Genomic DNA, 70093 nt, shown 5'->3' with positions numbered 1-70093 from the left:
ACCCCACACCAGCTTCATCTTCTCAGACAGGTCCCCGCCTGCCTCTGTACATGCACAAAGTCCCTTAGGGTTGGCTCCCACTTTGGCTTTACCTTGGTTTCTTCTGCTTATAGATCAAAGGCTCGTGGTCCAATAAGAAAAACATGGAGGCTTCCACCAACCCCTACAGCCATAAAAGTGTCGCTGCCAACTGCTGTGCTGTACTCTGTGGGCCTCTGCCCCCAAGGTGAGCGGTCTCATCCAGCCCCTGCTCCTGGGGTGTCCTAAGGCAGAGGACCAGAGAGGGCTATGGAAGCCACCTGCTCCACACGCTCTTTACAGAGAGGGGAATTGCGACTCAGGGATGGAGAAATGACAAGCCTAAGACCATACAAGGAGTAGGGCTCCCACCCAGAGGTGAGGGATGGGGCAGAGGCAGGGAGGCTTCCTTGCCCAGGTCCTGGTGGTCCTTCCTAACATGAAGGGTACTTGCTGCCTAAAGGAACTCAAAGAAGTTGTTAAAGTGGGATATACGCCAGTATATACCTGAAGACCCAGCTGAATTGCTGAGGGTTGCCTACTGATCTGGGGCAGGGGGAGGGAATATAATATGATGGTTAAGGGCTGCCTGCCTGGAGGCCGCAGGGGTGGGGGGGCCTCCCTGTCTCAGCCTTAACCAGAACCCCAGGCCCAGGGCCTCTCTCATCACCAGAGGGAGCTGGTGGGTAGCATTGGGTGTGTGAGTGGTCAAGCTGGCTTGACCGGATGGTAACTGATCCCTCTGCTAGCTCAGAGTCCTCACCCCTCTAGTCACCTCATCCTCTCCCCTGGACTTCCTATCCGCAATGTGGCCTCAGTGCTGTCCTTCCTGCAAGACGGAAGGCCCAGAAAGCAGAAGCCCACCCTCCACCTGCTCTGCTATATCCATTGCCTAAAGCGATGCCCTAAAGGCAGTAGAAGGGAAAACTAGAACAACCTTAGAGCACATCAAGTCCAGAAACTGAGATCTGGAGACTTTGTGGGACTTGCCAAGGATTAAGTGGCAGAGAAGGTTTTGAACCCAGCCCCCTCACTCTAGAGCCAGGGTCCTCTCCCCTGTAGCGCACTGGTGGTTAATGGGGGCTTTGATTTCAGACCCACTGCTCTTGCTTCTACATCCCCTTCTCTTCCCTTGCTTAGAGGAACAAGCATTAGATGGCCCCACATCTTTCCCAGGAAGGAGAGAATTCTGCAAGGGACCTGGACAATCCCCAGCAGGGTCTTCACGGCCTGTCAGTCATCAAGCACTTATTAAGTGCCAGGAACTGGGCTGGGCTCTAGGGACACCAAGACAACGGTATCCTGCACAATGAAAATTCACCTTCCCCTCTTCTCCATTGAGAAAGAAAAAGACAGCACGTGTTACCAACATGTGGAGTTGAACAAGACGAGTTCCCTCACTGGCCATGTTTTTTAGAAACGTGTCTCAGTCTGCGCCTTGGCTCCATCAGTCAGAGGGGAGGCAACATGCTTCACCCTGAGTCCTTCGGAGTTGTGGCAGGTCATTACATTCATTGATCAGCGATGCTAGATCTCTCACCTTGAGCATCGTTGCACTATTGCTGTCACTGTATACAGTGTTCTAACTCTGCTCGCTTCACTTTGCATCAGTTCAGAGATCTCAGGTTTTCAGAAACTGCCCCCTTCGTCACCACAGTCATATTCCATCCCAATCGTATACCACAACTTGTTTAGTCATTCCTCAGGTCATGAGCATCCCCTCCTTCGGCCCCCAGTCTGTTTTTAGAAAGAGCTGCTAAAAGTGTTTCTGTGTCTATTTGCCCATAGCTTTGGGGCAGAGACCTAGGAGCAGTGTTTCTGGGTCAAAGGGTATGCAGAGTTTACTTTCTTGGGGCCTAGTTCCAGAGTGGTCTCCACAATGACTGGACCTGTTTAATGGCACTCCCCTGACAGGAAGCATTAGAAAGTTGGGGATGGTAGGATGGATGGATAGCCCTTCTCTCTTCACCACCCCCTTCCCCCCATTCATGTGCTTCCTATTTTCCCATCAACTTCCAATCCATAAATTGAGAAGGTAGTGATTTTCCATCCCTGCCAATATTCAGACAGAGGCTGGAGGACCACTTGGGGATATTGTACATTCTCACTTCAAGTAGGGCTGGAACTAAATGTTCTCTGCAGTTTCTTCCAAGCCAGATTCTGCAAGGGCAGAAGGGCGTACATCCTAAGGCCTCCTGCTCTGAAAGGGGACAGGCTGGAGCCAGGGTTGCGGCTGGCCTTTTCCCTGGGCCTTCTGGGCCTCCTCAGTCCCCCCAACCCCACACACACACACACGCACAGATGCAGGTGGAGGGTGGGCACGGGCTGCTTGGTGCCAGATGCTCTTGACCCAGTGGGTCTCTCACTTTTGTGTCTTTGAAGTTTGATTGACCGGAGGGGATTTGTGCAACCTGACACCCAGTTGCCCTCTCCCACCAAGAATGAGGACCCCACCTGTGGAGCCAAGCCAGACGGCAGCATGGTAGGAGGCCTCCCCTAGAGGAACTGAGTGCTTGCCAGACTGCCAGTCCCTCTTCCCTGCGCCCACTGCCTCCCTGTGCCTGCTGGACCTGTCCCTGCCCCACTGAGGCAGAACCCCCCAACACCCAAGTCAAGCCTCTTTATTTCGGCATTGCCTCCCCCCACCCTGTGGCTGCTCCTGAACTCTTCTGTTGCTGCCCCACTCCCCCCCCATAGGGGATTTCCCCTCTGCCTAAGTCCAGGAGCCGTGTGAAAATGACCAGAGATTCCCCATTGGCTCTTAGCAGGGAGGCGGCAGAACCTCCGCCTGGTCATAGTTAGGGGGATGGACAAGTGCCCACTTTGCCCTAGAGAACCAGTTTCTTGTCTTTTATTCCCACGTCCACGCCAAGGAGGTCTAGCCCTAGATGGACGGACGTGGGTGTGAGGGGGCCCTGAAGGCCCGGAGGGTAGAAGAGCAGATTTTAGGGACTGGGAACTCCCCAGAATTTGGGGATCACCCGTGTCTTTTATCAGGAAGGAGCCAGAGCCACCCGATAGGGTGGGCAGGGTGGTAGGAGGGGGAGGGGGACAGAATGCCCAATTTGAGCTTCCTGGACCGAGGAGTGAGAGCCCTTCCCTCGTCCCCCCAAATCTTGGTCCAAGGACTGACCTCCAGGCTGTGCTACCTCCTAGTGCAGGTGAATCACATACAGCCACGCATGCACACGGACACACGCTGGCAATACTTGAAACGGGTCGTACTGAAGCTGCTGGGCATTTTGCACAATTTTATAGAACTCTTTTCTACATAGAATTTTTAAAAGGAAAAAAACTCTCAGCCCCGTTGTTTCTCTAGTGCTGGGTGGTGTTGGCAAGAGGCAGGCTGGTTTTGTGATTTTGTTACAAGGGACCTTATGGTTTGTTGTAAGTGTGTCTGTCTGGCTCAGTGTGTGTGTATGTTTTCACTCGCGCCCGCCTGGCTGATAGGTTGGCCAGCTCCCACTCCCCCACGTGGCCTGCGTTTCTGGCTTTTTTTATTGCCGCCCCACCTGTGGGGATCTGAGCCTAGCAGAAGCAGGCAGGGGAGCGAGAATGAGAGAGACAGAGTGTGTGAGTGAGTGTGTGTGTGTGTGTGTGTGTGTGTGTGTGTGTGTGTGTGTGTACACACATGCTGGTTGTGAATGGCAACTCGGAGTTCCCAGGGGGGCCAAGTCCTCGTTCTGGATGCCCTCCCACACTCTCTTCTCACCCCCCGCTCTCCCCCTCCCAACCACGGACTTTGATGTCAGAAGCCTGGTGGCTGGGTGACGCCAGGGCCCCCCTCCCTTCCCCAAGCTGGGCTTCCGGCCTGAAATCTGCCCCGACAGGCCAAAGTGTATTGGGGTGGGGTTATGGGAGTATCAGGAGATTTGAGCAGTCCCTGCAGCCCGTGTCCCCTCCCAGCAAGGAAGTGTCCAAGGTTGGAGCTGGTTGGCAACTCCACCAACTGCTGCCCCTCAGTCTGTGACTGAGGACCGGGGACAGGGGCCCCTGGAGGCAAGGATCGAGCCTAGGCTTAGCCAAGGGGAGATCAAGCCCCAGGGCTAGAGTTCAGCCTAATTTCTCCCCTCTCCCAGATACTTCAAGCCTTAGTCCCTCTTAGGAGCAGATGAGAAGCCCAGGACTGTCCCGGGTCTTCCAGCCAGCCACCATGGCCCTTAACTGTGATATTCCCAGACACTACTGAGAGGAGCTAAGTGATTGGAACACTCCCATTAAGGGCCCCTCCAGGCTGAGGGGCAAAGGGCCGGAGAGCCGGTCTGTCTAGAAGTAGCAGTCATCCAGGGACCTCCCAGAGGGTTCAGAGGGCCCAAGCATCAGTATCCCTGGTCCTGCTGAGGAGAGCAGGAGGAGCTGGCTTGGGGGGAGGGAGGAAGCCCATTTGCCTTTCACTGGAGCCAGTGTTCTTTGTTCCTGCCTGTAATAAAATTTTTATTTTTAAGAGTTGATTTGCTTTGGTTGGTTTTATTTTTCCTTTGAAAAAGGAGGGAGCTGGTGGGGACTCTGCTTTTCCACCCAAGGTCTGGGTCCCCTCTAGGCAGAGTCATACCTGGTTCAGGCTTGTCGTCTCGCCTGATTCCGACAAGATTACAGATCACCTAGGCCAGAGTAGAGAGGCCCGAGGGACAGAACCCCCCGGTTCCCCAGGTGGGGATGGAACCAAGGACTTCTAGGCTCGGGCAGGAAGCATCCTGTTTGTCTATCTTCTCCATCTCCCTCATCTCTCATGAGCTCTCTGGGATCAGAGATGCCCTTTCCTGAACCATCTTCATCTGGTCCCTCCACTCCCAGGAGTTTGGAAGGCCACAGGTCCTAGTTTTGGAGCAGGGGTTCCTCCCACCCCATGCCCAGGGGAGAAGTGCCAGGCAGACACCTTGTAACACTGGCGCTCTCCGGTATCTCCCCTCCCAGGAGGACACCTGTCAGGACTTTGCCATCTCCTGCACAGCCTGAGGGGAGCCAACAGGCCTCCTTGCTGAGGGGTAGCTGGTAAGAGCATCCCTCCCTCCCTCCCGTTGGTGCCCACCCTCATCTCACCATCATTGCATGCCTCACAGAAACTGTTCATCTGTCTGGTGTGGTGTGTTGTGTGTGTGTGAGTAGGCGTTTTGTAGGAGGGCTGGGTGTGGGGGAGCTCCCCCTGCCCCCTGAGGGACCAGGCTTAGGCTGGGGAAGTCGGCAGCCTCTCCCACCTGGAATCACGCCTGATGGGCGAGCAAGGCGGAGGACCTGCCTTTTCCTGGGAATCGGGTCCTAGTTTTGCTGTAGCTGGTAGCTGGTAGAGGAGGGAAGAGGGGGCTGATGGGTAGACTCCCCTCCTCCAAGCTTTCCTGGGCTCTAGCTAGAGTAGGCTGGAGCCCACAGGAGCCTCAGTCCAGTTTTAGGGAGGGTGGAGGCCCTCGGTCTCGGTCATCCATCTTCGTTTCTTCCCCTGCAGTACTTTTGGCTTGGTTTGATTCATTCTTTGCTCTTTGTGCCCTCCACAATCCCTTGATGGCCGTTCAGAAGGGGGCCCGCCCCCATCCCAGTAGCCTGTGCTCACCTCCCCCAGGCCTTCTCCTCCTGTTCGTGCCTGAGCTCCTTTACCTCTAACCTCTCTCTTCTCCTTCCTTGCTGTCCCAATGATGGGGGAATTCCAGTGTGCAAGGGACCTTAAGGAGTTTTTGAGGACCGCAGCCTTCTGCCTCTCTGGGAGAAGCCCCAAGCAGGCGGGGAGTCCAGGATCCCCCCCTGCCTGAAGTCTCGGCCAGTCTGCCACCGTCTGTGCCTCCAGGGTTCGCTCTCTGCCTCCTGTATGTCTGCTCAGCAAGGGTCCCACCCATCCCCCCACCTCGCGCGGAACAAAGACCCAGCCCCAGAAGAACCTGTTGGGCACTTGTCCTCTCAGCCCCCTCCCCCGCCCTGCCCCCGAGCTGGGACCCTTCCTTCCCCCAAATTGTTAGAAGCCATAAAACAGCTGCTAAACCGGTAAGCAATCCCCTCTCCTAGCCTGTTTCCCAAACTCGTAAGGAGCCAGGGCCCTTCAGAAATCTTGCCTTACAGACGTTGTCTAGCTGAACAAGTTTTCTTATGAGTCTTTTGTGCTGATGACGCTGCTGAACAGGTTAGGTGACTGTTCTAAGCACCAGTGGCCTAACTATTCCCACGCTGCCACCAACTCCCCCCCCCCCCCCCGGGGCGCCTGGGGGGAGATTCGAGGTGATACCAGTGCCCTTTGTCCCTGGCTCTCTGTCCCCACTGGGAGAAGTAGGACTGGGCTCCACAGGGCAAGCTTAGAGGGAGCTGCAGGCCTTCTCCGGGCTGGCCCAGCACTGGGGAGGGGGGGCGGGAAGAAGGGTTTGGGGCTGCTTGTCTTTGCCTTTGACCCTTTTTTTGAAGCAAATAAAGATTCTTTTCCTTGCTGTACACTCCTACCTGCTTTCTGCCACTTTTACTCGTGGGTCATCCGTTGGGAGGGGGAGAAGTCCCGGGGGTCGGCTCAGTGGGGTGGCGGGCCCAAGTCACAAAGGGCTCACCTTGTCTCCCCAAGAGGGTGGTGGGCCAAAGGCTGTTGTCCCCATTTTATAGACAGGAAACCAAAGACAGTGTGGGGTCAGAGCGCGCCTGAGTCAGAAGCCTTCAGCCAGGAGAACTTCTGCTCCATCCAGAGCTTTCAGAAGAGGAAGCCGATACCCTGAGCTGTCACATGGCTTATCCAAGTCAGAGGCAGGGTTTGAACTCAGAGCAGCCTGATGAGCCCGGACCAGGCTCCCTCTCCTGGGCTGGAATCCCAGCTCTTGTCAACTAACAGCTGGGGTGACTGATGGCAGAGCATCAGACCCGGCTTCCTCCTTTTCCAGGGGTTCACGCTGCTTATCTCAATGCCCTGGGAATAGCTGGCCTGGGCCTGGGCCTGGGGGACAAGGAGCTGGCCAAGCCCCGATCCCTAGAGGCAGATGAACCCCGGGGGAGCTGAAAGAACATCTCTGACTCGGGTCGGCCCAAGTCCAGGCCCAGGCCTCTCTCCATTGTCCCGGCTGGCCCAGGCAGCTCCCATGACCTCAGCTGAGCCTCACAGGAAGCCTCCAACATAAACTCTGTTAACCCCATTTACATGACGCGCTCCTGAGCTTTGGAGGCAGGAGGGAAGGCCTATGCACATACATACATACATGTGTATGTATATATATATGTGTGTGTGTGTGTCTATTTATCAAAGAAAGCCCTTGGTGACTTTGAACAGGACTGTGTACATATGTATTTAACTTTACAGGGCTGTGTACATATATGTGTATGTATATAGCAAAAAAAGCCCTTGGTGACTTTGAACAGGACTGCGTACATATGTATTTAACTTTACAGGGCTGTGTACATATATGTGTACGTATGTAGCAAAGAAAGCCCTTGGTGACTTTGAACAGGACTGTGTACATATATATTTAACTTTACAGGGCTGTGTACATATATATGTATGTAGCAAAAAAAGCCCTTGGTGACTTTGAACAGGACTGCGTACATATGTATTTAACTTTACAGGGCTGCGTACATATATGTGTATGTATGTAGCAAAGAAAGCCCTTGGTGACTTTGAACAGGACTGCGTACATGTATTTAACTTTACAGGGCTGTGTACATATATATGTATGTAGCAAAAAAAGCCCTTGGTGACTTTGAACAGGACTGCGTACATATGTATTTAACTTTACAGGGCTGCGTACATATATGTGTATGTATGTAGCAAAGAAAGCCCTTGGTGACTTTGAACAGGACTGTGTACGTATGTATTTAACTTTACAGGGCTGTGTACATATATATGTATGTAGCAAAAAAAGCCCTTGGTGACTTTGAACAGGACTGTGTACATATGTATTTAACTTTACAGGGTTGTGTACATATATGTGTACGTATGTAGTGAAGAAAGCCCTTGGTGACTTTGAACAGGACTGCGTACATATGTATTTAACTTTACAGGGCTGTGTACATATATGTGTATGTATGTAGCGAAGAAAGCCCTTGGTGACTTTGAACAGGACTGCGTACATATGTATTTAACTTTACAGGGCTGCGTACATATATGTGTATGTATGTAGCAAAGAAAGCCCTTGGTGACTTTGAAAGGATCAAGTGAATATGTATTTAACTTTACAGGTGCTTATATATGTGTTGGTATGTATGAAAGAAAGCCCTTGGTGACTTTGAACAGGACTGTGTAATATGTATTTAACTTTACAGGGCTGTGTACTATATATGTATGTGGCAAAAAGCCCTTGGTGATTTTGAAAGGATCATGTACATATGTATTTAATCTTTACAGGGCTATGGTTATATATGTGTATGTATGTAGCAAAAAAGCCCTTTGGTGACTTTGAACAGGACTGTGTACATATGTATTTAACTTTACAGGGCTGTGTACTATATATGTATGTAGCAAAAAGCCCTTGGTGACTTTGAACAGGACTGTGTACATATGTATTTAACTTTACAGGGCTGTGTACATATAGTGTACGTATGTAGCAAAGAAAGCCCTTGGTGACTTTGAACAGGACTGTGTACATATGTATTTAACTTTACAGGGCTGTGTACATATATATGTATGTAGCAAAAAAAGCCCTTGGTGACTTTGAACAGGACTGCGTACATATGTATTTAACTTTACAGGGCTGCGTACATATATGTGTATGTATGTAGCAAAAAAAGCCCTTGGTGACTTTGAACAGGACTGTGTACATATGTATTTAACTTTACAGGGCTGTGTACATATATATGTATGTAGCAAAAAAAGCCCTTGGTGACTTTGAACAGGACTGCGTACATATGTATTTAACTTTACAGGGCTGCGTACATATATGTGTATGTATGTAGCAAAAAAAGCCCTTGGTGACTTTGAACAGGACTGTGTACATATGTATTTAACTTTATAGGGCTGTGTACATATATATGTATGTAGCAAAAAAAGCCCTTGGTGACTTTGAACAGGACTGTGTACATATGTATTTAACTTTACAGGGTTGTGTACATATATGTGTACGTATGTAGTGAAGAAAGCCCTTGGTGACTTTGAACAGGACTGCGTACATATGTATTTAACTTTACAGGGCTGTGTACATATATGTGTATGTATGTAGCGAAGAAAGCCCTTGGTGACTTTGAACAGGACTGCGTACATATGTATTTAACTTTACAGGGCTGTGTACATATATGTGTATGTATGTAGCAAAGAAAGCCCTTGGTGCCTTTTTAGGGCTGCTATATATATGCATGTCTGTGTGTACGTATTTAGCAAAGAAAGCCCTTGGTGACTTGGACAGAACTCCACATGCGCATATAAAGGTCCACAGCCGCTCTTCCCAGCTTCCCTGGCCCGCAGCCCCTCCACACTTCGGACTGCCTGCATTGACTGTCGGGAGTGGCTTTGGCCAGAAAAGGCCGTGCCCAGGAGTCTCTGCCATGTCTCATGATGAGCCTCTCCATGTTCCTCAGAAAACAGATGCCCGTCTTTCCCCAGGATCCTGCTGGGAGTCTTTCCGGGTTGGTGGGGCTTGTTTGGACTTGTCACAAGCAGGTCCTTCACAGGCCCGGAGTCACCTCCATGACATAAGCAGGCGGCAGAGAAGATGGGAGCGGAGATGTTGGTTTGGCCTTTCCAGTCCCGAGCCCCTTTCTGGCTTCTGACCTGAATCCTATCTTCCCCTCTCAGGACTGATTTTCGAGAGGGCGCATCCGGCGGCTGCCCACCTTCCTCCCAACAGCCCGAGTGTCAAAGCCAAGCCTGTTATTATCGGTTAATGTTTATTGGCACCGAAGGCTTGGGTTCTGCCCTCCTAAAAGGGATGCTCTGAGCAGGGGAGGAGAACCAGCATGGGGAAAGCAGCTGTTTCTGCTGACGCAAGGCCCCGCACAGGGTGCTCTCATGGAGCTGTGCTGGGAGAGGCCCTCCCAGACCTCCCCACACAACCAGGCCCAGACCTGCTGCCTCCTCGCTGGTAAATGGAGGCCCGGAGGCGCAGGGAGGTGCCTAAGACAGGAACTGAGTCAGAAGTCGGGGAGGTACGATCCAGGCATTCTGACTCCCAGGCAAATTGGGGAGCCAGAGAAAAAGTTAAGGGGCTGCCCGGGCCCCTGGATGCCGGGAATGCCCTATGTCTTAGCTTGGTCAGAGTTTCATTCATACCTGCCACTTACAGAGCCTTTTAATATATGCAAAGTGTTTTACACACAACTTTCTCTTTTGGGTCTCACTGATCAATCCCTGAGGGTAGTACCTCAAGAATGAGAGCAGGAAGCTGTCCTAAAGACAACCTAATCTGACCGCTGCTCTTTACAGATGGGGAAACTGAGTCTCCCAGAGTTGAAGTGGTATCGATTCCTAGAACTAGAGCCGAGAGGCCATCTAGTACCACTCCCCTTATTTTACAGATAAGGAAACTGAGATTCAGACTTATCAAATGATCGTCTATGCAGGCTTTGAATCAAGTCTTCCTGACTCTCCAGACTGCTTTATCCACTGTTCTAACTGGTCCCTATCAAATGAGAGGAGGTCATGTTGACTGGGCCTGGGAGGTTTGCAGAGGTGAAGGAAATCTCCATGGAGAAAATGGCCCCGTGAGCTGGGTCTTTGAAGAAAAGGTAAGTGGAGTGCACTTACAGCTGAGAAACAGCTCAATCTAGGCTTTTTTTGAGAAGGGTGGAAGACAATATTAATGATGAGGGACCTTAGAGACATCAGATTCAATTCTTTCACCTTGAAATGGAAGCAAATGACCGGGAGAGAAGGGACTCAGGCAGCCAGGTAGGCAGTGACAGCCAGGACTAGAAGCCGAATTCCATGACTGACAGTCAGCAAACATTTATTATGTGTTACTGTGTGCTGAGCTCTGTACTAAATGCTAGGGATTCAAAGAAAGGACAAACACACCAGGCCCTCCTCTGGAGGAGCTCACGGGCTGAGGGGGCAACGTGCAAAGAGCCATGTACAGCCAGGAGCTGTTTGTCCAGGGGAAGGTGGAGAGAATCTCCCGGGGAGGGCTTCACCTTCCTGCATGCTGCATTCCTCTCCCTGGGCTGGAGTGTAATAGGATGACTGATCTGAAGAGCCCTGAAGCTCTAGAGCTGGCCCTGCCCTCCTCAAGCACCGCTGAGTTCTGAGATGGAAAGGCTGAGAATAAGTGACTAGCACTCTGGGAAGGTGCCCAGAACCTTCTGGATCCAATCTAGGCTAGGGAATGGGATGGGAAAGGGGGAAAGTGGGGCTATAAGGCACTGATCCCAGGATCAGCTCTATACTGGGAGAGACCTTAGAACAGTGAATGTCAGAACCAAGGGGGCCCTTAAAGCACAGAATATTAGAACTGGGAGAAGAGCACAATGTCAGAGCTGGGAGGGTTCTTAGAACCCAGGAGGTCAGAGCTGGGGGGGGGGGGGGGAGAGGTTAGACCATGGGATGTCAGAGCTGGGAGGGCCCTTAGAATATGGGATGTCAGAGCTGGGAAGGCTCTTAGAACACAGAATGTCAGAGTTGAGAAAAGACTTAGAATGCAGAATGTTAAAACTGGGAGAAGCCTTAGAACACAGAATGTCAGAGCTGTGAGAAGCTTCAGGACACAATGTCAGAGTGGGGAGGGGGCATTAATTTGGAGATCATTTAATCCCACTATTTTATTTTACATTATATATATATATATTTTTATAGTTTATATTTATAGGCACTTAACTCTGTAGAGGAGAATGTCTTGCTCAGTGTAACAAGGGCAGCAGTAACACTGACTACAAACTCACTGGTCCCCAAAATCTCAGAAAAAAAGCTGGGGACAAACCTTGACCCCCTTCCCCTCACAATGGAGAGGGCCTGGCTTGAAATCTCCGCCTCCACAGGCGAAGGAGAGGGATCTAGTCTGGGGATTGCCTGTTAGGGAGGATGCCCCATGGACTGTAGGGACTTTGCCTCCACCCACCTGGATTCCTCCTGTGAGTAAGGTCTTTCTTAAGTCTCACCAAATCTCTCCTAATTCACCAGGAGTTGCTCCCTCTGGCTAAGCATGACTCTGTCTTTCCTCAATAGCAAAGAGGCTGCTGTCCTGAGCCTGCAAGGATGGCTCACTGTGGGACATCAGACGGGCCTGGGCAGTGGCTGACTCAAGAACAGGCCTGGGGAGGGGATACTAAGAGAGCCCTTTGCCCAGGGGCCTTGAGAGAAAGCCAGATTCCGGGGAGCAAGAAACCTCCCCCTGAACACTAGGCCTGCTCTTTGCAGAGTTGTGGGGTGGAGCTAGAAGCAGGAGCCCCTCTTTATTTGATAGCCACCCCACCCTATAGGCACCGGGCCAGCTCCTTGGGTGTGGCTCTCCACTGAGATGGAGCTGGAGCCCCAGTTGGTAGGAAGGTGTGCCCGAGGGCACAGGGAAGGGATGCTGCTGCTTGCCCCCTCTGCCCCCTCTGCCAGGAGCAGAGGACGGGCAGAAAAAGGTCTGGGAAATAAATTGGAAGTGTCTGAATAAAATCCCATGAGTCCCCCCAAAACAAAACATGGCCACTCATGGGGTCACCACTGTCCTTAAGGCTCAGGTCCTTCCTTTGGGAGTCACTGTCCCCTGTTCTCTTCTCCCATTTCCCCCAGGAACAAACTGAGGCCAGGTGCCCCGTTTGCCAGCCTCAGAAAAATCAGTGCAGCCTGGCACTAGGTCAAAGGTGAGTCAGAGAAGAAAGTGGGGCAGCTGACGAAGTCGGTGACCCCACCCTCCTGGGGCGCCCGCATGAGCCTCCCTCATGCTCTGTGGCTTGGGAGGGTGCTGCCAGACACCCAAGCGGGGAGCCGGGCCAGAGCCGCATCCCTGGCGAAAGTCCTGCTGTCGCTGGGAACCAGCTGCTGAGTTGAAAGGGAAAATTGCAGCGTAATGGGGAGATATTGGGCCCAACGGGGTGACTAATTACAAAGGATGGGCCTAGAGCGTCCTCGCTTGTTAAACTCACCTTTAAGTGGCACATGAAGATGCCGCCTCAGTAATCTGGGGGGGGAAGTTAAGGTGGGGGGGAGGGAGGGGGCTTCTCAGGTGATAGGATGCTTAAGGCAGAGAGACGTCCTGGGGGCCCCCAAGGAAGATCAGCAGGGTCCAGCACTGCCCATTGCGATGGGCAGGATTTTTTCCAGGCTGTGCCCACATGGAGCTCTTTCTCCAGTGTCTTCTAGACCTGGGCAGGGGCTGAGTCAGGGCAGAGTTTGTTAGAAGGCATCCTGATATACTGCTCGGAAGACCTTCTATTAAAAGGAGACTTTGCAGAAAGACTTTTATACTTTAATTATGAGAAAGTATTTGGTTTCATCGAACGAGATGAACATCTAATTGTTATCAGTTGTCTTAAAAAAATGCCTCCACGACGGTTTAAAAAGGGGGGAAGGGGACTTGGTCACATGTTTTTTGTCACTCAACCTTTCACTGAAACATCCACACGTCCCCCTCCCCCACCATACACGGAGGGACTGGACAGTCCAGTCTCTCTCAAGCCTCCCCGGGATCGACTATTTCCTAAAAACTAGGGGGGTTTAGAGTAACAGCTGAGCTTCAGGCCACTTCCCAAGCCTCCCTGCGGCATGAAGAAGCCCACTATTGTCGACCTTAAGGGGGAGATAAATGGGGCCCTGGGAGTGGGCCCCTGAGCCGGGCGACCCGATGGGAGCCCCGGGCGGCAGCTGCCCTAGGTGGGGCCCACTCTGCCTCTCTCCTTGCTGAGTATCCCCACGATGACTAATGCACCTCTGTCCTGCCCCCTTTTTACCTTTAAGGAGCAGCCAGGGGAAAAAAAAAAAAAAGGAAGAAGAAAAAGAGCAGGATTCGGGAGGCAGGAGCCAGCGGCCCCGCCCCGCCTCCGGCCCAGCCCTGCCCCTCCCCACCCCAGCCAAAAAGCCGGGCCGGGAGGGAGAGGCCGAGCAGACGCCGAGCCCAGGTGCCCCGGGATCCCGCGCAGCCCCGAGCCCAGCCCGAGCCATGGAGAGAGGCAGCCTGATCCAGAAGGCCAAGCTGGCGGAGCAGGCCGAGCGCTACGAGGACATGGCCGACTTCATGAAGGGGGCCGTGGAGAAGGGCGACGAGCTGTCCTGCGAGGAGCGCAATCTGCTCTCGGTGGCCTACAAGAACGTGGTGGGCGGCCAGCGGGCGGCCTGGAGGGTGCTGTCCAGCATCGAGCAGAAGGGGGCCGAGGAGGAGGGCGCCGAGGAGAAGGAGCGCGGCCCCGAGGTGCGCGAGTACCGGGAGAAGGTGGAGGGCGAGCTGCGCGGCGTCTGCGGCACCGTGCTGGGCCTGCTCGACTCGCACCTCATCAAGAACGCGGGCGACGTCGAGAGCCAGGTCTTCTACCTGAAGATGAAGGGCGACTATTTCCGCTACCTGGCCGAGGTGGCCGTGGGCGACGACAAGAAGCGCACCATCGACTCGGCCCGCGCCGCCTACCAGGAGGCCATGGACATCAGCAAGAAGGACATGCTGCCCACCAACCCCATCCGCCTGGGCCTGGCGCTCAACTTCTCCGTCTTCCACTACGAGATCGCCAACAGCCCCGAGGAGGCCATCTCCCTGGCCAAGACCACCTTCGACGAGGCCATGGCCGAGCTGCACACGCTGAGCGAGGACTCCTACAAGGACAGCACCCTCATCATGCAGCTGTTGCGAGACAACCTGACCCTCTGGACGGCGGACAGCGCCGGGGAGGAGGGCGGCGACGTGCCGCCCCCCGAGGAGCAGCCCCAGAGCTGAGCCCCGCTCCCCGGAGCCCCGCCGGCCCCTTCCGTTCCCCGTCCCCCGCCCCGGCCTGGCCCCCCTCGGGGGAGAGGACTTGTGTGTGGGGCGGGCCCCCGGATCCCTCTGCCCTTCTCCTCGGCCCCTCCATCCCCGCCCCCCCCCTCACCGTGCGCCCCAGCTCGGGAGCGACTCAGACGCGAGAGCGAGGCCGGCTGGGCCGAGAGCTCCGGGAGCTTCTCCTTCCAGCCCCGGGCTGTTAGGGCCGGCGGTGGCGGGAGCCCCCACGATGGTCCCAAGATCCCTGGCTCTGAGCTGCGCCCCGCCCCCCCAGCGCTCTCCCTCTCCCTCTCCTGTCCCAGCTTCCTGTGGCTCTTAGGATTGGGAAGTCCCGGCCCTGAGGGGCTGGAGAGGGGCTGGACTGGGGAGCCCAGAGGCTTGTGTGAGTGTTGGAGAAAGGAGTGTGTGAGTGGGTCTGGGTGACAGCGTGTGCTGGCGCGCTGGTGAGTGAGCGTGTCTGCGACTGTCAGAGAGCGTGTCTGAGTGTGTGACAAAGTTCCCTCTCAATAAAGAAAGCTTCCCGGACACTCCTGTTGTCTTTTTGCAATCTATGTGGATCGGGAAGTGGGGAGGCTTGGGAGGTTCTATGTTGGGGGGAGGGGAAGGGAGGGGTTGGTTCTGAGTCGGGCTTCCCTCGGCTCTGTATCCTGGTCCTCGCCCCCAATTGGACCTGGCCCATCTCTGAAAACAGCCAGAAGGCATTTGGGGTAGATTATCTTAGCATTAGGTGGGGTTGAGGGGTGGGGTGGGGCAGGGCTTTGTTTAGTGACAGACTTCAAGGTCGGGGACTAACCCTGAGTCTCCGGGAGAGTTCTCGTGGGAGTTGGAGATTTTAAAGGATTCCTTCCTCTGTCCAAGGGCCTGCGGTGAGGATCCAGAAGAAACGGCCCCGGTGCCAGACTGAGGAGAAGGGCAGATCTTGGGGTGGAGGAGAGGGGAGGTTAGGGAAGTGGTCAGAAGAAAAAGGAAGTCGAGCCAGAGTTGAGAAGGGGTGAGGCGAAAACCCACAGATCTGAAGGGAGGAGAGAACAGCTCAGGTGGGGGGCCCAATTGAGACACCCCTTAACGGAGGAGCCGGACCCTTAAGATCTGAGGAGATGGGAAGGAAATGCCCTAGGTCTAAAGATGTGGTCCACAAGGGAGGGACAAGTTCTGAAAGCCGGGTGTGATTTGCTAGGGAGTGAGACCCCCCCCCAACCTGAGATGAACACCCAAGAGCTAAGATGGCAATGCGGTGCTCCAGGGATGGTTGGGAGACAAGAGGCACCACTGGAGGCTGGGGCAGAGTTAATTCTGGGCCAACCCAGATCTGGGTTTGGGATTGAACCCCCAGGGCTGAAAGGAGAAAAGAGGATAAACTCCAGAGAGGTTGTGGGAGGGAGAGGGGACTGAGACAGCTCAGATCTGAGATAGATTGGACACCCCACGTTTGAATGAAGGGAGGGGTAGGGGTGAGACAATCCATATATGGGATTAGATAGATACTTTAGGTCTGAAGGAAGGAAGATGAGATGTCCCGAGTATGAAGCAGAAGGGAAACTGGGAGGGGCTGGGGTTGGGAGCCAGAGGTGAGAAAGCTCAGACGTGAGGAGGGTGGTTCCCTCTGCAGGGTGGGTCACAAAAGATGGCTCCTGAAAACGTGGCTCACATCCAGACCCCAAGCCCATCCCTAGGCTCCGTCCTATCTCCTGCCTCAGGCCAAAGCCTGCAACTGTCTTGGGAGCCCCTCTTTTACTCCAACCCCTCCCCCCCCATCTAAAATACCCTCTTCCCCATTTTAGCTCCTCTACACCCCTCCTCTCATGCCATCCCAGTTCAATCCTGGTCTTTCCTCCTTTGCTCCCCCAAACTTCCCAGGTATCCTTCACTCTCCCCATCCCTGGAGTCCCTTATCCTCTGATATCCCGGGATAGCTGGTCACTCTCTCCTTTTCCGCCCCTTCTAATTCTTGCTCCCCTTTCATTCATAAACTATCCTGAAACCTGGGGTCCCCTTCCCTCCTCTTTCAATCCTCTGCGAAGTCGAGAACCTCGGGCCGGTATTTCCACCTCCCTTTTCCTGCCTTCCGTCGCGGGCAGTTTGGGGCGCTGCCCAGGTTAAAGCTAGTCCAACCCTAGGTGCAGGGCCGTCCCTGGAAATCCCTCCCAGCGCCGGGCCAGCCAATGGGGAGGGCGGCCGTCGGAGCGGACTGCTCAGCAGTCCCAGGATCCGGAGGAGGGAGAGGTCCGGGAGGGAGGGAGAGAGGGGAGGGCTGGGGAGCCGAGGGCGGGGGAAGGTGAGGTGCTGCAGGCGCTGTTCCGGTTTCACTCAGACAAGTCTTCACCCGTCCTGTACCGGGGGAGTTCAGCTCAGCTTCTCTCCTCAGCTCCCCCCACCCCTCGCAGGGGGAAGGAAGGGGGCCCCAGGCCGAGTTTTCTGAGTCAGTTCCCAGCTCAGTAGTGGGTTAACGCCCACCCACAGGCCCAGGAAGATTAGCAGAAAGGAGACCCCCGGAGTAACTAGAGGGAAAATACAGAACGAAAAGTCCCTATTTCCTAAAGTCCAGTTTGCCTGTTGGACATCTCCAACTGGATAGCCCAAAGGCATTTTAAACTTAACATGTCCAAAACTGAACTGAGCTTATTCTTTTTCCTTATGCTCTCTCCCCTTTTCATTTATTTATTTATTTGCTGAGGTAGTTGGGGCTAAGTAACTTGTCCAGGGTCACACAGCTAGGAAATGTTAAGTGTCAGTCGTCATATTTGAACTCAGGTCCTCCTGACTTCAGGGCAGGTGCTCTATCCATTGCACCACCTAGCTGCCCCTCTTCTTTTCCTTCTATCTCTTACACACACACACACACACATACACACAATTTTTAAACTATTTTTAAAATTTTGAGTTCTAAATTTTCTCCCTCACACCCATTGAGAAGGCAATCTGATATCCATTTATGTAAGTGAAGTCATACAAAACGCATTTGCATATTCACCATATTGAAAAATTAAATCAAGAAAAATAAAATGAAAAAATATGCTTCCGTTTGCCCTGGAAGTCTACCTTTTCTTGCTGTTAAGGTAGATAGAATTTCCCTTCGTGAATTATTTTGAATCATGGTGGCCCATTGTATTAATCAGAGTTAACATCCCTTTTATTATAGAGAACATCACCAGCCTCCCCAGACTTCAAGGCTGGCAACCTATGGTGTCACCCTCAACTCCTCCTTCTCATTGCTCATATGCAAGCTGCTGTCAAATCCTGGAGACTCTCCCGTCTTAAACTGGCTGGCATATGGCTGACATTGTCATGTCTTGGTCCAGGCCCTCATCACGTCATTCTTGGACTAGTCCAGGAGCCTGCTGGCGCGTTTTCCCACCTCAGGTCTCTCCCTATTCCACGCTATCCTTAAGGAAGCTATCAGATTAGTCTTTCTAAACCAAAAGTCTGACCACATCACTCACCCTGATCAATAAATGTCAGTGGCTCTCTATCACCTCCAAGATCAAATATAGCATCCTCCATTTGACTTCTAAAACTTCATAACCTTTCCTACCTTTGAAGACTTCTTACATCTCACTTCCTTCAACTTACCCTTCCATCCAATGACTGGCCTCCTTGCTGATGCTTGTACAAGATACTCCCACTCAGGGCATTTTCACTATCTGTCCCCCATGCCTAGAAGACTCTTTCTCCTTCTCTCTGTTTCTTAGTCTCCCAGGCTTCCAAAAATCTCAGCTAAAATCCCACCTAGACAAGAAGCCTTTCCCTCTCCCCCTTAATGATAGCGACTTCCCTCTGTTGATTATCTCCACTGTATCCATCTATTTCTTGTTTGCATACAGTTTTTGTTTTTGTCTCTTCCATTAGATTTGTAATCTTTTTGAGATCAGGATTATTTCTTTCTTTGTTCTTTCTTTCATTCTCCATTGCTCCTTCCCCTCCCCTCTTTCCTTCCTTCTTTTCTTGCTTCCTCCCTTCTTCTTTTCATCTTTCTTCTTCCTTCCTTCCTTTCTTCCTCCCTCACTCCCTCACTTCTTTTCTTTATTGATTTCTTCTAACCTTCTTTCTTTCTTACTTACTTTCTCTCTTCTTCTCTCCCTCCCTCTTTCCCTTCCTTCTTTCTTCCCTCTCTCCCTTCTTTTCTTTTTTTCCTCCTTCCTTCCTTCCTTTCTCTCTTTCTTCTTCCCTTGTCACTTAATAAAAGTTTGGTGACTAAGGAAAAGACACAGACTTTTATATTCAATTACAAAAAAAAAAAAATCAAATTAGTTTTTTTATCTAAATTTTTAAAATTCATGAACCCCAAGTTAAGAACCCTTTCATTTTACAGAAGGAGAAGCTGAGACCCAAAGAGGAAAAGTGATTCTCAGGTCATAGGACCATAGAATTATAGATTTAGATCTAGAAAGGAATGTAAAGGAAACTGAGTCCCACAAGAGGCTGATTGATTTGCCTGGATTACTATAAGAGCCAGGATTCAGTACCAGCTTTTCTGACTGCAAACCTGAGTGCCTTTTCTCCACTATCACACAGTGTCTTCTATTTTGAAGCCCGTGTAACCAAGCAGAGCCTCTGGACTGGGCTTGGAGCAAATGACTCTGGTTCAGCTCCCCTTTCTAGGGGGTGACCTGGTTCCTCTCACCCAACCTGTCCAGCAACTTTTTGTTAGTAGGGCAGATCCTGGGAACAAGGAGGCTGCTGCCTCCTCCCTTCCCATCATAGTAACTTTGAGCTGTATGGGACTTCAGAGAACATCTGATCCAACCTTCTTCATTTTACAGATGTGGAAACTGAGGCTCAGAGAAGGTAACTAACTTGACCAGAGTCCCACAATGAGTTCAAGATTCTGCTGACTCCTAATTTCATGTTTGTTTTTTATTTATTTTTTTTGTTTTTTCCTGCCCTGCCACATTACTACAAGTACATTACTACAAGAAAATGCTGAATTATTGTTACTTAAGCATTACTTTTGTTTTATTGTGTTTACAATCAGAGAATTAAATTACTACCTGTTTTTTTTTTTTTTTTTAACGAAGCAAAAGACAGCCACACAGGTATGGCAATGGTTAATATTAAAGTGAAATTTAATCTTGCTTTAAAAATATTATGTAAGTATCATGATACCTATAATGAATAGTCCTTAAATTACTTTATATCCTTATGATCCATTATATATTCTTCTTTCCACATAGTTGGAGAAGAATGAGAACAAGTGCAGAAGTGAGAAACTAAGGCTATGGGAGACTCCCTGGGGGAAATCTTTGAGAAGATGCAGGGACAGGTGCTGGGATGTAGCTGACTCCTTTTAGAGAAGCTAGGTTCGAAGATCACTAAAATTTTTTTCCATTCTAAATCATAGAGTTAGGGCAGCTAGGTGGTGCAGTGGATAGAGCACCAGTCCTGAAGTCAGGAGGACCTGAATTCAAATCTGACCTCAGACACTTAACATTTCCTGGCTGTGTGACCCTGGGCAAGTCACTTAACTCCAATTGCCTCAGCAAAAAAAAAAAAAAAAAAAAAAAAAAATCTTAGAGGTTTACCTTCCAAACACTAGGTGAAAGGGGAGCAATAGAACCAAATGAAGGTTCTTGTACTAGGCAGGTGTATGACGTTGGACAAGGTTCTTATACTGGGCAGGTAAGTTACCACTTCTCTGGATTTGTTTCTCCTAGAGAGAATGAGGAGTTTGGACTGGGCAAGTTCAATGGTCCCTTTTGGCTCTAACCTTGTATGATTCAAGATATCTAGGGCTAGAAGAAATCTCATTCAGGGCTTTTCTGTTACTTCCCAGCTCCCCAGTCACCCTATTTCTTCTGGCATAAGGTTGGCATTCAGTGGATGCCAACCCTAGAGGGCAAAAGAGGTAAGCAATACTCATACCCCTGAGAAACTGCATGGTCACAGCTTTCTCTGCCCCCAGAGAAAAGATGCCATTCTGCTCTACTTGACCATGGTCATTCCTTCCTTCAAACCTCAAAATCCCTCTTGAGGCAACTGAATCTGATGAATCCAACAACTTTTGCCCACCTTTGTGGCCTGTGATTCATGCCTCCTCCATCTTGCATCCCATCTGTGGTTAACCTATTTATTCAAGCAGGATCAATGCTTAGGTATGGAGATTTGGGGGGGCTATGTCACTTCTGTCTCAGAATTGGACGTACTTTGTAAAGTCCTTGACAGTCTCGTTCCTTCTGAACATTTCCATGTCTTCTCACTTGACTTCTCTCCACCAACTTTGGGCTCTGGTGATCTGCATCTCCTGCCTTCATGCTGCTCCTCATACATCTGGGCTTTGCACCGACCTGTCCTCCCCCGGCTGGGATACTCTCCCATTTCCAGTTACTGGTTTCCTTCAAGACTTAGCTTAAATGGCACTTTTTAGAGGAAAGGCTTTTCCTGATTCTCCTTATCCCACCCTACCTGCCAGTGCCTTCCCTCGGAGATTTACTTTTATCTGAATATACTACAACTCACCCAAGTTTTTCCTAAAATGTGACTCCCAGAACAATAAGAACCCAAGTCTTCGGCTCAGTGGGCTGATGAGATGAGAGTGTCTCCTTCAACTATTCGCCTTATGAGGTGTTTTAGAGAAGGATGCTTTGCAAGTCTTATTATTGTTATTCAACATATCACCTTTATTTAAATCTGTCAGCATTTTTTTTTTTTTTTTTTTGTGGCAAGGCTGATGGGATTAAATGACTTGCTCGGGGTCACACAGCTAGTAAGTGTTGTGTTTGAGGTCAGATTTGGAGTCAGTGCTCTATCCACTGTGCCATCTAGCTGCCCAACAATCATTGTTAAGGCCTACTGTGTGCCAGGCAGTGGGAATACAAAGACAAAAATGAAACAATCCCTGCCTACTAAGTATCAACATTGGGGGGAGTTTTAAGATGGAAAGAACTTTTGTGTTCATTTAATCTAACTCCCTTATATTGTAGAGAAGGAAGCTCAAGCTTGCCCAAGTCACACACATCACCCACACACAACTAGCAAGTCTCTGAGGCAGAATTTGAACTCAGGTCTTCTTAACTCTAAGAGATTGCCTCTGGTCTCAGAAGTCTGCTCCTGGATGGAATTGAACTCATTTTGATTTCACAAAGAAAAGACAGCGTCACAAATTGCTTATGGTCTAGTAAGGAAGTAGATGCCAATATTTCAATGAATCTAAACCAAATCCTCCTCCATGACTACCCTGATGTTATCCCCCATCAGAATCCAAGCTTCTTGAGGGCAGGTATTATCTTGATTTTATATTCAGACGCCCAATACTTTGTTCAATACTTGACTCATAAATGCTTTCTCATATCCATCCATTGATTCTCTTGTTCATTCATTCAGAGATTCAGATGATACCTTATTTTATGCATTCTGGCTCATATCCTCTGTCTTCCAAAGAATATCTACCAAGAGAGTTTGGGAAGAAGTAGGGGACATCCCCAAGGGATAAAACATACACAAAAAGCTGAAGGAGCAGGGTTACCAACTGGAAAGAGTGGAGACCTGGAGTCAAGTCATTAAGTATTTATTAAGCTCCTATTGGGCTGAGGATAAAAAAAAAAAAAAACAAAAAGGTCAAAGATAATCTGAGCTCATAAGGAGTTCTCAGTCTCCTGAGGAAGACAATACACCAACGATTATTATTATCAAAGATAGAGATGGGATCATTTGGAGGCATCTTAGAGTGAAAGCTCTAACATCAAAGAGATCTAGAAGAAGAGGGAGTTAATTTTAATTTTTATTTTTCAGTTCTGGCTCTGACATGAGATACGTAAACAAGAAGAAAGTCTTTTGAACTTCCCTGAGCCTCATATGTAGAGTAGAGATGGTACTTGTACTGGCTGCCTTTTAGGACTATGGTCTGGATCCAAAGAGGCAAACCCAAGCTGAGGGGGAGAAAGGGATGAAGTCACTGTATGGAATTCTGTTTAAAAGTGAAGAATTGGTGCTGATTGTGTGTCCTTGATACATCAGGACAGAACCATAGTGTGGTTATGTCCTAGCACTGGAGATGGCCTGATTAGGAGGCATGATGGCGTAGTAGGTAGAATAATCACTTTGGAGTCAGGAAAATCTGGGTTCAAATCTTTCCTCAAATACTTACTAGCTTCATGTTTCCAATTGAATCACCTAATGTTTTCATAAAACGAAGGAGTTGGACTCGATGGTCTAACACCAAATCTGTGATCTATGCTTCTATGAACTTAGCTGAACCCTCTGAACTGGGACCTGTGGGACCTATAAAAACAAACACAGCCAAGATCTAAAGAGACCTGAGCACACACCCAAGTCCTTAGAGTAGACCAGGGTCTCTGGGAGTGGTGGTTGTGAAACCTACCCTTCCATAGCTCCCCCTCCCCTTCAGTCTCCCTTACTCTCAGCCCCAGAGATGGGAGTCATGGAGTGGCCCAACCTTCTGATCTGAGACATGGCAGCCATGATGGAGTGTTGGGAGTTCTCCAATCCCAACATTCCGGAGGAGCCTCAAGGGTTCATGGACCAAGGATGAGGTACATGATCCCTGGAGCTGATGGAGTAGGAGAACTCTTATTCGGATGAGGAGGAGGTGCTACTGCTGGTATTGCCGCTGTTGATGGTGGTGCTGGTATTGTAGTTGGTACTACAGGTACTATATGTGTCTGAGGGGACCTGTAATTGCACACCTGTGTAGATCTCTGCAACGGGAGAAGGAGGAGAATATCTTTAATTGTTATGGGTCTCTCTGAGCCTTTTGGATCTTTCCATTCTTTCCCTTTGATGGGGTAAAATAGAGATTTTCTGGTAGTTATCTGGTGTGCTTTTTATGGAATAACAAGAACAATGACATAGTGGAGGTAAGTAGGTAGGGGGATTTTTCCAATACTACACTGCCCATTCAAAGGGGGATAGCTATACAGATGTTTATTGAGAGTTGTGTTGTAGGGGTGAATGAGTAAGGGAGGAGTCCCAGAAGGTTTGTGGTGGCAATAAACAGGATAAGGGTTATAAGTATAAGGGCTCATGTTGGACCAAGGTTATTATGAGGAGGGAGGTTACTGATATTCTAATGACATCCAAAATGGATAAACCTTTATCTTGTCAAACATGAAGAAGAAATGTCTATAAAACCTTTATCACAAACATTAAGAGGGAAAGGTTATGACCTGAGGCAGTATAACTAAATAGGACAATTAGAGAAACTGGGTCACAACATTAAAAAGGAACTTTGGCACAACACTTGGATTATCTGCCTAAGAAGTGGATGACCTACACCTGAGATTTCCAGGCAAAATGAGCTTAAATGGATTGAGTTTAGGGGCGGTCCCCAAAGATTGAACTGGGCCTCTGTAAACCCAGAGCGTGGGGTGCTGGGCTGACATGTGAAGTGTTAAATCCATTTCAGGTGTTTTTATTACAACAAATCATACATGTTAAGTGAATAAGCTGTGAAATGCTGAGGTCAGAGAGAGGTTCCCAGTGACCACACGGCAGGAGCAATGCTGAATGGAACTGGGGCTTCTGCATTGAGATTTAAAACAGGAAGAGGGTTCCTCCTTAGGAACAGATGGAGCACTGAACGGAGTCAGAGGCCCTTGCTCAAATCTCACCCCTGAAACTCCTGGCCTAAAGTTGGGTTAATGATTTCACCTCCTCCGGGCTCCTTTCACAAGTAAGGGTGGGGGAAGGCGGGATTAGGAGGTCTCTTCCCTTCAGTCACCCAGCCACGGAGCCCCTCCCACCTCTCAGAAACCAAGACAGTTTCCTTTGTGAGAAGCCTCTGTCTTAAACCCCACCCTTGGGTCCCAGAGAGAAGGAATTCCCTGGACGGGCAGACAGACAGATCTCTTGCTAATCTGCCCATCTCCCCACTCACACCTGACTCAGACAGCCTGCCATCATTTTTTCTGGCCTTTCTCCTTCAAAATGCTCTCTTCAAATAGCCTCTTGCCCCCTGGCCTCCCATGGAGGGGAGGCTGGACAGGGTTGAGGTCCCATGGACCCCTCTGGCCTCCTCCCCCCTCCAGCCCCACCTATTCTCTGAGTCAGGAGGCAGGAATGTGTGTGGGGGCAGCAGACAGGTATGTCACCCGGACTTCAGAGACTGATTCATCTCCTTCCCCACCCCTCTGCCTTCACTCCCCCCACCTTTTCCCTGGGAAATTTAACCATTTACCTCTTGTGGGACATCAAAGGACAAAGCCTCGGGGCCTGAGGAAGCCAGGCAGAAATAGGGCCAGGCCAGTCTGCCTTCTAGAGGCCAGCCCAGCATTTACCACACTTATCAGACTAACAGGCTTTTTTTTTTTTTTTTTTTTTCCTCTAGCAGAAAACTAGTCTGAAATTGCCTTATGTCTCCTTGGAAGCTTTTGGCTCAGACTGATCCTTGGGTAGCACAGTGGATAAAGGGCTGGGCCTGATTCAAATCCAGCCTGACACTTATTAGCAGCCGGAGACTTAATCCTGTCTGCCTCAGTTTCCTTGTCTGTAAAATGAGCTGGAGAATGAAATGGCAAACCGCATCAGTATCTTTGCCAAGAAAAGCCCAAATGGGACCAGAGTAGGGTATAAACGAGCAAGTCCAACACCTTTCCCCAACAGGGCCCCTGGTGTTGGGGACAACAGCACCCTCAATCTCAGCTGGATTCCGGGACAGATGGGGCCTGATGTTCCCCTCTCCTGGAAACAGAGCCTATAGAGACTGTAACTTGGGTGCCATCCCTCTCTGGGCCCCTTTCTTAGGCAACGGGGCCTGGGAATGTGCTGCCTGAGGTTCCTCATGCCCGGACAGAGCCTGGCTGAAGGCCCAGCTGCCAGGGGCCACATAACAGCTGCTTCAGGAAGGGAAAGGGAGTTGAGGGATGGAGAGGCAAGTCAGCCAGCTAGATTGTGCAGCTCCTAGGATTCTTCCCCCAGGCCCTGGGGCAGGGAGGGGGGGAGGAACTGGACCTCCCCAGAATTTCCACAAGCTGGGTGGGCCCAGAACAATTTTGAGGTTGTGCTCCCAAGCCCCTCCCTGTTCCCTTCCCTGCCTTCCAGGTCCTCAACAGTCATTCCCCTGCCCTCTGCCCACTACCTTTCGGGGCTGGTTCTCCCAAAAGGAAGTGTGGTACCATTTGATGCATATTGGTTCTAGAGTCAAGGCTCTGAGTTCAAATCTTAGTTGTTTCCTAACTCCAAGGTGACTTCACACCTGCAATTGTGTAGCCAGACGCTTTGGGGCAACTCTTTCCACATAGTAACTAAATTGTATATGGGATGGGATACATTTAGCATTTTATTTCCCCACCCCAGTTACATGTAAAAACTATTTTTAACATTTAAAATCTTCTGAATTCCAAATTCTCTCCCATCTTCCCCTCTCCCTTCACTTGAGAAGACAAGCAGTTCTATATAGGTTAAACATGTGTAGTCATGCAAAACATTTCTATATTAGTCATGTTGTTTAAAAAAAAAAAAAAACATAGACTACCCTCTCCCCAAAAAAAGAACTCAAGAAAAATAAAGTTTAAAAAGAATGTTTCGGGGGCAGCTAGGTGGCACAGAGGACCTCAGACACTTGACACTTCCTGGCTGTGTGACCCTGGGCAAGTCACTTAACCCCCAATTGCCTCTACAATATATATATATATATATATTGAAGCATATATATATATATATATATATATGCTTCAATCTACATTCAGATATTATCAGTTCTTTCCTGGGGATGGATAGTGTTTTTCATCATAAGTCCTTTAAAGTTTGGATCTTGGATCACTGCATTGTTGAGAATTGGTAAGTAATTCCCAGGTAATCCGCTTACAATTTTGTTGTCACTTTCATTTTATATCAGCTTTTGTAAATCTTTCCAGATTTTTCAGAGAGCATTCTGCTCATCATTTCTCATGGCACAATAGTATTCCATCATGATCAGAAACCACAATTTGTTCAGTCATTCTTTGTTTGAAGGGTTCATCTCGCTTCTTAATTCTTTGTCACCAGAAAAGAGATGCATTAATATATTTACATATAAATTTTTTCCTTTTTGCTATTTATCTCTTTTGGGATACAAAACTAGTAGTGTTATTGCTAGGCCAAAAGGTATGCATGTTTCTATAACCCTTTGGGCATTCTGATGAGAGTAAGGTTCACTCACTCCTCACATTCTCCCTCTTCCCCTCCATTGTAAAAGCTTTTTCTTGACTCTTTCATGTGAGATGATTTATCCCATTCTACCTCTCCCTTTTCTCCCAATACGGTCCTCAATTTTTTTAGATATCCCTTCATATTCAACTAATACCCATGCCCTCTGTCTATATATATATATATATATTTCTTCTAGCTGCCCTAATAATGAGAAAGTTCTTATGAGTTGCAAGTATCATCTTCCCATGTACGAATATAAACACTTTAACCTTATTAAGTCCCTTTTGGTTTCCCTTTCCTGTTTACCTCTTTATGCTTCTCTAGAGTCTTATATTTGAAAGTCAAATTTTCTCTTCAGTTCTGGTCTTTTATCAATAATGCTTGAAAATCCTCCATTTCATTGAATTAAAAAAAAATCATTTTTTCAGTAAAAGTTGATTCTTACTGTAATCCTAGTTCCTTTGCCCTCTGGAACATCGTATTCCAAACCCTCTGCTCCTTTAATGAAGAAGCTGTTAAATCTTGTATTATCCTGTGACTTCATAATACTTGAATTGTTTCTTTCTGGCTGCTTGTAATATTTTCTCCTTGTTCTGGGGGCGCTAGAATTTGGCTATAATATTCCTGGGAGTTTTCTTCTTGGACTCTCAGGAGATGATCAGTCTCTATTTTATCCTCTTGATTCTAAAACAGCAGGAAAGTTTTCCTTGATAATTTCTTGAGGGATACTGTCTAAGTTCTTGTTCTGGGGCTCCCTGGATCTATTTTCCAGCTCAGCTGTTTTTTCCAATGAAATATGTCACTTTATCTTCTATTTTTCCATTCTTTTATGGTTTCTTTATATCTCATAAAATCATTAACTTCCATTTGCTCAATTCTAATTTTTTAAGAAATTTTTTCTTCAGTAAGCTTTTTTATCTCTTCTTCCATTTGGCCAATTCTACTTTTTAAGGAGATGTTTTTCTTCAGTGGATTTTTGTGTTTCTTTTTACTTTTGGCCAATTCTGTTTTTCAAGGCATTTTTTCAATTAGCTTTTTGTTCCTCTTTTATCATTTGACCTAGTCAATTTTTTAAAGATGTTATTTTCTTTAGTATTTTTTGTGTGTTTCTTTACTAAGCTGTTGACTTTTTTTTGCATGATTTTCTTGCAATGCTCTTCCCAATTTTTCCTCTATTTCTCTTGATTTTCAAAATGCTTTTTGAGCCCTTCCATGGTCTCAACTTTCTTGAAAGTTTTGGATACTGGAGTTTTGACTTTGTTATCTTCTGAGTGTATTTTTAATCTTGTCACCATAGTTATCTTCTACGGTCAGAATATTTTTCTGTTTGCTCTATTTCCCAGATTATTGACTTTTAACTCTTTGTTAAAGTAGGACCTCACTTCCAAGGTGAAGGGTGCACTGTCCCAAGCTTCAGAGTTTTTGTGCATCTGTTTTCAGAGATACTTTTAGAGAACTGTAAATTTTCAGTTTCTCCTTAGGAGAGGTATGTTTACCACTTTCCTAGCTTCTGCTCTTATTTCCACGTGACCATAAGCTTTCCTACTTTGGAACTGTGACAAGGAGCCCTACTCCACTATAGTCACAAGCTCTGCTGTGCTGGTATTCCTGTTGCCCTAAGACTGCCACCTGGCACTGTGACCTGAATCCCAGTATGGGCAAATCAACTCTGTCCTGCCTCAGTGCTAGCAAAGGACCCTTGTAATCTCCTTCTGACCAGTTGTTTACCTCCCTGTCTGTGGGCTGAAAGTCCTAGAAATAGCAGCAGCAACTGATGATGACTCAATGGCTCTCAAGATCTGCTCCTGGTTTTCTGGGTATGAGCCCGGGCTGGCACAGCCTGCACTGGACTGGGTTCCACTGCTGATCTTCTAAGTCATCTTTGGCTAGAAAATGGCTAACCATTTGGCTACTCCATCTTTTTTGTGTTCTGATGCTCTAAAATGTGTTTGGAGTCATTAGTTAAAGGAATTTGGAGCAGTTGGGAAAGAGGTTGGGCAAGTTCCTGCCTTTACTCCATCATCTTGGCCTGGAAAAGTATTTCCCTCTGTTCTTTTGTGGGTTCTGCTGCTTCAAGAATTGTTTTATGGATTCATTTAAAGGTAGCCAGAGGAGTGTGGGGGAGGGATCAGGTTAGTCCTGTCTTTTCTCTTCCAATTTGGCTCTGTTATGACTCCACTAAATTGTATTTCCTGATAGGACCAGGAGCCCCCAATTCCTCTCATGCCCCCATTCTAGATGAATAGCATCCTCTTAATCAATGTGTGCAGTCAGCTCTCCCTTAGAGAATCATAGCTCATAGATGGGGGTGGGGGGGAGCATCTTTCTATTTGATGGAGGAGGAATGATTTCCTCCACCAGCCAACCAATCAGCAGGCAATTAAATGCTTACTATGTGGTAACACTGTGTTAAATATCATAGATACAAAGACAAAACAATCCCGGCTCTCAGGAAGCTTACATTCGAAAGGTTGAGACAAGGGGTACATAGGATACATAAAAGGGGAACTGGCCAGCTCCACCCCTAGGATACACACACGTGTATATGTATACATATACATACATATAAATATAAATGTATATGTACATGTGTGTATAATTATGTATAAATATATATGTACAGAGTGCATACCAAATGAACTGGCAGCTGAGGGGAGAAGGAAAACACTCATATGGAAGATAGCAAATGAATTGAGTTTTGAAGAAAGCCCCAGATTGGAGAGGGGAGGAGGGATTGGGGATTTCAGGATGGGGGACGGCCAGTGAGAGATGGTGGGTGGAGGGCCTTGAGTGCAGAACAATATGACTGGATTGAACAGTTGAGGACACGTAAGAAGGCTGGGACAGGTTGAGAAGAGGAAAGGAATCAGGCCATGTTGGGAAGAGATTTAAATTTCAGACATGATTTTCTGGAGAGAAGTAATATGTAAGGTATACTAGGTGGATAGGGCGCTGGTCTGGAGTCAGGAGGATCCGAGTTTAATCTGACCTCAGACATTTACTAGTTGCATGACCCTAAGTCACGTAACTCTGTTTCAGTTTCTTCATCTGTAAAATAAGCTGGAGAAGAAAAAGGCAACATATTCCAGTGTCTTTACCAAGAAAAGCCCAAATGAAATTGCGAAGAGTTGGATATGACTGAATAATAAAATTACATAAGATTAAAAGAGGAAGAGGCCGGGTTGTGCAAGAATTTAAATGTCAGAGCTTAGATTTGCTCTTCAGTGCAGCAGGAAACCCCTGGAGTGTCCTGAGCAAGGGATGACACATTCTGAGCTGTACTTTTAGGGAATTCACTTTGGGAAATAAAATAATTTACCTAAGGTCATGGATGGCAAATGAGAGGAATGGGATTTGAACTCTGCTCCAGCGAGTCCAGCAGTGCTGCTTTTTCCTCTGGGTCCTGCTGTCCCCTTCTTCTCCTGCTCCCCCCGCCGGGCCTTCCCTTCCTCGACCCACCAGTTGGTGGGCCATAAACTCAAGGTGCCATAAGTAGAGCCAGACAGAACTGCTGGGGGCAGGACCAGAATCACACCACATGGGCAGAGGTTTATCTGCAGAAGGAGTAAGACGGGGAGCACAGTCAGAAGAACAGGGTGCAGTGGAAGTCGGACTCGATTTTGTAGCTGTGGAGCAGACAATTTCTTTTTTTTTCTTTTTAATAGCTTTTTATTTACAAGTTATATGCACGGGTAATTTTGTAGCATTGACAATTGCCAAAGCTTTTGTTCCAATTTTTCTCTTCCTTCCCCCCACCTCCTCCCCTAGATGGCAGGATGACCAATACATGTTAAATATATTAAAGTATAAATTAAATACAAAATAAGCATACATGTCCAAACCGTTATTTTGCTGTACAAAAAGAATTGGACTTTGAAATAGTGTACAATTAACCTGTGAAGGAAATCAAAAATATACGTGGACAAAAATTGGGAAAAAAAAAAAGATTGGGAAATCTATGTAGTGGTTCATAGTCATCTCCCAGAGTTCTTTCCCTGCGTGTAGCTGGTTCAGTTCATTCCTGCTCTATTGGAACTGATTTGGTTCATCTCATTGTTGAAGATGATCATGTCCATTAGAATTGATCATCATGTAATATTGTTGTTGAAGTATATAATGATCTCCTGGTCCTGCTCGTTTCACTCAGCATCAGTTCATGTAAATCTCTCCAGGCCTTTCTAAATCATCCTGTTGGTCATTTCTTATAGAACAATAATATTCCATAACATTCATATACCACAATTTGTTCAGCCATTCTCCAACTGATGGGCATCCACTCAGTTTCCAGGTTTTAGCCACTACAAAGAGGCTGCCACAAACATTTTGGCACATGTGGGTTCCTTTCCCTTCTTTATGATCTCTTTGGGATATAAGCCCAGTAGAAACACTGCTGGATCAAAGGGTATGCACAGTTTGATAACTTTTTGAGCATAGTTCCAAACTACTCTCCAGAATGGCTGGATTTGTTCACAATTTCACCAACAATGTATCAGTGTCCCAGTTTTCCCACATCCCCTCCAACATTCTACGTTATCTTTCCCTGTCATTCTAGCCAATCTGACAAGTGTGTAGTGGTATCTCAGAGTTGTCTTAATTTGCATTTCTCTGATTAATAATGACTTGGAGCATCTCTTCATATGACTAGAAATAGTTTCAATTTCTTCGTCAAGCAGACATTTTCAAAGTAGACTAAGTCACAGCCCTGCTCAAGAAGTGATAGTGGCTCCCCGTTGCCCAGAAGATAAAGTACAACTTTTTCTGGCATTTAAGCCCCTCACAATCTGGTTCCAGCTTTCCTTCCAGGCTGGTAACACACAACTTCTCCCTACAGGCTTTGTGCCTCAGACCGCTCGGCCCACCCGGTACTTCTCCCACATTCCATCTCTTTGTCCCTCCTGCCCCAGATGTTCTCCTTTCTTTCCCTGGCTCACTCCCTTCAAGGTTCAGCTCCAGGGCCATCTCCCCCGTCATCCTATCCTGAACGGCCTCATGCGTGCTTATCTGGGAGGATTTCTTGGTACATTGTGTCCCTCTGGTAGAATGGAAGCCCCTTGAGGACGGGGACTGCTTCATTGCCCTATTTGTCATCCCCAGTGGGTAGCGCATAGTAGACACTAAATGTTTGCTGATTGCTTCGAGTCAGCAGCTCTGACTCAACTGTGTCACTTATGCCTGTTCCATGGAGACGTTTTAGCCAGCATTTACATGTGTATTATGGACCACAGAGAACTTCACAAATCTTCTCTTCTTTGATTCTCACAACCACCCCAGGGGAGTGGGTGCTGGTATTCTTCCTATTTTACAGATGAATAAACTGAGGCTGAAGGAAGGAAACAAGCATCTATTACTGTGTGCCAGGCATCATGGCACACATATTCTTTTATTTGATCCTTGCAATAGCCCTGGAGAGGGAAATGCTATTATCCCCATTTTATGGATGAGGAAACTGAGGCTGAATGAATAAAGGAGCATTTTTAAGTGCTTCGTAAGTGCCAGGCAAGATAAACACTTCCAGATATCTCACTAGGTCCTCATCACAACCTTGGGAGGGAGGTGCTATTACTGTTCCTATCACGCAGTTGAGGAAACAGAGGTAAGTGACTTGACCAGGGTCACACAGCTGGGTAGTATCGGAGGAAGGATTCAAACTTGGGACTTCCTGACTCCAAGCCTAAGGCTGGCTCTAGGGCAGCTCTTCACATGCCCTGACTCTGCTTGGACTCTTCTCCATCCATCCATCCATCCATCCATACTTTTCCCCTTTCCCCTCCCCAGGGATACTGAAGGACACTTCCAAAGAACAACACCCATACCCCACACCTGGCTGCCTACTCCCTCGACTTGCCTCTGTCCCCTTCCCTCTCCTCCCACGTGCCCTCTGGGGTTGTCAGTGTCATGAGCAAACTCACTTTGGACATCCTGGGCTCTCTGGCCCCCTTTGGGCCATTACTGCCTCCACAGCCCCCTTGTCTGGCACAGACCACTCCTCTCTCTCCCCTCCATCTCTCCTTGCTCTCTGTTGTCGTCTCTCAACCATCTCGTGTCCTTTGGGATTCATTCTCCCCCCAATCATCTCCCCCATCCTGGGGACCAGTAGTTACCACTCCTTGGGGCATTCTTCCTCCCTTGTCAATGAGCTCAGAGCCTGGCTTATGGAATTTCTCCATCTACTCAGCTCCCATGATCTACTGCTCTTCCTAATGCTGCCTCAGCTATATTCACAATTGGTCATTCCCTTGATCTTGCCATCAATCATAAACACTAAACTTCCGTTACATATCCCACAATCCAAGAACTCTAAATGCTCTATTTTCCATCTTTCCTTCTTCTTCTTAAACCTACTCCCCCAGCTCACCTCCTTTCCCAATCCTGACCTTCTAAATATCTCGAATTTTTCACCCCCTGTCCTGTTGCCACTTAACATCTTGTCAAGCCCTAACCCAGGATGATTCCCACAATCCACTTCCTTTGTTCCTCATGCAATGTCAAGAAGAACTGGAGGAAATCACCCAACTTTGCTGCCAAATTTACATTAACATCTAATTTCAACTGGGCCCTCATTGCCCCAGACCATTCTTCTCCTTCTTCCCAAGGGTCACTTTCCCAGTCTCCATAGTGTCTGATCCAAACTTTCCCCTCTCTTGGTCTCTCCTGGCACCCCATCCCCCATCCCCTCAGCTCAAGATTTTGCTTCATTCTTCACCACAAAATTGAGGCCATTTCCTCTGAGCTTTCTCTTCTTCCCTTCTTGTCTCTCTCTGCCATCATTCTCCAGTGACCTCCTTTCTTCCAGTCTCACATTAAGAGGTGGCCCACCTTCTTGCCAAGGTCAACCTTTGATCCGATCCCTTTCCTTCTCCGGATTTCCCCCACTTTTAGCCCCTCACCCCCATCTTCTGTTCTACTGGTTTCTTCCCTGTTAACCTGCAAATCTTCCCCCAACCTTTAAAAAAGCTCCCTGATAATCTGTCACCTTCACTAGCTATCCCCTATTTCTTTTTTCCTCTTAGCTAATGTCTTTGGAAAAGCCTGTATTTGGTTCCCTTGCTTTCTCTTCTCAGATCTCTGCAACGAACTTTAATTCACCTGAAACCACTTTAAACCAAGAGATCAGTGATCAGTGACCTGCCAGATCCAGTAAACGGGGCCCTTGGACGCTGCTTAACGCTCTCTCCTACTTTCTCCTCTTTGTTTCGAGACACTGCTCTCCTCCACTTCCTCCTAGCTATCTTGAGTGCTCCTCAGTCTCCCTTACTGGACCTTTAGGCACGTCAGGTCCATTAATGATGGATGTCCTTCAAGGCCCTAGGTGAGGTCCTCTGTCACCAACTGGTTAATGGATATTTTGAACTAGATATACAGTAGATCTCACAAATTTATCATGTCCAAAACAAAATTCATTTCCTTCCCTCTCCCTTAATTGTTTTTTAAAATAATTTTTTTGTTAAATATCTCCCAATTACACGTCCAAAATTTTAATATTCACTTTTTAAAACTCTGAGGTACAAATTTTCTGCCTCCCCCATCCCTCGAGAGAGCAGGCAATGGGAAATGGATTGTATATGTGACAATCTCCCTGCCACCAGCCTCCCAGGTGCATCGTCTCCTTGCCCTCCTGGACACCCTCCCCCAAAATGGATTTGATCAACTGGCAAATCTTGTCATTTCTGTGTCCCCCACATTTATGCAATAATCTCTTTTTCTATCTTTACGACCCTGGCTCCGGTCCTCGTTACCTCTTGTCTGGTCTGTTAGAGGATCCTTGTATTTAGTCTCCCTGTCAAAGTTTCTTCTCCCAGCAGGCACTGCTTCTATAATTCTAGTGCACCATAATTATGTGTGCTAGCTGTATACTAGATAAGTCACTGGATTTGAATCAGTCAGGGTCGAGTTCAAATCCTGGAACCTGACATTAGCTGAGTGATCCTGGGCAAGTCATAGAATCTGAGCCTCAGTTTCTGTAAAATGAAGGATTTTGGATGTGATAGCTTTCAAGATACCTGCCGGCTCTATAAACCTCTGAGCTTCAAAGACCTGAAATGTCTTGAATTATTGATTCCCCTCCATGGACACTGAAATGTAGAGGAGAGGGAACTCCCTGAATTGCCTCTGCAGCCCCCCACTGTTAGGAACGATTATTTGGGGAGAGTGAAGGGTCTAATTGCTGCCCGTCAGCCTCAGGGGCCGGCTCTTGAAGCAACATCACCCTTTCTCCCACCTCTACTTTCCCACCGCTCAGACAAGGCCTGAGGAGGGGACTGGCCAACAGCCCAGGCGTCAGAGAGCCTAGATATCCAGGCCCGAGGCTGACTCACAGGCTGGAGGCCATGGCCCCTAGGCCTTGGGTTCTGGGGCTGCTGGGATGATACTAGCCACCTACTGTGCTAACAGTTAATAGAGGTGAGATACTTTGAACTCCTCAGATGAAAGGAACTGGGGAAAGAGGCACCCAGTTATTATCCCCCGCAGAGTAGGGGTGTGGGGATGCTCTGGGGAAACCAACTCTGGTGGCCATCTCTTGCCCCCTCAAAGCACCTTCTGCCCTGGACGTCCCAGACTCCTTCAAAACCCCCTCATCTCCACTTCCATCTACTACAAATCCCTGTGAAGGATCCCCTCACCCCCCGGGGGCCAATTCCTCCCCAAGGTGCCTTCCAAGGGAACACGCAGAGGACCCAGCCCTCTCACTTACTTGCCCGGTTTCCTTGGGATGGCTTCCCCAAGGCCCAGAGCCCCTTCCAGGCCAGAACCAGTTCTGTTCCCTAACCATCTAGGAGAGGGTTCAGACTTCAGCACACGAAATGAAGGCGGAAATCACCGATTCATAGGGCTGCCTTGTCGGTCAACGGGCATTAAGCAGCACCTACTGCGTGCCAAGCGCTGTGCTGGGCTCTGAGAACAGTCCCTGCCCATGGCAAGGCAATGCTGAGGTGGGGTTTGCAGCCAGCTTTGCAGCTCACCCCCTTCCCCAGCATTCAAGGACTCTCCCCATTGTCCCCTCACCAACTGTTGTCAATCACGCGGTTGTGGGCTGCCCCCTACTGGCCACCACCGCGAACAGCGTCTCTTTCCCTATTCTTGTTCCCAGATGAGGACAGATTGACTGGTGCCCTGGAGCTGGCTCGGGGTAACTGGTTTCAAGCCAGAGAGGCCCTCGGAGGTCATCCAGTGCAACTGCTTAACTTTGCAGATGGCGAAACGGAGGCAGACGGGGGTTGCTGGCAAAATCTGCGCTCCGTTCCCGGCCCTGGGACCCCGAGCCCGTGGCCTCCCTCCCCCCATGGAGATCCCAAACTTGCATGGAGTCCTCCCAGGCCAAAAAGGCTTCAGGAGCCCCCGTGAGGGCCGGAGAAGTGCCTCGCCAGGTCAGACACCCGGGATCCTGAGCACCCTGGCACTTTCCCCTGGCCCGTCAGCCCCTCCCAGGGCAGAGGAGCTCCAGGCACCCCACACCACCCGGGCACAGTGGGCACAGTTCGACCCTGGAAAGAGCTCTCTACCTGGAGGAAAACAAGTCTGTTTAAAAAAAAAGATCAGCCCTCCTCTTCCTGGAAATGCTTGGAGGAATCCCTTGGGACTCCAGAGCACCAGAGAAATGGGAAGCAGTCTATCTAGAATTTGACAAAAGAAGCTGAGGAGACAGAAGATTGCCAAATCATGTGTTAATTAAAGGAACTTTCATGGCAAGGGACCCTACCCCACCGGTGGGGTCTGGGTTCTCTGTTCCCCCCAACAGGGTCTAAATCCCAAGAGCCAAGTTGAGGCCAGTTCATTGCCGAGGTCCGTGCCCACCTATGCCCATCTTGGGGCATCCCTTCTGAGGCTCCCGAGTGCTCCACCGGGTTACAATGATTCCCGGGTCGACATCTCGGCTACCTCGATCCTGGCCCCGCTCAGGGCTGGCCTGCCAAGAGCCCTCCTCTTCTGGATCCAGGGGTGCCTCTGCTTTCACCCCTACAAGTGCATGTCCTCTTGTTCCTCTGCCTCCTCTTCTGGTGACTGAAGGTACTTCTCCTGGATTCCCAGCGTGCTAAGGGACCAGGGTCAAGGGAAGCTAGCCAGACAAAGGATCCCCCTCTCTCCAGAGCCCACCAGCAGGGGCCCACAGGATCTGGCTCCCGCCCATCCACGCACAGAACCCCACAGAAGCAGAGGGGCTCCCCAAAACTAACCTTAGGAACCACAAGCCTCCTGCGTTCCAAGAAGAATGCTTCGGGAACACAAGCTACAGAGCGCTACCCAGCTGGCTACCTGTCCTTGCTTAGAGGCGACCCTGGCTGGGGAGAAGGGGGGCAGCAGGACACAAGGGACAGGTGATGTTCTGAATGAACTTTGCTTCAGTGTAATAAGGCTTTCCAGTAACAGCACGGGCTGGGGGTGGCTTTGAAGGCGTGTACCTCCCCGACCAGGTGTCAGACTCAGAGGCAGGGGGCATCAGTCTGTCTTGGATGGCTCTTGCCTGGCTCGGGACTGATAACTGTCCATACCATACATACAGGACCATACATACAGGACTGGGGAATATTTCACTTACTCTACAATCTGGGGCCATCCTGTTTCCCCTCCTGTCTCATGTAACCCTGTTTCCCTCCTCCTCTGGCCCCTCTGCTTCCTGCACCTCCTGCCAGGTGCTCCTACTCCGGCCCCTGCCCCAGGAGGGGCCCCCCTGCCCCATTTCCTCAGTTCAGGAAACCCCTCCTGAGGCTGCCCCAGGAATCCCCTGGTCCGGCTGTCTCCCCTTCTCGGGCTTCACGCTGCTCACCCTTGTCAGCACTTGCCTCGCATCTTCCTGGGTCAGGTACCTGGGTCATACCTGGTTTCTGACCCACTGGGATGCTAGAAGCCAGGAGATCAATGAAGTCATGGGCTTGGCTACTCTCTCTAACCCGGGTGGGTGCTTGGGCCCTTCCTCAGGTCTAAGCTCTATGAGAATCAGGGCTATCCTGGCCACACTCGCCCTCCCCTAGGACTTGGCCCAGCGTTCTGTGCAGCATAAGAAATAAACATGTATTATTGTGCTCTGCAAAGGACAGACCCTGTGCCCAGCTCCTGGCCCCATCTCTCCGACCCCCAGGGAAGCCCTCCCGGTCTCTGCAGCACACACCCCAGCCCTGCCGTTCTACACACCATGCAGTTTTCTCCCTTTGGGGCACATAGGTCAAGGTAACTACCTGCCCCTCACAGGTGGAGTCATTCAGCCCAGAGCCCTGGCAGGGATAAGGAAGGATACGAGGTAAAATGGAAGTCAGCTCCCACTGCCGCAGACATCATGGCCTCCAGACTGCGCTGCTCAGCCACCCCAAAGCAGTAGCCGTTGGCTTTGTCCACTGCCTGCAGCACCCGCTGGACACTTTCCTTGTCCTGGAGTGAGGGAAGGAGAGGAGAGATGGAGCAAAGACTGGAGGTCACAACATGACCCGCCCCTTCTGGAGTGGCCTCTCCCACCCCAGTGAGCTCACCATTCCCACGTACCTCATTTTCCCTCCCAGTGCCCTCTGCTTGGCAGCCCAGACAAAGCTCAGGAGAGCATCAGAACCCTGTCCCTCCTGTCCCTCTTCCTATGTCCGACACTTGTTTTCTCTCTGGCCTAGAAGTTTTCTCTCTCGGCCTGAGCCCCAGTCCCACCACTCCTTGGCTTCCTCTGCACTGGGAGGGCTGCACCCTGTCATTTCTGGAAGGTCTCTTCCAGCTCTAACAGGAGATCCTGGGCTGGCTTTGGTCCGAGGCTCCGTCTAACCCGTGCCGGATTCTGACCACCAACAGAGAGCTCAGACACGGGACAGGAAGCTCGCTGCTCTATAGTGTGACAGGGATCCCTCTGGGTTCTGAGTAAAAGGCCCAGCCCAAGGCAGGAAGGTCCCCCCCCACCTGGATATTGAGAGGGATGAAAGAGACCAGGCTGTAGTCTTCAATCAGCTGCACCAGCTTCTCATTGAGCTGTCGGTAATGACGGAAGAAGGGGTCTGAGGCCAGGTGGTCGAGCAGATAGGAGAGGTCCAGAACTTCAGTGTAGTAGTCGAGATTGAAGGCTGTGGAGAAAGGAAAAGGCTTTAGAGGCGGCATGATGGAGAACCCTAGGGAAAAGTTCATCCTGGAGACCAGAGGCCAGTGTCCATAGAGGCTAAAGTGGAGTAGCGGAAGCCCAACTGTAGAAAACAGACAAATTTACAAACATTCAGAGGGTCAGAGATTTAGAGCTGGAAGAGACTTCGGCTCCAATGAGTATTGCTTGGTCAACGTGACAGGCACTGGGCTAAGCACTGGAGAGACAAAGAAAAAGCAAAACCAATTTCTACCTGCAAGGAGTTCACATTTGAATGGAAGAGGTAGGTACACCATGACTGTACCTAGTTCTAAAACTCTTTCTTGGCTTGGCAGAAGATCCTTCAGAATTCAGGGGTTATCCTTGTGATTAGCCATGATCATTTTACAAGTAAGAAAGTGCTGATTAATTCTCCCACTGTGCCTCAGTTGCCTCTTCGACAGAATAAGCAATTGCACCGAATAGCCTTAAAGGTCACTGCCAGCTCTGACACCCCATGTTCTCCTGCATGGCACACTCCTCTTCTGTTCTCTGATTAGGCTTTCCTCTAATTTGGATGGGAGGTAACAGTCACCAATTTTATCCTGTTGTTCTAAGGGCAGCCCTTAAGCTTCAAAAAGTCTCTGTGTCAAGTAAGTGGGGATCTGCCCACTGAGCCTGGGTGTCACTCTCTCTACCACCTTCAGACATTCCTAACACATCTTATATTGGCCTTCACTTGGTCTGAACTCAAGTTCCCCGAGTCTGTGAGCCTGTCTTCACACAATAACTAATTCTCTCCTTCCTTTTGATCACTTAATTGTCCTTTTCTGGACCTTCTCCATCTTGTTTATATCTGGAGGCACAGATTCAAAGTCCTGACAATTCCAGATTTGGTATAACCTTAAATGCCGAGTCACATCTGTATCAGACCCTTAAGCTGAGTCAAACATGAAGCCATGAGCAGCCAGCCTTATTCTGTAGCCTCTAGCCAGGGTAGCACCACTCCCTGACTATTTCCAAGCTCAAGAAGCCATAGATTTGAGACAGGGAGCTTAAGAGACAATCTAGTCTAGTTTCTTCATTTAAGAATAAGGAAACTAACTTATTCTTAAGAAGTGACCTGTCCAAGGTTACAGTGGGTTCATCGTAGAACCTAAATTTCCTTATTTCTGGTCCTGTGCTCTTTACCCCTACACACCATCCTTCCTTTAAACAATTAGGGCTATATCTAGAGACCTGGCGATTCAGAAATTTGCTAAGATGTCTAGAAATACTGTCTAACAAGCCTATAGAGACAGGACAGAAAGAACACTAGTCAGAGCAAATCCTGGTTCTGCTACTTTCTGCTGGCAAGACTTTGGCCGGGGCACTTAAGTCTCTCTGGGCCTGTTTTCTTCTTTCTGAAATCCCTTCTATCTTAATCTAATTGCTCCTTGGACTCTTAGTCCAAGTTACCTCCTCATCACACGCCCCTTGGTTCAATACGCACTTAGCTCTCTACTCCCAAGATATATTTGAAAGCTATCTAAATGCTAGTCATCACTTTCCTACTACTAAGCTCTACTCTTGTTTTTCCCAAACTTCAACTTCCACAAACCCTTACCTAGCTTCCCAAACTGTTCAATGAGGTCCATCTTGGAGAGGATGTTGACATGGGGCAGTTCTACATGCAGCATGGTGGACAGGGAAGTACACAGCACAGAGATGAATTTGGCCGGATCTGTACAGTAGTGAGAATCCACTAGGTGGGCAGCAGTCAGCTGAGAGAACAAAGTAAGGCAGAAAAGTCACAATTCAGGGCCTCTTCATTCCAAGAAGGCTATTTTTTTAAAAAAAATTGGTTTGGATCTCTTCTTTCTAAAAATAAGGATCACCAAGATTTTTTAAATGTTTGTAATTTTAATATTCTCAGATTAAGCAGAAAAGCCCTGAGAATTGTCTCAATCATTAAATCGGGGGCTCTTAAGAGCTAAAACTTTGTCTTATCTGATTGAGGCTGCCTGGAGTAGGGGCCAGAGCGAATTAAAAAGAACTCTGGGTTGACAAAAATAATAGCTAGCACTTACAAAGTACTTTGCAAATAACTCAGTGGACAAGGATCTTAGGAAGTAAGTGCTATCATCATCAGCCTTATTTTAACAGCTAAGAAAACTGGCAAAGATTTAATGACCTGCCAAAATGACCCGTCATATAGTAGAGCTAGTAAGTATCCGAGGGCAGATTTAAATTCGGGTCTTGTTGACTCCTGATCCAGCGCTCTATTGATTGTGTCACCTCGCTGCTTTAAGGGGAGGAAGATTCAAGTTTCCACTTCATATCCAGCATATAACCAAGAGAAGCAACTTTCCCTGTCAGCCTTTGTTACTACATACAGTAGTAAAACAAGCCGCTTGATCTACATGACTTCCTTCTTCCCAATCTTGCTCTAATTCAGGCCTCCTCATCCCCTCTAGAGCAATCTTAAATGAGCAAGGACTTATTATTAAACAGTGTCCTGCATTGTGCTAGAGATGTAGAAGAAACAGTTCCTGCGCTTACAAGTTTACATTCTATCTAGGGGAACAAATAAAAAAAGTTTTAGACGTACAAAGTAAAGATAAGGTTTTGGGGAGGAGGGACGGCTGGGAGAGGGAGGAGGGACGGCTGGGAGAGGGAGGAGGGACGGTTGGGAGAGGGAGGAGGGACGGCTGGGAGAGGGAGGAGGGACGGTTGGGAGAGGGAGGAGGGACGGTTGGGAGAGGGGGCAGGGATCGGTAAAATTCTTGTGTTCCACGTGGCAAGCGAACTGAACTTTGAAAAAAAAAGGCAGACATCCCAGGCTCAAAGATGCAGCTTCCAATGGGTACCAAGAGAACACGCGCCTCCTGAATGACCTCACCAACTTGCTCATTACCGCCAAAAGGACCTTAAGATGCTTAACCTCGGGAGCCGGGAGGGTCTTTGCTAAAATAAATGATGAAGATAAGGCTGAAGTGCCCCTCGGGACTCTCAGCTGAGAGGGAACTTAAGGGGTCATTTGAGCCGAACAATTCGTTTCAGACGGGACACTGCGGGTGCAGTGGCGCCAGAAAAGCCCGTTCGTGTTTACGTAAGACCGCCCCCTAGAGCACCCGGCAGCTCCCTGCAGCCTGGAGCACGTGCTCCGCCGGGGCCGGAGCCACATTTCCGGGGCGGGGCGGGGCGGGGCTCACCCGGAAGCCCCAGCGGGCCAGCTGCGCGAAGACGCTGCGCAAGGCGCCGTGGTGCGTGCACAGTTCCACCTGGCCCGGGCAGTCGAAGAGCAGGTAGTGGCCGCGGAGCGGCGCCAGGCGGTCGCGCAGCCAGTCCAGGTTGGCCTCCAGGTACTCCATGCAGTACACGAGGCCGCCGTTGGGCCCCAGCTTGAGGGCCTCCATCACGTCGGGGAGCGTCACCAGTTCGCCGATGTCCACGGCGCATGCGTACGGCGTGCCCTCGTTAGCCGGGTCTAGGTTGACCACGGCTACTCGCCGGCCCAACCCCGCCAGGAAAGTGCTCATGCCCAGGCAGTACGTGGTTTTCCCCGAGCCCGGAGGCCCGATCACCGCTTGTCCAAAAGTCGTGGGTTCGGCCGTGGCCGTGGTGGCCGTAGTGGCCGTGGCCATAGCCGCGATGACGGCTCACGTCCCGTATGGACAACTCGAGATCTCCCCCCTGAGGCGGCGACGTCGGCTCGAAACTGGACGCGCCTCCCGGAAGTCCCGCCTTCTCCGTTCGGCGCGTTTGCGTACCACGCATTTTAAAGGAAGCGCGCGGGAACGTCGGCGCCAGTTGGAGGAGCTGGCTGGGGAGGCGGGCGGCCGCTCTGGGGCTTTACCTGTAGCGGGAGAATGGTTGCTAGAATTGTAGTGAGTACTTTCTGAGCGGCCACCAACCTTCTCCGCCTCGGGGCTCCACGGAGAGGCCCCCGGGGCTTTGAGAGAATCTCGAATCCCCCGCCTTGGCTTTGGGGGTAAATAGAGCTTTGTGAAGCGTCTTGATGTAGTGTGGGAAGTTCCCCTGGTAACGTCAGCGCGAATTCAGATCCAGTGCTCCCTCAGGCTAAGCCGCGCGAGGGGGTTTGGATGTTGGGCAGGGCCCTTGAGAACCTTTGACGCCTATTCGGGGTTTTCTTGACAGAGATACTGGAGAGTTCGCTTCATTTTACAAATGAGGAAACTGAGGCAGGGTCACACAGCTAGTAAGTGTCTGAGGTTAGATTTGAAATCTTTCAGGTTGCAGGTTGGCAGTGACTCCACCCACTTCACTACCTAGCTACCACTAACATATGGAGGACATTTATTTTAGTGAGTTTTACTTCATATCGGCTTGATAGATGCTCTCTTGAGTTGCTGTGCTCCCCAAAAAGCTGTCCGAGGAGCTTCTCCTTATATGTGGCTAGCAAGGCTTAGGCAGCCTTGGGGAAAATGCGGAATCCAGTGTTGAGCCTATATACTTTTCCATCTTCAAAAATCTGGGTCAGTTTCACATGTGCTACACATGAAAATGGAATGTTAGACATTTAAGATAAGACTAAGCTCTGTCCATACTCACAATTTTACATTAAAATCTTGAGTCTTAGTGACAGCATTTTGAGCCCTCTTTATAAAAATAATAAATCTTGATAATGGAGTAAATATTTATTATTTTATTTTTATTTATTATAATAACTTTCTATTGACAGAATTCATGCCAGGGTAATTTTTTACATTATCCCTTGCACTCACTTCCGTTCCGATTTTTCCCCTCCCACCCTCCACCCCCTCCCCTAGATGGCAAGCAGTCCTATATATGTTGAATATGTTACAGTATATCCTAGATACAATATATGTGTGCAGAACCAAACAGTTCTCTTGTTGCACAGGGAGAATTGGATTCGGAAGGTAAAAATAACCGGGGAAGAAAAACAAAAATGCAAACAGTTTACATTCATTTCCCAGTGTTCCTTCTTTGGGTGTAGCTGCTTCTGTCCATCATTGATCAATTGAAACTGAATTAGGTCTCTTTTTCAAAGAAATCCACTTCCATCAGAATATATCTTCATACAGTATCGTTGTTGACGTATATAATGAACCAAGGGTTCTGTTCATTTCACTTAGCATCAGTTCATGTAAGTCTCTCCAAGCCTCTCTGTATTCATCCTAACAGAGTAAATATTAAGCTGTTACTGTATTTCAGGAGTGGGGTGTGCTATGCATTGGGAGTATAAAAGAGGCAAAAAAATTAGTTTCTGCCCTCAAGAAGCTCACAATCTAATTGGGAGAAACATTGAACAAATATGTAGGGAAAAATTCAATGCAGATTAAAGAGGAAATAAAATTGAGAGGGAAGACATTAGAATTCAGAAGGGTTGGAAACAATTTCCATAGGAAGATGGCTGGATTTAAAGAAAGGTAGCAGGTAGAAATAAGGAGAAAATGTAAAGAGGCCAGAGATGGAAAGTCTAGTTTGTGGAACAGCCAGGAGGCCTTTGTCACTAGTCTGAACAGTTCATACTGGGGAGGATGTAAGAAGAAGACAAGAGATATGGGATAGGGGAAGACAAGAGCTTTGATTGATAAAAGTGGATTTTACATTTGATGGAGATTATGGAAAACTAGTGGAGTTTATTGAGTAGGAGAAGGAATGATATGGTTGGACCCACACTTTAGGAAAATCATTTTAGTGGTTGAATGAAGGATGGATTAGAGTGGGGAGTCATTGGGACAGGCAGATTCACCAATAGGTTATTGCAATAATCCAGGTATGAGGTGACTGTGCCAGAAGGATTGATGTTGTCAGAGAGGAGGGGCAGATTTGAGAATTGCAGCAAAGGGGAAATTGACAAACTTTGTCAACAGCTTGTATATGGAGGGGGTGATTGAGAGACAGTGAGGAATCCAGGATGGACTCCTAAGTTGTGAACCTGAGGGATGGGAAGATGGTGTTGCCTTCTAGAGCAGAGCTTCTGAAAACTTTTTCCTTGCAACCCCTTTTGGCCTGAGAAATTTTTATGTGATCCTAGATATATGGGTATGTAAAATAGATATGCAAATAAAATATTTACTAATAAGTCATAATTTCATGACCCCTATATTCTTACACCCTCTTCCCCGCAATGGAATTGTGACCCACAGTTTAAGAATCTGGGCTCTGTAATAGAAAAGTTTGGGGATTGGAATAAGAGTTTAGGGATGAAAGATGAGTTAATTTTGGGCATACTCAGTTTAAGAAGTATACTGGACCCTCAGTTTGAAGTGTCTGAGAAGCAATTGGGGCTGGGAGATTGGAGGTTAGCAAAGAGATGGGGCAGGAAAGATTTGAGAATCATCAGCATAGAGATGGTTAAGCTCATGGCAGCTGAAAGTGAAATAATAGAGGGCCTAGGATTCTATGGGATACCTATTATTAGAGGATATGATCTGGGTGAGGTTCCAGTAAAAGACCCTGAGAAAGATTAGTCAAGATAGAATTAGGAGGGATGTCCCAAAAACCTAGAGAGAAGAGTGATCAGCATCAAGGATGCAGAAAAGTAAAGGAAAATAAGGATTGACAAAAGGCTGTTAGATCTGGCAAATAAGATGTCATTGGGAAATGTTGGAGAGAGCAGTTTTGCTGAAATGATAAGGTCAAAAGCCAGATCGCAAAGGGTCAAGGGAGTGAGAGGAAAAAAATTGGGAGTCACCTGTTGTAGATGGTCTGTAGAGGCAGTGTAGTATATGGGATAGCTGGTCTTCAAGTCCAGCTTCTGACCTAGAGGTTGTGGGACCCTGGCACTTTAGCACTTAGTGCTTCAGGTACCTCAGTTTTGCAGAAAGGACTGTAGAGGAAGGACCAGTCCCTATTCCTGCCTTTGGTCTTCCATCCTTTATTTGTAAAAAAATCGGCCCTCTCGTTTAGCCAGGTGTGTATTTCTGCCAAGCTTTAGCAAAACATTTATTAAGCAATTACGAGTTATAGGGTTGGGATACTTCATTAAGGTAGAGCCAAACACTAGAGGACTCACTTGGAGATTGGGGATGTTTTCCTTAGTGAGACCAAGGAGAGAGGGATTGGCATTTGGAATGAAACAAATAGGAATTATTAGTCCTAACAGATAGTAGGTGGTTTTCCTTAAACATTTTTTAATGTCAGGAACTATTGTGAAGAAGTTTGTTTCTTGGGAAATTGTTGGAATCTTTACAAACTGTTGTCATTAGAGTTGATAGAGACAATAATGATCTAATTTGGCATGGTTCAGTATGATTGATCTGGTCCTACCAGGAGATGTTATGGGCCAGAACTTGAAACAAAGTACTAAATACAACAGATTGAAACAATGCTTGTGTTCACACCTTTAGAGAGCTCATATAAGCAAGAAGTATTTAAGTACTCAATGGAATTCACAAGTTTGGGAGATTTCAGGGTTTAGTATGAGATATTCAAGTTTACACCTCCCTTAATCTCTCCCTTGGGAGGAGTCAACCTTTGGGAGATCATATATATAGAGGAAGCTCTTAGAGCTTCAAAGAAGTTACTTTGAAACGTCAACAAGAGTCGGAGAGGAACACTCTGGGAGATATGGAAGCCCACAAGCCCTCTCTCTGAGGCAAGCGAGATTCATTGCATCTTCTACCTTGGTGCTGGCTGGAGGCTGAAGAAAGCAGAGGCAAAAGCAAAGGACAAAGCTGCAAGAGCTCTTAGAACCAAGCAGAAAGATAGGCCTCTAAGAAAAACTAACTGGGCTATATTGAAGGACACAATAAAAGATCTGAACTTTTAGCACCTGGCTGCATTTGGGTGATTATTTACTTGTAACTGAAACTAAGGCTGCCTCCAGAAAACCTCCCCAAGAAACCTACAGCCAAAGAACCATCATATATTATTTTAAAGAAAACACCAACAGGAAATGATTGTCAATGTAAATTATAAATAAAAAGGAAGAGGACACATGCTAAGCATTTGTTTTGCTGATTATATTATCAGTTGATTCCTAACTTTACCATAAGTGCCACTTGCCTCCCAAAGACCCCTGACCAGTGGGCAGATATCTACTTGAAGATCTTCAGGGAAAGGTAGTCCATGCTATTTCTGGACAATGCTAATTGTTCTGGAAGCTTTTCCTATATGAAACCAGTTTGTATGTCCCACCTACTCTATTTTTTCCACTTTAAACTATCCCTGGTCCTACAGCCAGATCTCATATGGAGTGGTGTCCAGGCCTCCATCTTGTCAAGATCCTTCCTAAAGTGTGTTTGACAGGATGGAACTGGAACACAGTTCCCCAGGAAAAGTGCATGAGTCCTTTTGACCTCACTTGTTTAGCAAGATTCTTCTCCTAATGGAGCCTATTTGTAACGCGGAATTTATTCAACTTCCAAGATCTTTTTCATATGAGCTACTCTATCTATACTTCCATAATTTTGTATTTGTATAGCTTAAGCAGAGGACTCAACATCTATCCCTAATAATTTCACTTTAGATTTGTCCCAGTCACTCAAACTAGCGTACATGAACCATTAGCCAGTTGCTGTGCCAGTATGGTTCACTTAGTAATTATAATTGAAACAGAATGTAAGCACATAATTAAATTTCATATGACAATGTGAGAAACATTCAACACTATTTCGGATAATATCTTCAAGAAACTAATTTGTGTTTACTGGAATATCCAGACCCTCAATGAGTTTTTCTTTCTGGGATCCTGGAATCTCTTTGTTTGTGGCTGTTTAAGATCCAATGAGAGGTAAAATGGGGTTGAGGACTCTTAATTAGAAGCTGTGGGGAGAGGCAAATAGGTTCCCTCCTTGAAAATGGAAAACAATTTGGTTATACAGACAAAAACTTTATTCTGTTGTGTGTCTGTCTGCCCTTCACAGAAGGATTAGTAAGTAGAATGGGCTCAGGCTGCCATGTCCACTCCTATTTGGCCAGCACTGTATGCAGGAAAAATCTGGCCTGGTCTTGACAAATGACACCTTGCTTCAGAGGACGAAGGAAGGGACAGAGCCAACACTATTACCAGTGTTCTAGGGAAGAACCCAGGCCAAAACCAAATAAGAGATTAAAATCCATAAGGAAAAACCACCAGAGCTGAACAGCATAACAAATGGTGTTTTTTAAAAAATAAATAAAATTGCAGTCTTGAGGTAGCATATGGGAAGGAAGAGAAGTGAGAAAGCTGACTGGTTCCCAGCTCTCTCTTGCCATTCTCTTCTCTGGGAAAATCTGGATCCTACAGCCAATCACTCCCTTTGGCCTCAAGAACAGAAAAGTCAGGGAGATGCTGTGATTCTCGCCACCATGTGTGGCATTCCTGTTCCAGTCACTCAGGATCTGATGAGTTGTGGGAAAAGCTGTCCAGGTCTGAGCCTCTCACAAAGGTCATATCTGCTCGGAACTTCAGGCTGGTAGGTGGCTGGCGTCGAAGCAGGTCGTCACCCTGGTCCTGAGCAAGGGGTTCATCATAGATGGTGGAGATGAGCCCCAGGCTGGTCCCACGTGGTTTCTTAGGCTGTCCAAAAGACTGCAATTTCTCTCCATGGTATCTGAGAGAGAGAGAGAGACCCTTGGTTATATTATAATGAAACTAGGGAACCTCCAGCTTCCCCATCCTAAGTAGGAGGGACATGGGAAAAGTCCCAGCATTTGTCTCGACAAATGTATAAATAAACCAAAATTGTGTGGACAAATCCCAGTCATCTGTGCTCCTTGAGTGGTCCCCAAAGTACTGTCAACAAGGCCACACAAGATAAGCTAACATCGCAACACTTGTATTTCATTATAAAAGGTGCTAGCACTTTTATCCACATGTGCAATAGCCCAGAGAACATGAAATATAAAAGAAAAGCAGCAATATAACTTATCCAGGTCTGTTCCTCCCCAATCTCGACCACCTTGAAAATGAGATGAATGAATGACAATAAGAACAGTTCCCTTTTCTATTTTCTCCACAATAGTCCTGTGAGGCAGACAGAGTAGCTATTTTACAGATGAGAAGACAGACCTTAAGAAGGTGACTTCTAAGAAGTACACAGACCTGGTAACTGTGTCAGGACTCAAATCTAGATCATATGACTGCTTCCCATCCCCCTACTAAATAAGTACCTGTGGCCATCATGACCAGCTCATTAGGGAGGGATCAAAGCGGGGGATGTGTGTGCCTTTAGCCCTTTCTGCCCTAATGCCCCTTAACTCCAGGGCATTTGATTGGGCCACAATGGGAGCAACAAGGTGACTGTCAGAATTATGGCTGACACAGCATCCATCCATTCATTCTGACTTTATCATTGCTTATCTTTTCAAATCTTCCACAAACTCCATGACAAGAAAGTACACCAGCTCTCTAGCTTCCTACTCCCAAATCAGCAAGCCCAAACCCTCCAACCCAAGCTGTTGGAGCTAAGGAATTCTCAAGAGCTGGGAAGGCTGGGAGCTAGACAAGCTGGCTTTGCTGCAATCTCAAGCACACTTACCCTAATCCCCGCTTACATCTGGGATTCTGCCCATCATTGTCTAGGGCCTCAGCCACTCCTGAGCAGTTACTGCCCAGGCCTTGGCCCTCAGCCCAGCCTTGTCGCTCCATCACCTTCCTTCCAATACCCTGGAGAGGAAAGAAGAGTCAAGGGCTTTCCACCACAAATGAAGGGAAGTGGAGAAGAGGGAATTGAAATCTGGATTAAACATTAGGCTCACCTTTGTGTGACGCTCAAAGGAGCCAACTTGGTGGCTGACCACAGAGCTATCCTCCAGGCCATCACGAAGTCCCTCAGCCCAGCCTTTTCGCTCCATCACCTTCCTTCCAATACCCTGGAGAGAAAAGAACAGAAGTCAAGGGCTATCTAGCCACAAATGGAGGAAATTGAACTGTGGATTAAACATTAGGTTCACCTTTGTGTGATGCTCAAAGGAAACAACTTGGTGGCTGACCACAGAGCTATCCTCCAGGCCATCACGAAGTCCCTCAGCCCAGCCTTGTCGCTCCATCACCTTCCTTCCAATACCCTGGAAAGGAAAGAACAGGAGTCAAGAGCTTTCCAGCCACAAATGGGAAGTGGAGAAGAGCAAAATGAAATGTGGATTAAACGTTAGGCTCACCTTTGTGTGATGCTCAAAAGTGCCATCCTCCAGGCCATCACGAAGTCTCTGTTCCAAGCGCATCTGGACGGAGTCACGAGCATCTTTGTCTCCACCATCTAAGAAACCAGAGCCTAATTTAGGAGGGGGCTAAAATCCTAGTCAAAGATACATTCAGTACAGAGATGGGACTGAGGCAGACAGCTTTCCTGGCACCCAGTCAGGGCTAGATTCCTCTCGTTTTGGTTTCCATTGCATGTTTCGATGACCTCTTCCTGATCAGACCAGTAGGTCCTTGAATGCAGGTAGTGTCTCACTTCTTTAACTTTCAGACTAGGCTACACTAAATAACAAAGACTGTGTATCTTCCTCAGTCTACATGGGCTTCCTGAGATCAAAGTTGTATTTTCCCAGAAATACAGAAAGAAAGCCCATTGGGCTTCTTCAAGGGAGTAACTGTGCCTGTAACCAGACCAGAAACTCCCAGAGGGGAATGGAAAAGTTCTACCAAACTTCAGGCCTCAGTCTGTCAGAATGGGGACGATTCTCAAGGATGGGACCATTGTCACCCTAAAAATCTGAGTTTGGGACTGTTTCTTTTTCCTCCTGCCTTTTCTTCTAATATCTGCCTCTATTTCCTCAGTTCCCAAAGAGCATTTATTTTAGAAATGTAAAGATTAAAGACCAATAAAATCATAAAAAGACTACCTACATGGTACTCTTTCACTTATTCACCAAATCATGGGGAAAGAGGACAGCCTCCAGCTCCACACTCATTCCCTCACTTCCTCTCTGATTCCATCCCACACTAAATAAGGTAGAAAATTGGGCTGGGGGAAAGGAGATCAAGGAGGATTGAAAGTCACCCAAGGACAGGACATCTGCACCCCAGAGCCATGCCTGGCCAATTACCTCGATCATAGTATATGCTCATATCCACGTCCCAGTCATCAGCTGTTTGCTCATCAAAATCTGCAGGGACAAGACACAAAGGAAGACATTTTCAATTTCCATGACTTTCCATATGCTGCTCCTTATGCCTAGAATGTATTGCCCTCTGCCTCTCAGAATGCCTGCCATTTTTGAGGGCAGGACAGGGGAGTATATCTCTGTGCTATTTTTTTTTTTTTTTTTTAAAAGCTTACTGATGTTTTAAAACAAAAACTGCTGTGGCTTCCCAATCACCACCTCTGGACCCAAGTAAAAGCCTCCCTTGGGATAAAGGTAAGCTAAACAAATAGAAGCATTGACCATGTCTGGGAATACGTACTCATTCCACATCTATAGCCTATCATGTTGCTGTCAAGAGGAGCAAGGTGTGTCTCAACATTGGTCCTCTGCAGTTGAGACTGGCAGATGCACTGATGTGAGCCACACTCTGTCGTGGTCACCATGCAGATTGTTTTTCTGGTTCTGATTGCTTCATTTTGTATCCATTCATACATGGTGTCCCAACTCTGAATTCCTATTTTTGGTTTCAGTGCTTCAATAATGTCTTATAGATCCATACACTATGATTTATTCAGAAATCTCCCAACTAAAGGGCACACGCTTTATTCCTACTTCCTTGCTACCATAAAAGAGCTGCTATAAAATTACCTATAGGTCCTTTTTATGTCTTTGCCTTTCTTTTATTATTATTATTTTTTTTTTATTATAGCTTTTTGTTTACGAGGTATATGCATGGGTAATTTTACAGCATTGACAATAGCCAAACCTTTTGTTCCAATTTTTCCCCTCCTTCCCCTCCATCCCCTCCCCCCAATGGCAGGTTGACCAATACATGTTAAGTATGTTAAAGCATATATATTTAAACAGTTATTTTGCTGTACAAAAAGAGTCGGACTTTGAAATAGTGTACAATTAGCCTGTGAAGGAAATCAAAAATGCAGGTGGACAAATAGAGAGGGATTGGGAATTCTGTGTAATGGTTCTTAGTCATCTCCCAGAGTTCTTTCGCTGGGTGTAGCTGGTTCAGTTCATTACTGCTCTACTGGAACTGATTTGGTTCATCTCATTGCTGAGGATGGCCAGGTCCATCAGAATTGATCATCATATAGTATTGTTGTTGAAGTATATAATGATCTTCTAGTCCTGTTCATTTCACTCAGCATGTCTTTGCCTTTCTTGGGATAACTCTCGATTGTTTTCGAGAATGGTTGGAACCACTGAAACAATTCACAATTTACCAGCAATATACCTGGCTTTCTACAGGCCCTTGGTCTTTCAGTTTTGTTTCCTGTCATTGCTGCCAATCTGATAGATGTATTTCTCATATTACTACTGATCTGAACCATTTTCTCACATAGTTGTTGAGGTTGTGTTGTTCTTTTTGCAGAAATTTGAAAAATGACATTTTGGGAATAGCTGCATAATTTGCAGTTATGAAATATTACTTCATTGTAAGGAATGACAGATAAATTCAAAGAAAAAATGGGAAAACATGTATAAAGAGATACAGAATTACAAAAGCATTACTAAAAGATACTTTCTTCAACAATGCAAATTAAAAAAAACATCATTAAATGGCAACAAAACTGGTCAAATACAGTGGACAATGTTGACACTAAGTTGTTACCAAAGCACAAATGATAAGTTACAAAGTTAAAAGACTGCAGTCTCATAATGGACCCAGAAGTCCTTACACTGAGCTGCCTCTGAGATCCCTGAGCACTCAATATTCAGAGAAAGCAGCTGCAGCATTGGAGAACACAAGGCAGAAGCAAACCTAGCTCAGAAATTCCCTCCAGAAGTACACAGAACTTGGCCCTGACACAAAATCCTAATTCAATAAATAATTCTGGAACAATAAACAAAACAAACAAAAAGACTCCCATACTAAAGAACTACAATGGAATCAGACATGCCCAAAACCCAAGCTTAGAAGAAGAGAATGACTCCACATCTACAGAAAAATGCCCAGACACAGGACTAAATGAAATGAAGAGGTTTTACTTTTTTTTTTTTTAAATAGTTAAATGATTTTTTAAATGAAATGAGATAGTGCTATAAACGAAAGAAGAAATGAAAACTTTGGAAGAAACACTTGGAAGGAAAATTAATTGCTCAGTTCAAGAGATTCAAAACCTTACCCACATAAGACTTTGAAAATCAGAATGAACCAAACAGAAGTTAATGACTCCTGAAACAAGAAATATTGAAGTCAAAAAACTAAAAAAATTAGAAGAAAATGGAAGGCAATTCATATCAATAACAAATAGAAAAAAATTGGAATCTATTGGAAAATAGATTGACAGGTAATTTAGGGGGCAGCTAATTGGTGCAGTGGATAGAGCACCAACTCTAAAGTGGGAAGGACCCAAGTTCAAATCTGGCCTCAGACACTTAACACTTCCTAGCTGTGTGACCTTGGACAAGTCACTTAATTCCAATTGCCTCAGCAAAAAAAAAAAAAAAAGAGAGAGAGAGAGAGAGAGAGAGAGAGAGAGAGAAAGAGAGAAAGAGAGAGAGAGAATGAGAATGAATTTAGGAATCATTATACTACCACAAAACTGTGACATATACCTTCTGCCCTCCCCCCCTCCGCCTCAAACCACCCTGGACATATTTCAAGAAACCATGAAAGAAAACTGTTCAGATTTATTAGAACCGAAGAACAACATGAAAAGAGAATTGTTTCCTAAATGAATCCTTGTATCTTGCTCATTCATCTTGCCATGGGAAAACTCCCAGGAACACAATAGACAAAATCTAGAGCTTCCAGACCAAAGAAAAAATAAGCTTCTATAAGAGAGTAGAGATCTTGGAACAGAGTATTCCAAAAGGCAAAAAAGATAATATCTGGTAACCAAGAATAACCCACCAAAAGTGGGTATAATCCTAGAGGGGAAAGTATGCCTTTTTAATGAAATAGAAGATTTCCAAAAGATTCCTGAAAAGACCAGAGCTGATCAAGATTTTGAAATAAAGAGAGGAAAAGGGGATGCTACCAAAGAGAGGCCTATCTGCACTGATGGGGGAGTTTGCCCGCATAAATGAAATCACCTATCTAGACCAAAAAGGAATTTTACATTCTTGCTTAGTGGTTTTCAAGACTATACAGTCATGCATGTTTGTATCTTTTTTTTTTTTAAAGGCTAGCCTACTATGTCAAAACAAAATGTATTTAAAAAGTAAAATGTACACGGTAGTTGTAAGTAAAGTGTAAAGGAAGCGTATCAAACAGAATCCCCTGGGAGCACTTAGGTGGTCAAACTGAAGTTCATGGGTATCCAGGTGACAGATCCATTCCTCTGCTGCCTAGGGCCCCGGTGGAATTACATCCAATAGGAGAGAAGGAATATTGCCTTGTGGCCAGAAAACCTGCGTTTCATACCCAACTCTATATTTTGTGGCCATGTGATCCTGGGCAGAGGGATTGTTCCTCTCCAGGCCCTGCACTAGGATGCCATAACTGTCCTATTTTTTCCATGGGAGTAGTAACATGAGGGTCAGATGAGGTAATGACATACAAACCCTCTGCATACTATAAAGCATTGAAGAATTGTGAGCCTCATTACCTCCTTCTTCTTCCTGCCAGTACTGAGCATCTGTGTAAAACACGAGCCCAGAGCCACCTTTCTCCCATTTGAGCTCAATCTCTTCCTCAAAAAGCCGTTCTGTGGTGCGCTCCTGGCCCGTCACATCCTCATGCAAGGCTTCGTGTCGCTCCCACTCCTCACACGTGTCATTGTCCTGAAAGAGAAGCAGGGGGAGGATTGAGCTGCTCTTCTGGCCACAGGGTACCCTCCAACAGGAGGGTGAAGGGGGCAGGGAAATTGGGCCAAGGCCACGAAAAGACTAGCTTCTCTCAGAGGGACTGTCTGGCCTCCACATCTCTCCTGACACCATATCACTTGAGGGTTCAAAGCTGGGCTCAAATCCTCGCCCTGACATTATTAATTATATTATCTTGTCATTGTTCATTTGTGTCCAATTCTTTGTGATTTTCTTTAGGGTTTTCCTGGCAAAGATACCATACTGGTTTGTCATTTCCTTCAACAGCACATTTTACAGATAAGGAAATTGGAACAAACAGGGTGAAGTGACTTGCCCAGAATCACACAGCTAATAAGTATTTGAAGCCAGAGTTGAACTCATGTCTTCCTGACTCCAGACCCAGCACTCTATCCACTTTACCATATAGCTCTCTTCACATTACTTTATATAAGTCACTTACTCAGCCTTAGTTTTCTTCTCTGTCAAGTGGGGATGAGAGCATTTATACTACTGACCTTACAGGATGATTGTGAAGAGTACACTTTGTAAATCTTATAGTGCTATAGACCTATGAACTATTATTATGGATTCAGCTTTACCTTCCAATGTTCTGAAACATTTCAGCCAGGCTGGCCCTAAACCGATTCTCATGCATACTACCCGTCTCATTGTCACCTCCAGGTCTTTGCTCAGGCCATTTATTTATTGCCTTTCTCATTCCCCTTATCCAATTCTCCCTATTCTTTTTGATCATAATCAAAATCATAATCATGATCAATCAAATCAAATCATAATCTACTGACATTTATATAGTGCCTTAAGTTTGCAATGTGCTTCTTACATTTTTTCCCCTGAGAGCCTTTTCAAGATACCACCTGAAGTCTTCCTTCACCTATCACCTCAGCCTATTCTTTCTCCTTGTACCCAAACTCACTGCCATTATGGTACCAATATTGGTCTAAGCACAGCTTGTACTAGTTGCCCAATTCAGGCTTGGGGATAGGTGACTGTCTTTAAGGATTTAGAGGGTTGTTATCATACAGAAGAGAGATCAGCTTTATTCTGCTTGACTAATTTTTTAGTCTTTTGACTTTAATATTTCTTGTTGTCTCAGGAAGTCATTAACTTCTGTTTGATTCATTCTGATTTTCAAAAAGTCTATTATGTGAAGGCTTCAAAAAGCCTTCAGTACTTTTAGGAACTCTAATTTGTTCTGTGTCTGGAGCAATAGATGGAGGCCATAAGAGGCAGATTTAGATTTGATGTCAGGGAAAGCTTCCTAACAATCACAGCTTGTTCTAAAGGGAGATGAACTGCCTCTGAAGGCAGAAAGTTTCCAATCATTGGAGCCTTCAAGCAGAAGATAAAGACTCCTTATTGAGGATACTTCCATTGTAACTGGTAAATGATGATTTCAGTACCCATTCTGTTGGTAACTTCTGAGCTCCCTTCCTTCCACGTACTGGTTCTATTTCATTAGGCAGACCAGAAGTTTATCGCCCATTTAAAATCAGTTTCCTTTTACCCTCGTTATGGAAAAATAAAGTATGGTGGTGAAGACAGAAATCCGGATAGTATGATATACAAAGACAGTTGGACTTGGGAATCAAGAGAGCTGGTTTCAAATCTCTAATCACTCCTAACCCTTACAAGATGGATAACAAGAGAAAGTCACAACTTATTAAGGTCTAAGTTTCTTCATTAGTAATTCGGGGCCAAGTGGCTCAGTGCTTAGAATGCTGGGTTGGGAGTCAGAAAGATCCATCTTCTTGAGTTGAAATTTGGCCTCAGACACTTACTAACTGTGTGACCCTAAGCCAGTCAATTTACCCCGTTAGCCTCAATTTCCTTACCTATAAAATTTTAAAAATAAATCATAAAATGAGTTGGAGAAGGAAATAGCAAACCACTCCAGTATTTCTGCTAAGAAAACCCCACATGGGGCCATGAAGGGTCAGACACAGCTGAAATAATTGAACAATTGTAGCATCTACTTCAGAGGATTATTGGAAAGCTCAAATCTTAAAAGTGCTCTATGCATATAACTTATTATTATTATTAACAATAATAGAAATCTGTAACTATGACAGATTGGGCAACTTGTTATACTGGAAAGAGAATTCTGAGAATTAAGAGGCCTGACTCCACCACTACAAAACGGGAATATTTATGCTTGTACTGCTGAACTCCAGGACAGCTGTGAGGATCAAATCAGAGAATGTATATGAAAGCAAATGGAATTAACTCATACTAACAGTGATAATAATAAATGACTAGGCCTTTAGTGTGGTCAGCCAGGACATGACAATGTCATTGAACTCACATCATCTGAATGAGACTCCTCTTCCTCTTCTTTTGGCCCTTCTTGGGTTCCAGTTGTGATGGTTGTGGGCAAGGCTCCTTGGGGGGTTTTGGGGATCTCCTCCCCCTGTGCTGTGTACACCAGCTCTTCCTGATCGACAGTCTCTGAGTCTTCATACTCAAAGGGCACATTGCCGTATCGCCGGGAGGAACCTGTCTTGGGGAACTGCAGCTGCAGCTGTGTAATGATGCGAGGGGGTAGCCGACAGGCTCGGATCAGCTCTAAGAAGATACGCATTGGGGTGCCCACGTTCCCATTGGGCATCAAGGCTGGAGGGTTCAATTCTGGTAGCTGTATGAGGTCAGCCAGTGTGAAAACTTCACTTGTGGTCCTTCTCCTATGCAACTCCTTCCGGGTCTTGAAAGGAAAGGGATCAACACCTTAAAGAAAGAAAAGAAAAAATCTTGAAACAAGCACACAAATAATTGTGTATAGACACGTGAACAGAATGAACTCCCACATCCACAGCTCTGAGTTAAGAGATTGCTTTTAAACCCCTTGGCTGGACTCTCTGTACCTTAGGCATGTTGTCAGATGGTTGGTGTGCCTAGCCTGGGACCCATTTACATCATGGCTCTACCAACCATGTGAAGTGTGTGACTTTGGCCAAGCTACTTATCCTTGACAGGTCTCAGTTTCTTCATCTGAAACATGAAGAGGTTGATTAAGACAAGCTGTAAGATCCCTGCCAGCTCTATGTGGCCCATTGTGGAGCTTCTTAAACTTTTTTCCACTTGTGATTCCTTTTCATTTGAGAAATTTTTACATGGACCTGGGTATATAGGTATATAAAATATGTATATAAATAAAAATTAATGAATCATAATTTTGTGACCCCTCCCCCCCAATCAGTTACGAGATCCCATGTGGGGTCACAATCAATGTTTAAAAGTTGGAAGATATTATAAGTTCTTTTGAAGTCCAAATGAGATGCCACCTCTTCCATGAAGATATCTCCAGGAGATTTTTCATTCCATTTTCCCTGTACCTGTCCTTTACACTTACCTGCTCTGTCATGTATTAGTTATGACAATATATGTCTTTTGAATTAGATTGTAATTTCTTCAAGAATGTCTATGTCCTACTACTATTTTTCTTCCCAGTGTCTACTATAATCCCTTGAGCCCAATAGTAGATTGTGTGTGTATATGGGAGGGAGAATTAGGAAGAGATCTTTGACCTTATGAGAACATTTTTTTTCTAAACCCTTGGCTTTGCTGAAGATGAAACCAGGTTAGAGAATGAGTGGCTTGTGAAAGGTCACTTCATGAATTCCAGTTTTATTTTTTAATGAGTCTATGGAATTCTGTCTTTCCATGGAGAGAGGGGGTGAAATAAAGCTTCCATTTCTTTCTGCCACTTACCCTAGTTAAGAGGATTTATTAGAGAAGTGATGAAAACTAGATTAGTGTTCATTAGCAGGAGAAAATAGGAGGAAAGAGTCCAAGAAAAGACCTCTAGAAAAATGGAAGCTCACCTCAAATCAAAACTTAAAATTTTAAGTGGAAATCTATCCTGGTTTGGTTAGTATTATTTGTCTTCTTATTGGTAATTCTTCTGTCTAGAACTAGAATACTATCCTGGTGTGCCAGGACTCCCGTTTACTTGTGTTCTAAGACACCAAGTTGACAGAAGTATAGGATTAAGAAAACAGAGCACCTCAGTACTGCTTTTCCACAAAGTCCTTCTTGGGAGTATGTTGTAGGGGGAAAACTGGATTTGGAGGTAGAAGACCAAGTGAAAATCTCATTTTGATCACTTGACCAATAAGTATATAGTAAGCACTTATTTTAGAGTCATTGTGCATTTGTACAAGATCCTTTCCCCTTTCTGCACCTCAGTTTTCTCATTTGTAAAATGTGAGTAATTGGGTTAGATGACATCCAGGGAGGCTCTTACTACTGTGATCTCACAACCTCATTTTTCTCCCTCTTCCCCCCAAAGCCTAGAAGGCATTCTTTCCTTCTCAGACTCTTATCCTCGCTGGCCTTAAGTCCCAATTAAAATGCCATCATTCACTGGAAACCTTTCCCAACTGCTCAACCCTAGTGCCTTCGGTAAGTATTTCCTATTCATCCTCTGTACAAACATCCTTTGTTTTGTAGCTGAATCGTGCCCATCTCTTCTCAGACCTGTGAACCGCACCGTCCTTGGGCTTTTCTTGGCAAAAAATGCCAGAGTGCTTTGTCGATTTGTCGAGCTCCAGAAGATGAAGGCAAACAGGTTAATGACTTGCTAGATTCTGAGGCTGAATCGAACCCAGATCTTCCAGACTTCGGGGCCCGCTCTATTCACTGGGCCATCTACCTGTCCTGTACATAGCTGTCTGTAGCTTGCCCCGGATGTATTTGTTTGCATGGTGCCTCCCTCATTAGAGCGTAAGCTCCTGGAGGGCAGGAACTGTGGCCCCTTTTTGTATCGCCGGAGCTTAGCAGAGGGCTTGACACACGATTGATAGATGGACTAGGCGTCCAAGTCCTAGGGTCTGAGGAGGTCCTTACCTGCCTCCTGCACGGGGAGCCGGAGCCTGCGGATGCGGCAGCGTCCCGGCAGCCAGTTCCCCTGAGAATCGAGCCAAGGGCGGCCCGAGTACATGCGCAGGAACCGCTCGGCCTGGGCCGGCCCCCGCACCGAGATCACGCAGCAGCAGGTGGAGGGAGGGGCTGCGGCTGAAGGCAGAGCAGGAGCCGCCGGCAGATCGGAGGTCTGGGGCGGGGAGGCCGGGGCTTGGACAGGCGCGGGATCGCAGGCTGGGGCTGGGGGTGCTGAGCCGGGGGCCGCTTCCGGGGCCAGAGCCCGCTCAGGTCGGTGGCGGTAGTGGAAGCAGAGGAAGCCGGCGTCGCGGCCGCCGCGCTGCTCTCGGAATTGGCTGAAATAGTTCCTCAGTTGGGCCGAGCGCAGGCCCGCGGGGATCCCGCTCACCACCAAATACACGGGAGCCGAGTTCTCAGCTACCACCGCAGCAGCACTGGGCGCCGCCATCTTGGATGATCACATGACAGGCCGCCTCGGGATCTCGCGAGAGGAAGTGGTGAAACTAAGAGGATGATAATTCAGACCGCGATTTGCGTCACTTCCTTGATCCAGGAATCCGAGATCAGTACCCAACAGCCTCGGAAGGGGTCAAGGTCTGGACTGGAGCGCCTCCTGCAGGCCGGGAAACATCGTCCAGGAAGCGGCTCCACAGACTCCTTCCTGGAAACGCTTCCTTATATGTCAAATGGGCTCAGGATTTCACGCAAACTTTCGTCCTCTTTTTCACCCGAACCAGTCACCTTCTAGTCCTGCGGGGCCGCCGGGCCGAGACGGGGGCCCTTGATCTTGTTATCGTCATTTGCTCCAGCGCTTGGGGAACGGCTGACACGAGGGCCCCCGGAAGTGGAACAGGTTTGAAGCACGTGGTCGGGCAGCTGTCAGTCGCACTTCGCTTTAACCAGCGCCTTGAGCCCCCGTCACGGAGTTCCTTCCGAGTGGCGGGTCCAGAGCAGATGAAGCAAAAGATCCTTCACCGCCCACAAGTAACTAGAAAGGTTCTCCAGAGACACAGCGATCGAGGTGCGGAGTGCAATAGACTTTCCTAGCGTCTAACCCCATTAGCAAGGAGGAAGTTAGTAAAGAAACAAGACTCGGTCCGGACGGACTGGGAGTCGGCGAGGCCCGAACTTAGTAAAGAAACAAGACTCGGTCCGGACGGACTGGGAGTCGGCGAGGCCCCAACTTAGTAAAGAAACAAGACTCGGTCCGGACGGACTGGGAGCCGGCAAGGCCCCAGCTTAGTAAAGAAACAAGACTCGGTCCGGACGGACTGGGAGCCGGCAAGGCCCGAACTTAGTAAAGAAACAAGACTCGGTCCGGACGGACTGGGAGTCGGCGAGGCCCCAGCTTAGTAAAGAAACAAGACTCGGTCCGGACGGACTGGGAGCCGGCGAGGCCCCAGCTTAGTAAAGAAACAAGACTCGGTCCGGACGGACTGGGAGCCGGCGAGGCCCCAGCTTAGTAAAGAAACAAGACTCGGTCCGGGACGGACTGGGAGCCGGCGAGGCCCCAGCTTAGTAAAGAAACAAGACTCGGTCCGGACGGACTGGGAGCCGGCGAGGCCCCAGCTTAGTAAAGAAACAAGACTCGGTCCGGACGGACTGGGAGCCGGCAAGGCCCCAGCTTAGTAAAGAAACAAGACTCGGTCCGGACGGACTGGGAGCCGGCAAGGCCCCAGCTTAGTAAAGAAACAAGACTCGGTCCGGACGGACTGGGAGCCGGCGAGGCCCCAGCTTAGTAAAGAAACAAGACTCGGTCCGGACGGACTGGGAGCCGGCAAGGCCCCAGCTTAGTAAAGAAACAAGACTCGGTCCGGACGGACTGGGAGCCGGCAAGGCCCCAGCTTAGTAAAGAAACAAGACTCGGTCCGGACGGACTGGGAGCCGGCAAGGCCCCAGCTTAGTAAAGAAACAAGACTCGGTCCGGACGGACTGGGAGCCGGCAAGGCCCCAGCTTAGTAAAGAAACAAGACTCGGTCCGGACGGACTGGGAGTCGGCAAGGCCCCAGCTTAGTAAAGAAACAAGACTCGTCCGACGGACTGGGAGCGCAAGGCCCCAGCTTAGTAAAGAAACAAGACTCGTCCGGACGGACTGGGAGTCGCAAGGCCCCAGCTTAGTAAGAAAGACTCGGTCCGGACGGACTGGGAGTCGGCAAGGCCCCAGCTTAGTAAAGAAACAAGACTTGGTCCGGATGGACTGGGAGTCGGCAACGCCCGAACTCAAATCCCGGCCCCCAGAGTAGTCTGGGATTCTGCCATCTCAGTCCTTATTTGCCCTCAGTTTTCTCTCCTGTAAATGAGGGTATGTACATAGACAAAACTAGGACAAATAATACCTCTGCTCAGCTTAAAACCTGAAACAATGGAGGTGCGGGGGAAATGCACTAACTCAGAAAGGAGGTCCCAAGTCCCCAAACCATTAATGACACTGCTCTGTGACCCGAGATACGTCACTTATCCCCTATGAACTTCAGTCCTCACATTGGAAAACGAAGGAGTTGAACTAAATGGCCTCTTACATAGGTTTTACCAGGTTGCCAAAGAGTTTCATGTCAGAAGATGATTTGCCCATTTTTCATTCTATAATCCCAGGCTATATCATGACACTCTGAGCTCGGACAATCATCAGATACTTTAAAGTCTAAAATTTTAGTCTAAAGTTTAAAATCTTTTTCTTACTCAGTCGAAACTCATATCAGTTATGGACTCTTAATTTCTTTTGACTCATAAACTCTTTTAAAGCTTTGAATGACTAGATTGGGTGCCTTTCAGATCTTTCTAGGAACTCACATAGGCGTCTTCAGAGCTATCAAGGCTGAAATTCTTTTCAAACCTCATAATGGCAGTGATTGCCATGGAAATCAACTCGATATTAAGGCTGAAGAAAGGTACAGCTGGTAAAGCTGGTCTCAGTTCCCAAAGATATTTTATTCCTTACATTATAGTGCATTCATAACTCTCTCTGCCGCAATCAGAGCGGCTTCTCTTTTGCCTCCTCCTTTACCTCAAAAACTGAAGTTCTCAGCCCCATTTTTTCTTTGTCTATTTCTCTAATAGGACTCTAAGGAACTAAATGAGAAAATTAGTGATACTTTTGGCCTGGGTTCTTTTTTTTTTTTTTTTGTTTTTTATTTAATAGCCTTTAATTTACAGGATATATACATGGGTAACTTTACAGCATTAACAATTGCCAAACCTCTTGTTCCAATTTTTCACCTCTTACCCCCCCCACCCCCTCCCCTAAATGTCAGGATGACCAGTAGATGTTAAATATATTAAAATATAACTTAGATACACAATAAGTATACATGACCAAAACATTATTTTGCTGTACAAAAAGAATCAGACTCTGAATTATTGTACAATTAGCTTGTGAAGGAAATCAAAAATGCAGGTGTGCATAAATATAGGGATTGGGAATTCAATGTAATGGTTTTTAGTCATCTCCCAGAGTTCTTTTTCTGGGTATAGCTAGTTCAGTTCATTACTGCTCCATTAGAAATGATTTGGTTGATCTTGTTGCTGAGGATGGCCTGATCCATCAGAACTGGTCATCATCTAGTATTGTTGTTGAAGTATGTAATGATCTCCTGGTCCTGCTCATTTCACTCAGCATCAGTTCGTGTAAGTCTCTCCAGTTGGCCTGGGTTCTTACTAACAAACCCAAACGAGACATGACTGAAACTTATGTGAACATGGGTGAGCTACTGGACCTCAATGCTATCATCTGTCAAGTTGGGAGGTTGGACCAAATTGAATCTAAATTAACTATAATTTTCCACTTCTGACAGTTTATATTCTAGGATCTCACCTAGACTCTAGATGTCATATTCTATTTTTATAAAATGCTTTTGCTGGTGGTGATGAAGATGACGATGATGAATAGAAAGATGAGGATGTTTGTTTCCCAAGCACTCCTAGACAAAGCTGACTCAATTTTAATAACCTAAGTCTTTCTCCTCCCCTGCCTGGAGTTGTGGATGAGTCAGTTCCCTAGCTTGGAGTTAAGAGCAATGAAGTCACTGAGGAAATAGAGTCAGGCTGTAAATGCTATATGAGCCGACTCTATAGCCCTTGACCCCAACTATGACTCAAACCTGTCTTCCTCCTATGAGCCTAGAAGAGACTGGTGTGTAAAATGATGTCATCTCTGCCTTATTCTTAGAAGCCATATCGCTAAATGGGTGCTTGGCAGTATATCACTTTTTTTTTTTCACAGCATCCTTAGTAGAAAGTCCTAGGGCTCTCTGGGATTCTATGCAAAAGGAAAAAGTCCAATCCTAATACAAAAGGGGAGGAGAACAATTTTACAAGGAAACAGAATCAGGAAGTAGACACAATTATGTACACACTCATGCTGAATAGAGCTAACCTCATCACTGTTGGGGTAATGGAGTATGAGTTGGGAGGGGGGAAGAATAAAGTAAAGAAAATTGTGGGGTTAGGGAAGACTCCTAAAGATCATGAGTGTTAGGGCCATAGAGAGGAATGATCTGTTCTTGAGAGGGACTTATTCAGTATCAGGATAAGCAACAAGCTTGGGCTCATAGGTGGGCAGGAAAAAAAAAAAGTTACTAGCTGCCTTTTTCTATTCTTGCTGAGTAAATTCCCCAAGGATGATTTCTTGGATTAACTAAGGTTCTGAAAGAATTGAAAGGAATTTTCTTTCACTAATTCAAAGAGTAGACTGAACTCAAAGGAAGCCAAGGAGAAGAAAGGCAGAAAGACAGACTTGATCCTGGAAGATTTCTCTAGTTGACAGGATGGCCATTATTATGTGTTTCAATCATAAAAGAGCTAAGGAAGATGATATAAAAGAGGAAAATTCTTCAGAGAAGCTGAATTTCAGTGGAAAATCAATAGAGAATAGGTCGGCTCAAACCAGAAGATGGCAGTGCAGTGGAGAGAATAAACAAAGCAAGTCCTCTAGCAATATAAAATAATAAAGAAAGCACTCTACCAAACTCCTTACCTGATACCTAAACCAGAAAGAGAGAAAGCAGAGAATGAAAATGATGGACAAAAATCTCTAATGAATATGATATTAAAATATTAGCAAAGGTACTACAATATTTTTTTCCCTTTTGGGAGTTAATCAGGGTTAAATGACTTGCTCAGGACCACACAGCTAGTAAATCTCTGAGGCCTGATTTTAACTCCAGGACTATGCTCTATTTACTATGCTACCTAGCTGACTCAAGTAATGTATTTTTAAAAAATTATTCACTGTTACTGGGCTAGATTTATGTCAAGATAGGAAAAATAGTTGATTAGTCACTAAACACTTAGTAACTCCAATTATATGTTAAGTAGATAGGTGGCTTGGTATAGAAAGACTGCTCTGTCTGGAGTCAGGAAAATGAGTTCAAATATGGCTCAGACACTACCTCTGTGAACCTGGGCAAGTAATTTAACTGTTTTCCTTAATTCACTGGAGAGGCAAATGACAAACCACTCTAGTATCTTGGCTAAGAAGACCTCATAAATAATACTGGCATCCACATATATCCACAGAGTCATGAACAGTCAGACATTACTGAACAATTGAATAATAACAAATATGCCGAGCATTGTACTAAGTTCTGGGATTCAAATAAAGACAAAGACAGCCTCTGCTCTCAGTGAGCTAATAGCCTAATAGGCAAATAATTGTATACAAACAATTGATTAATTGTTTTGGAATTAATCAACAGAGGGAAGGCATTACATTTGAGGGACATAATGGAAAAGTTTCTGATAGATGGTGGGATTTGAGCTGGAACTTCAAGGAAGTTAGGGAAGCAAGAAGATGGATATAAAGGAAAGCATTCTCTAGAACTAGATAGCCATCAAAAATTTGTGGAATTAGGAGATAGTGTCTTGACTTCAATTATCAACAAGGAAACCAGTGTCGCTGGAACAGAGTAAGAATACAAACCATACCCCATAGAATGGGGAGGTGAGGCCAGATCATAAAGGGTTTAAAAACTCAGAAGATTTATAATTGATGTTGGAGGTGATGAGTAGGCACTGAAGTTTATTGGTTTGAGGTAGGGGATAACATAGATCAGAGGTTTAGAAATAGCATTTTGACAATCAACTGAAGGACAGCCTGGAGTGAAGAGAAACTTTTAGCAGGGAAACCAACTATCAGACTATTGCAAAATTCCAGGCAGGAGGTGATAAGATCCTTAGTGGTAGCAATATTGAAGGACAGAAGGGGGTAAATGTGAGAGATGTAATGAATGTAAAAATCAATAGCCTTGGCAACAGATTGAATATGAGGGAGGAGGAGAAGGAAAGAAATAGTAAAGAGTTGAAGATGATAGCTATGTTAAGCACCTGTGTAACTAGGACAAGAGTCAACAATCAGAATTATTAGGGAATTTAGGATGAGGAGATTTGGGGGGAAAGATAATGAGTTTTGGATATATGTTGAGTTTAGGATATCTTTTTGATATTCAATTATGTCTAATAGATAGTTGGAGATGAGAGACCATTGGAAAACAAAAAAGTTGGTGCTAGATAAGAAGATTTGAGAATCCTTACTATAAGGATAATTGAACCCATGGAACTTGATGAAATCACCAAGAGAAATACTGTGGGGAGAGAAGAGAAGAGGGCCTCCGAGTCAATGTTTTGGGGGACACTCAAGGTTACTAGGTTTGACCTGGATGGAGATACAGGAAAGGAGACAAAAGAAGCTGTCAGATAGGTAGGAGGAAAACCAGAATAGAGCCCTATAGAGAAGAGACTAACAAGTAAATAAGGGTTGACATTGTCAATCACTATAAAGGAATTAGGGATTAAGACTGAGAAAAAGCCATTAGATTTGGAAATTAAGAGGCAATTAAGAGAGGGCAGTTTTAGTTGAATGATGAAGTCAGAAGCCAGACTTCAAGAAAGTTGAGAACCGAGAGAAAAGAAAGTGGAGTCAACAATTATAAATAGTCCTCTGAGGACAGTAGAGAAGCAACCAGTAGAGAGGGAAAAATTGAAAATGAGTGAGAACTGAGTGATAGAAAAGACAATCTGCTGAATGAGATGAGATGTCATGGGATCAAATGTGCATGTAAAGGAGTTTGCCTTAGCAAGGAGAAAAGCCATCTTTGTATGACATGGGGTAGAGGCAGAAATAATGGCAGAGGCATCTGGGTGATGTGAGATTAGGACATGAAGTGAAGGAGTGCCTGGTCAATGGCATCAATTGTTTTTTGTATAATATGAGGAAGGGTTCTTAGCTGAGAGATTTGGAACAAGGAGAACCATAGGAAATTTGAAAAGGGATGAAAAAATTTGGAAGATCTACTATCGTGAGTGGGATAGTGAGTTAATTAGGCAGGTGGAAAAAAAAGGATTTCTTTACAGCAGTGAGGGCCCAGTTGAAATTATGTAACAAATCTATAACAAACGCCATTAATAGTTTTATGTTTTTCTTCAGCTTCATTCAGCAGTATGCATGTATAAATGCTGTGTGTTTACTCCCATGCTTTTCAGCATGATGCTTTCAGTGATATCAGATGCCTTCAATAAAGATGAAAATGGCATGAAGATCAGCTGCTGCACTGATGATGTTATTGAACTTGAAAAGGTCACAAGCCAAGATTAAAGTGAAGGAAGAGATAATGTACTACTTTTTATTTGTAGATCATTATGCACTCAATGCAGCCTCTGAGGCTGAGATGCAATAGAACATGGTTCAATCATCTGCCTCTTGTGTTAATTTTGGCCTGACAATCCAACTAAGAAAACAGAGGTTCTCTACCAGCTAGGACCATAGCATTCAATGTGGTATCGTTGGTTATATAGAAAATGAAGAAAAAAAAATTAAGAAAGTTTATTTTTTTCCAATTACATGTAAAGATAGTTTCAACATTCCTTTTTTATATTATTTTGAGTTCCAGATCCAACCATTCTGGGAAGCAATTTGGAACTATGTCCACATAGAACTACTGGGTCTATATCCCAAAGAGGTGATTAAAGAAAAGGAAAAGGACTTATATGTGCAAAAATGTTTGTGGCAGCCCTTTTTGTAGTGGCAAAGAATTGGAAACTGAGTGGATGCTTATAAGTTGGGGAATGTCTGTATAAGTTATGGTATATGAATGTTATGGAATATTATTGTTCTACAAGAAATAATCGTAAGATGATTTCAGAAAGGCCTGGAAGGACTTACATAATCTGATACTAAGTGAAGTGAGTAGAACAAAATTGTACATAACAACAAGAAGATTATGTGATGAACAACTCTGATGGACTTGGCTCTTTTCAACAATGAGATGATTCAGGCTAGTTCCAATAGATTTGTAATGGAGAGAGCCATCTGCATCCAGAGAGAAAACTATGGAGGCTGAATGTGGATCAAAGCATAGTATTTCCACCTTTTTTATTGTTACTGTTTGTGGTTGTTTCTCTATCATTTTTTCCTTTTTGTTCTTATTTTTCTTCTACAGCATGATAAATGTGGAAATATGTTTAGAAGAATTGCACATGTGTAACCTATATTGGATTACTTGCTGTCTAGAGGAGGGGGGAGGTAGAGATAAAAGGAGAAAAATTTGGAACACGAGGTTTTGCAAGGGTGAATATTGAAAACTACCTTTGCATGTCTTTTGAAAAATAAAAGGCTGTTATAAATAAAAGACTGTGAGTTCCAAGTTTTTTTCCTCTCTCCCTCTCCTTCTCATTCCCCTTCCCCAAGATGGCAAGCAATCTGATACAAGTTATATATGTGCAATCATGTTAAATATATTTCCACATTACTCATGCTGTGAAAAAAGAAACAACAAAAAAGGAAAATCATGAAGAACCTCCCCCCAAAAAAAAGTGAAATTACCATGCTTCAGTCTCCATTTAGAGTCCATTGTTTCTTCCTCTGGATGTATAGATAGCATTTTTCATCATGAGTCCTTTGGAATTAATTGTCTTCAATCATTGTAGTTCTGAGAAGAGCTAAGACTCTCATAAATGAGCACTAGATAGTGTTGCTGTTACTGCTCAGTTCACCGAGGAGTAGTTCATATAAATCCAAGTTTTTTTGAAATTCTGCTCCTCATTTTTTGTAGCCCAATAGTATTTCATTACATTCATATATCACAACTTCTTCAGCTAGTCCCTGAAAATAGAAATTGAATTCTGTAATTAAGTTCACTTACATTGCCAGTATATTTTCCAGGGAGGTACACATAGATAATGAGGTTGACACATGCATTGCCAGAGCTAGCTCAGTGTTTGGGTGACTCCAAAGGAAAGGGTAGAAAAGAGTTTTAGGTTCCCTACCAAACTGAAGGCCTACAGTGCAGTTGTGTGCCCTTCACTGCTGTATGCCTAAGAAACCTGCATGGTATATCAGTGCCATTCCATGGGATTACTTCCATTTCAGCTCTCTTAGGAAGAGTCTGAAGATCACCTGCCAAGATAAGATACCAGACACTGAGGTCCTTTCTTGAGCCAAATTGCCAAGCATTCAAACTCCACCAAAAGAGAGCACAACTTCAGTGGGCTGTTTGAATGCCAAATGTGTGTTTGTCTAAAAGACTTTTATGGAGAACTCATGAGGCAGGCGCTCAGAAAAACCAATACAAGGACACCCTCAAGATCTCCCTGAAGAACTTTGGAACCGATTGTGAAACATGAGAAAAACTGGCACAAGACTTCCCAGCATGATGTGCCCATACCAAAGAAGGTGTTACACTCTCTGAGCAAAGCCGAATTGCAGTAGTTCAAAATAAACTTGAGATGCATAAATTCAGAGACAACTCCACTCCAAGTCCTTACTCCCATGGACCATTTGTGCCTGACCTGTGGAGAGCCTTTCCAGCTTGGAATGGTTTGGTCAGCCACAGCTGGACTGACTGTACCTCATCCCTCACATATTGATGTCATTTTGGTCCTCTTCAAGCATGAAGGACAACAACCAACCAATGTAAGAACATAGGCAATAGATGGTGGAAAGCATCCAAGGCTGAAGTTTGGCAGGACAAAATTAATGAAATGGTAAGAGGTCAAAGAACTTGAAAAGAGAACATTGGAGAGTTGAACTGGTTCACCAAAGGGTCAGTTAAGATGAGGAAAAGGAGAATGTAGCTAATGCAGGACTAATGACCTGAAAAAACTAAAGGATTGAGGGATTGAAGGGCATAGTATAGAAGAATGGGATTTGGGGTTGCAAATTAAAAAGAAAAATCAGATGAAAATAGACTGTAATAAGGGAATTTCAGAGTCTAGGAACTTGAAAGTAATATAGTTGTGGTTGATGTCACCTTTAAGAGTATGACTGACTTTGTGAGTACTTGAAGAATATATCAATAGTTTAATAATAATTAATCTGAAGAACTATGGGGTTTAATGAGTACCCTATATTGATGTCTCCTCATAGAAGGACAGGAATTGAGATGAGGAAGATTGTGAGCTTGGGACCAAACTTATTGAGGAAAAAAAGAGTCTTGTGGAGGGCAGTAGATGGCAATTGCTAGAATTTTGATTTAGTGGAAGATATGGATTGAGGGAACTTCAAAGGAAAGGTTACTGAGTAATGAGGTAGTAAAAGGAGAACCTGGAGGTGGCAATGGGGAGC

The 70093-nt window shown here is 46.4% G+C and overlaps 4 protein-coding genes across 9 annotated transcripts in view; 2 read left to right on the top strand and 2 right to left on the bottom strand.

Moving 5' to 3' along the window:
- Nucleotides 1–6192, top strand: part of ZDHHC18 (zinc finger DHHC-type palmitoyltransferase 18) — a 37001-nt gene extending 30809 nt beyond the window's left edge. Inside the window, exons 7-10 of one of the 6 annotated variants that reach the window (XM_031962509.1) lie at nt 114–226; nt 2401–2500; nt 4933–5010; nt 5661–5748. In XM_031962509.1, the coding sequence (XP_031818369.1) occupies nt 114–226; nt 2401–2500; nt 4933–4974 (255 nt within the window). In that variant the 3' untranslated portion in view covers nt 4975–5010; nt 5661–5748. Of the gene's footprint in view, nt 1–113; nt 227–2400; nt 4470–4932; nt 5011–5645 lie in introns of those variants that run through there. The other 5 variants (XM_031962510.1, XM_031962507.1, XM_031962508.1 and 2 more) reach the window with 5 other exon arrangements.
- Nucleotides 6193–13875: 7683 nt separating this feature from the next.
- On the top strand, nt 13876–15313 carry SFN (stratifin). Its single transcript, XM_031962506.1, has one exon. It carries the CDS (start codon nt 13980–13982, stop codon nt 14742–14744), a length of 765 nt encoding a protein of 254 aa, XP_031818366.1. The 5' UTR covers nt 13876–13979; the 3' UTR covers nt 14745–15313.
- Nucleotides 15314–36512: 21199 nt separating this feature from the next.
- On the bottom strand, nt 36513–42620 carry GPN2 (GPN-loop GTPase 2). Its single transcript, XM_023499857.2, has 5 exons — nt 42084–42620; nt 40496–40652; nt 38736–38896; nt 38098–38228; nt 36513–36897 (listed from the first exon to the last, which is right to left on the bottom strand). Exons 1-5 carry the CDS (start codon nt 42513–42515, stop codon nt 36822–36824), a joined length of 957 nt encoding a protein of 318 aa, XP_023355625.1. The 5' UTR covers nt 42516–42620; the 3' UTR covers nt 36513–36821.
- A 4053-nt stretch (nt 42621–46673) lies between these two features.
- GPATCH3 (G-patch domain containing 3) lies at nt 46674–60502 on the bottom strand. Its single transcript, XM_023499837.2, has 9 exons — nt 59506–60502; nt 56966–57384; nt 54444–54618; nt 50836–50895; nt 49945–50042; nt 49738–49851; nt 49543–49656; nt 49323–49450; nt 46674–48395 (listed from the first exon to the last, which is right to left on the bottom strand). Exons 1-9 carry the CDS (start codon nt 59984–59986, stop codon nt 48173–48175), a joined length of 1812 nt encoding a protein of 603 aa, XP_023355605.1. The 5' UTR covers nt 59987–60502; the 3' UTR covers nt 46674–48172.
- Between the last annotated feature and the right edge of the window lie 9591 nt (nt 60503–70093).

The sequence above is a fragment of the Sarcophilus harrisii genome, chromosome 3, assembly GCF_902635505.1.
Source record: "Sarcophilus harrisii chromosome 3, mSarHar1.11, whole genome shotgun sequence".
Classification (NCBI taxonomy): Eukaryota; Metazoa; Chordata; class Mammalia; order Dasyuromorphia; family Dasyuridae; genus Sarcophilus; species Sarcophilus harrisii.
This window is presented reverse-complemented; position numbering and strand designations above follow the sequence as displayed.

What these genes read in the sequence shown, in the direction of transcription:
- GPATCH3 (XM_023499837.2), bottom strand. Translation starts at nt 59,986, where the DNA reads ATGGCGGCGCCCAGTGCTGCTGCGGTGGTAGCTGAGAACTCGGCTCCC. An exon ending in CCTTTGAGCGTCACACAAAG is followed by an intron (nt 49,451 to 49,542) that starts GTGAGCCTAATG and finishes TTTCCTCTCCAG; the next exon opens with GGTATTGGAAGGAAGGTGAT. An exon ending in AGATGTAAGCGGGGATTAGG is followed by an intron (nt 48,396 to 49,322) that starts GTAAGTGTGCTT and finishes TCTCTCTCTCAG; the next exon opens with ATACCATGGAGAGAAATTGC.
- SFN (XM_031962506.1), top strand. Translation starts at nt 13,980, where the DNA reads ATGGAGAGAGGCAGCCTGATCCAGAAGGCCAAGCTGGCGGAGCAGGCC.
- GPN2 (XM_023499857.2), bottom strand. Translation starts at nt 42,515, where the DNA reads ATGGCCACGGCCACTACGGCCACCACGGCCACGGCCGAACCCACGACT. An exon ending in TCATCCCTCTCAATATCCAG is followed by an intron (nt 38,229 to 38,735) that starts GTGGGGGGGGAC and finishes CCCTCACTCCAG; the next exon opens with GACAAGGAAAGTGTCCAGCG. An exon ending in GCTGACTTCCATTTTACCTC is followed by an intron (nt 36,898 to 38,097) that starts GTATCCTTCCTT and finishes CTGGTCCCTTAG; the next exon opens with CACGCTGGGAATCCAGGAGA.